The sequence below is a fragment of the Schistocerca cancellata genome, chromosome 3 (genome assembly GCF_023864275.1).
Source record: "Schistocerca cancellata isolate TAMUIC-IGC-003103 chromosome 3, iqSchCanc2.1, whole genome shotgun sequence".
In the NCBI taxonomy this organism is placed as follows: Eukaryota; Metazoa; Arthropoda; class Insecta; order Orthoptera; family Acrididae; genus Schistocerca; species Schistocerca cancellata.
The window spans coordinates 888,890,431-888,962,519 of record NC_064628.1 but is presented as its reverse complement, the minus strand read 5'-3'; the positions used below and the strand labels follow the sequence as shown (position 1 = coordinate 888,962,519).

The 72,089-nt window shown below is 44.4% G+C and overlaps 1 non-coding gene across 1 annotated transcript; it reads left to right on the top strand.

Moving 5' to 3' along the window:
- Nucleotides 1-49,133: 49,133 nt before the first annotated feature.
- On the top strand, nt 49,134-49,296 carry LOC126178481 (U1 spliceosomal RNA). The gene has a single exon (XR_007536378.1). It is a non-coding gene; the product is annotated as a U1 spliceosomal RNA (small nuclear RNA).
- Nucleotides 49,297-72,089: the final 22,793 nt, after the last annotated feature.

The window sequence follows — 72,089 nt, the reverse complement described above, 5'->3', positions numbered from 1 at the left end:
GCAACCCATGCAGACGCAAGAATGAAATGTCTGTCAGATTTATCAGTTGAAGGGAATCTCCCATAGATAACTAATAACATTCAAAATTTGTGTTATAATTTGATCTCTTTGTTTCCATTATGTCACAAATTACAACTGGCTGGAAAATCTGTAACTTTTGTAGTGAGAGAATTTCGTAATTGTCGTAAGGTGTCAAATAAATACCACACCTTACACAGAATTCCTGAAACAATTTTGGTTAACTCGATAAGTCACATGACATAGTTATGTGAAATTGAACGAATGTTATTAAAATGCTGATGTAATAAATAAGCCAGCATTTCGAGGATATACACTACTAACACTCACACTAGTTATTGCGCGCAAGTAACTTCCCCGACCCGAGCTACGAGACGCGGTTCTGAGGGAAGGAGAATCTTTACGACGGCAATGCCCGTCCCATGTAGGCCACCACAGTTCACCACGGGGCATCTAACAGCCACAATGAGACACCCGCCGCGACTGCGTAGGCCGTCGGCAAAAGCCGCCACTTGTCCCTGCTTCGGAAAGCGTTTCTACATGAACACGGTGGGTGATGCCAGATAGCACGTCTTGTGATAAAATGTCCGGAGAATCCCAACACAAAACATAGGTGACTCATAGTAGCCACCTGCGTTAAAAACTCGCATGAAAGAAAAAGTTGTTTACCTCGGTATTAGACAGAAAAAGTTAAACTCTACCCTACGAAAGAAACGACGCCTGCGATAGGCTACAAAAAACTCTAGTGGGTGGATTTATAACATGTACGAACGCTCTGATTTGCCAGAAAGAAAACGCGTGACAATCGGCTTTCATACAGGCATATTGCGGACGGAGTACTTGGCGTTTCTCTTGCAGAAATTGTCGAGTGTTTGAGCAAGGCGACTCGTGTCGTGCTGAGACGATTGTGAGAGTCATTATGTGAACACTTGTTCACAAGCTCGTGTTAACTCGTAAGGAGTTAAACTGCAAAGTCTCCTAGTATGGAGCATCGCACGGAGCACTGACAGTTAACCCTTGCGATCGATTGGAGGGCAACGACATGCGCACTGTTCCAGCCAAATAGCTTGTACGATGCCAATTAACTTAGCTAGGGTATACCTAGGAGTATCGACTTCACCAAAGACGTAGGAAATTTATCCGACAGGTGTTTAAGAGTCTAGAGCGATTTAGAATACATTCTCAGATTCTCAGCTCGTGCTGACAGCCACCACTGCCGCCGCCGACAAAAGGTAAACACACACGCACACGCGCCACGGCAACAAGTGATATTCATTTGACACTCAGAACTGTGGTCGTCTCTGTCTCTCCTTTTTTTTTTTGTTTTTGTACATTCAGCCATGACCTGTAGATAAACATATTCACGATTGTTGGGCCTAATTGAAGCACGAACACGAGGCGTCCGATCTGATAAAAGGGACTGATTAGCCACTGTAGAGCTATGAATTGATTTAATTGTGTCCTTCTTTTTGTTGTTCTTTATCGACCCCCTTTCAATTTTGCGTTTTTTCATTCAGCATTTTAGCGTAATTAGTATCTCTGGCCCCAAGTGTATTAAATTTGTTTGTATTTTTATCGACCCCAGACATCAACCACCTTACCATTAAAGAACCTTGTGGAACGTCCCCTTAGAACAATTATATTTAACTGACACACAATATTTTTAGCGCAACGCAATCTGACTATCAAAGATCCCTGCAAAAGAATGGCCCTGAGTAACATTAAACTATACCTTTCGCCACTACTGCCAGCTAAATAAAAGATTCAAACTACGGAAGGCACTAACTACTGATAGGGACAGTTAGCAAATGAAAGATTTTAATAGAGAACAAACAATGTATTTACCTTAATATCATCACAAGTCATAATATATGTAATTTCAAAACTCCGCCATCTCTCTCCTCACATCCACCATTGCTGGCGGCTCACCTCTAACTGCGCAATAGTGATGGGGAGCTCGTGAATGAGTCGTTCAAATGAACGCTTCACTCCAGTGAAGTGTGAACTAACCACTCAATTTCAATGAACTGGTACTTCAAACTCTCCACAGATAGCACACTCCACACTTTTTTTCTAGTTCGTTCACCTACTCTCTTCCCCTCTCCCTCTCCCACTACATTGGCGCTACGTCACTCATTCTCCCTTCACTTCATTCCTCCCTCTACTGCCTGTCGACGAATCGCGCGGTGAAATACACTGACAACAGTTGCACTTTGCTTTCCCATCACCTAAATCAGCGAAGAAACCCCAAATTTCACTACTTCTACGCGATCGCGAGTTGCTAGCCATTGTATAAGCGTGAACAGACACAAAAATTGCTTTCCGAATAAAATAAAGGGGGATTTTACCTGAAATTGTACCAATGACTACAGGTGACAGTTTACGTTTTGAATGTAGAGGGTTATTATTCTCAACAAAAGTAAAACCTACAGGAAAAATTCTGAATAATTACTTAACGTAGGTATATAGACTTTGTGACAGTGGTAAACATACTCATTCTATTTTGGATTAAATTTTAAAAGGAACATAAAATTGGACTGAATTTCGTTAGTAGCCCTAGTTTTCAGGCCATAAATACAACAAATAAGGTTTCACTTGGCAGATAAAGACTCTTTTTGACGCTTCATGAGAAAATGTCGAGCAAGGTTAAACGTAATACCTTCTTTAGATGTGACAGGCTTCTCTATTTATCTTTCCTTTGTCCTCTTCGACCATGCTCTATTTAAGTTAACTCAGACGCTGTAAGACGCAAAACGTTGCGTGGACGTTACTTCATAGTTCGGCCATCTGTTGGTAAAATTATGAAGTATTACGAAGCTTTATTGTACGAGCGAGGCGAAGCGAGCGTAGCCGCGGCTGAGCAGCGAACTGGGCAACTTCGCCAGGCTTCCGTACTTCATGAATGAACTACTTCATTTGAACGCTTCACGACAAAGAGTGAAATGAATGAAGTACTTCACGGGAATGAACGAGTTCGACCCATCTCTACTGCGCAACGCTACGCGCTGTTCTCATCCAGCTGCCGCTGCCCAACACTACAATGGCAGACAACAATGCAAACTAGCCACAGACTGCACACAGCACAGCCAGTGATTTTCATACAGAGCGCTATGTAACGTTGCCAATAAGAAAACATAAACAGCCTACTTACACTTGTAATAGCTCGGAATTTCTGTTCACGGTTGTGAACACCCAGTATCAATACTTTATCATCCTGTACGTAATTTTGTTAACACTGCTATGGCATGGAGTCATACTTAGAGTAAAAATAAAGCTTACTAACGAAAATGTAAGATTTTCATGTTTTGCTAACATATTACTCATGAACCCGTACACTAATTTCTGTTAGCGATAACGTTTCCGTTACAGGGAATGTAGTGTAACCAGTATTGAGGTCATTGTCCGTCACATCACTGTCTGTACTGCCGCACTCTTCTGAACCCTGCATGTGTGAGATCGTATCTTCCTACCTTGCAGGCTGTAGATTCCACACCATATTCCTAAAACACTCACAGAGCGTCCTTGCGCAACTGTGGTAGGAAGACAGATCAGAACCAGTCACACAGGTGTTACATAATGTTGATCCTGCCAGGATGCTGAAATACCATGGTCAGGTGGTTATCCATATGTAATTACTAGGACAGGATTGTAAAATATCATGGTCAGGTGGTTAACCGTACGTAATTACTAGGACAAAAAAATATATCCACTTAAAAACAATTCGTAATAAATTTTTGTGTTGCACCAACTAATGGTAAATATTAGTGGCTACTGACAAGTTAATAGGGAGACAGAGACGTGCAATGCACTGAGAGACATACGCAGTATACAACATAGCATAGTTGTAAAGCTATTGTTAACTTTAAGTTTTGTTTGGCGCAGAGGTGGCTGACATATTCTTAGTAAGTTGGTTCTGTCCCAACTGGTAAGTGACTGTCGTACAGTCTTCTTATTGTGTCACGGTAATTAGGAGCACTAAAGAAAGGGTGAAGGTAGTAAGATTGTATGATTCCATGAGTACTCGAAGTAGGGCAAGTCAGTTAAAATTGCAAAGATGGGAATCAGAGAGATTAACAATGGGAGATCGAGACCTTGACCGAACAGAGGTAGACACCCAGCAAGATAACATACAGGAACCTCAGGACAGAATAACAGACGACACAATGTCGCGAGAAATTGATCATGGGGTGCAGCAGGGCGTAAATACCGAGCAACAAGGCGCCGTAAGAAGCGGCCAATGTATGGCAGAGGTGCAGGAAGATGGGGAACGTCTTGAGTACGTTGAACCCAGGGAACATATAACAAGACCTCCCTCACAACCAAGTATAGGCAATACAAGTCGAAATGTGTCACCGCATGGTTCACTGCAGTCAGTTGCGGACAGACATGAGAATGTGACGCAGAACGAAGCGCGTTGGAAGAAGAGGTAGCAGGACCCGTCCATTTGTCGCAAATTCTCCAGCAATTAACGTGCACCATAACGATGCGAAACAGAGAGACAAAACAACATATAAGTGAGCAGAGTGAGCAGAGTGGGGGAACAGTGAAACAACTGCAACAAATACGTGAGCAGTATGCGGAAACAAAGTAACAACTGCGTGAGATCAAACAGTTAAGTCACATTGAGCAAGAGGCAAAAGAATCCCGATATGTGATCGAAAATTTAATAATAGGTCACACACAATTAAGAAGAGACACTGACAAGGTCCAAGTGGACGTGCAAACATTGCGTGACGACACACAGATCGAAATCAAAACATCACGTGATGACAACAAAACATTACGTACTTATACTCATGGTGAAATTGCTAAGATAACCAAACAGGTTAATGCAATTACATACCAAGCAGCGGGCACAGCATGACAAATATTTCAGGATGGTGTGCTGCAAAAAAGCATCACGAAAGCGGTTCTCAAGAGATACGAAACTTGCATCGTGAGAATAGAAGCGAAAACGAAAAATCAGTACGAAAAACTCAGAGAAGAACTGTTGCGAATTATACAAGAGCGAAGTGGTCAAGATCATACAATCTCTTAATCCGCAACAACTTCCGAGTCAATAACGCCACTAGAAAGGCAAGAAGTTTCACAAGGAATGAGAAAGGATTTCTCGCAAATTTAACTCCAGTCAAAGGCAGATAAGAAATTACGCAATAGCCGACCACCTGCAATGCCATAGGCACGTTTCCAAAGTCACGAAGAGCAAACGGCACGACGAAGACATCGGGTACCACAAGCATACTTTTCGGAACATTTCGGACCACATGATTCAGCAGCGAGATTAGCCAGGCAAGACACCTAGCCAATACGTGACAGCGAAGGACAAGGGCACCAAGGTTATAGCGTAAAGCATACCGACGGTCGCTCAGGAAGAAACTCATTGCATTCCATTACAACCATATCATGCAAGACGAGGCGAAAGTTACACTGGGCAATACCGAATAGCCGGCCGGAGTGGCCGAGAGGTTCTAGGCGTTACAGTTTGGAGCCGCGCGACCGTTACGGTCGCAGGTTCGACTCCTGCCTCGGGTATGGATGTGTGTGATGTCCTTAGGTTAGTTAGGTTTGTTCTAAGTTCTAGGGGATTTATGACCTCAGAAGTTGAGTCCCATAGTGCTCAGAGCCATTTGAACCAATACCGAATAGATTTACTACAACTAGAAAGACTGGCACGTGAAATGTTCGGAAACAGATGCGGCGAGGAATCCCGAATTTCGTACGGTACCATGACGAGGTACGACAACGATCATTTTCTCACTCTGAGGAAGTTTCAGCATTTCCATGAGAGAAACTCACTGCATCCACGAACCTTTATTGATCAATTCAGAGTAGGACCATCAGAACATTGTACATTAGCACGCAAACTAGACTTTATATGTGCTCATATGTCTGGAAAAGTAGCAGAAACGATGCAAAACTTAGCAGCTACATGTCGATCATATAAAGATTTCAGAGATAAGTTTCTCTCACGCAACTGGTCGAGTGAAGCGCAAAATATGGTGATGTATGAACTAGTACAAACTGCATGCTCCGAAAATTCCGGAGAAAAGAGTCCTGTAACATTTTTCGAAGCAATGTCAAAGAAACACCAATATTTGGATGTGCCATGCAGCGGTGGAGAATTGATTAAATTGTGTATCTTGAAGGTGCCACTCAAATGCCAATAGTCATTGGTAGGGCGTGGAGCACCACCACCTAGAGACAAGGCCGCGGCGCGAAATTCATAGCAGGTCGTGACGTCACTCCAAGCGGGCCACCATGTTGTGTTTCGAAGCGTTTGTTTATCTACACGTTTGTTGGATCGAGTGCTATATTCGTGCTTAAAACTAGCGATTACAGTGTTTACGTGTAGTGAAGCTACTGTGAACATGGTTTACAAGTGTTGTGTGCCAAGATGTCGTGGGAATTACGGAACTCGACCGAAAGTAATGTTTTCCTTTCCGAAAGATGCGAATCTGCGTTGAAAATGTCTTTCAGCGATTCATCGGGACTATTTCCAACCCACTGAGCACACGAAGGTATGTAAAAACTATATACCTAGTACAATTATTTTTTTTCTGGTGGAATATCTTGCATTTTGGATACATTTGACTAAAATTGTGAGCAAAAGTTCACAGTAAATAGGCCTAGTATTCGTTATCAAGTGGCTTTATTTTGATTTTGAAAACGAAATATAAATTTGTGGCTCATGTTACTTTTTATTCGTGTTTAAATTTCTCTGCAGTTCGTATTTTGTTACGCATTACCGATACGTTTTATTCTCTGTTTGTGAGTGGGTGTTGTTTTTCACTCTCGCATTAGTTAGCATGAGTGCTAACAAATGTTGAAACTGCTGTTTTCATGTTTCAAAAGCGATCTCTCTGTATGAAGCATATCTGTGTTATTTTTCGATGTGTCAAACAATGGAACAAATTAATCTAGATAAAGGTTAAATTTATTATTGACGTTTTTAGCTTGACACATTGTCTCATTCCAACTGCTGCAAATGTCTGCTGAAGATTTGTAGATTTTCACTGTTGACTTATGCTCAAAATCTGCCATATTTTTACAGGAAAGAAAATTTACATTACAATAACAACGCATAATTGTTTTTGTGAGGTGAGTTAAAAGTGATTGTTTGCTTGGGGAATGTACTCAGCTTTCCTGAGGGAGCTCTATAAACAGTTACACAATATTTATTTAGGATACTGAAGGCAGAGGAATTTAATATTATACACTGTATTAGTGCAGAATTTTTCAAGTGAGTGTAAATAATAGTTGTCTGGTCCAGAAAGAATGTACTTTATCACAGTGCATTTTTCACAAATGTACCTGGTTTTACCATGTATATCGCAATATTATTTACATCCCGCACTCGTACGTTTTCACTGGCTATTGATAAGTCTTATGCAATTACATTACCGGTAAAGAAGAATTATAAACTATAGTTTCTGCTATATCGCGATTGATAAAGTTACTTATTTTAACCATTCGGCAAAGTACTCTCCTCTTATCTTGGTATAATTTGCCAAGATCTCGTTTCGTCATCTCCAGCGGTTTACGAGATATGACAGGCGCTATGAATATTTCATTCCCGCGCGTTGCGATCGGAAGTAAGTTGCTGCAGATGCTCAATTTTTTCGAGATTGGAAGCAGATATTGATCCAAAGCTTTACGAAAATTTCAAAACCTCATCTGTATTTCATACTCAGCAATAGAATGTGTAATATGCATCAAACACAAATTCGTAGCGACCCCTATTTTTGATGGCAACGTTCTCAAATTTGATACTCATCTGTGAAATAGCACAATAGTTATGACCATTATCGAAATGATTGGCACTTCATCATGAAGCTGCCATATAAAGCTAAAAGTATTTCAGAAATTAATTATTTTTTACGGAATAGGTTCTGTAAAACCGTTTGACAAAGATTTGCAGGCCGTGCGTCTCGATTCTTTAAGCGCAGCGCCAAGCCAACCCTGGCCCGCTTTGCGTGACGTCACAAGAGCGCGCCGCGGCCTTCTCTTTAGGTGGTGGTGCGTGGAGGCAATGAAGTGGAGGCCTTCCAAAGAATTTTGAGAGAATTAGAATTAATATTCTCGGACGATGAGGCAAGAGAAAAGCGAAAGCCTCGTCATAATGTGAATGAAGGACCGCGAAATGTGCCGGAGAGTGCACAAAGGAATGTCAACTATTACGAACTGCGTGATAACTCCGCGCCGAGAAATGGCAATCGATTTCAACAGAGAAATGGGTTATATATTCGTAGCTTGAAGGTACAGTGCATTGTTACAAAACACAATGTACAATTATGGTTCAAATGGTTCAATTGGCTCTGAGCACTATGGGACTTAACATCTGAGGTAATCAGTCCCACCGGCCGTGGTGGCCGAGCGGTTCTAGGTGCTACAGTCTGGAACCGCGCGACCGCTACGGTCGCAGGTTCGAATCCTGCCTCGGGCATGGATGTGTGTGATAGGTTAGTTAGGTTTAAGTAGTTCTAAGTTCTAGGGGACTGATGACCACAGCAGTTAAGTCCCATAGTGCTCAGAGCTATGTAAACAATTTTTTTTCATCAGTCCCCGGAACTTAGAACTACTTAAACCTAACTAACTAAAGGACATCACATACATCCATGCCCGAGGCAGGATTCGAACCTGCGCCGTAGCGGTAGCGCGGTTCCATACTGAATCGCCTAGAAACGCTCGGCCACACTGGCCGGCCAATGTACAATTATTTACATATTTACAAACATATACAGGTTTAAACCTCGATCTATGAGTAACATCAGTACCATTACAGATGGATGTCCAGTGTCCTTAACCACTATACAGCTTCCTCACTGGCCTGATGGATCTCCTCCATTGAACAATTGTACCTTCGAAGTGGGAAATCCATAACGATGTGGCTGATGGTCTGAGGCACGTCTGCACAGTTGCAGAAATGGCTATCGGCAGTCTTCCACTTGTGCTTCAAAAACTGGCATCTGCCATATTTGGTTCTTATCGGTTAAGATCGGTCCAGATTTTCTGGGTTGGTTGAAACAATGGGGTTGCTTGGTCAGGTTACAGATCAGTCCAGATCTGTCTGGGTTTGAAGACAGCCAGCTTCTTCTCTAGAATCCAAGAAGGGTTCCATGTTTTCAGCCTGAGATCTTCATGTAGACAGTCTTCATGTATTGGTAAGAGAGGGTTGTCACAGCACTTGTGCCATTCTTTCTTCAGTGCTAATGCTCTTCGGAGACGAGGAGGTCAAACGTTAGAAACTACCAGTAGCCGCTTCTGAGGAGTAGACTACTTGGTTCCTGATATATTCTTAATTGTCTCATTCAGCCGGACATCTACCTTCTTTGTATGGGTGCTGTTAAGTCATACTGGACCGCAGTATTCAGCTACTGGGTATACTAGGGCAAGAGCCGTAGTTCTGAGAGTATATTCAGAGGGACCCCAGCCTGTTAATGTGAGTTTGTCTTGGATGTTCTTACAGCCTTTGATTTTAGCAGATGTTTTGCTTAAATGTGCACTGTAGGCCACAGATGGATCCAAGAAATCTCCTAGATATTTAGTTGGTTGAAATGGCTCTGAGCACTATGCGACTTAATTTCTGAGGTCATCAGTCGCCTAGAACTTAGAACTACTTAAACCTAACTAATCTAAGGACATCACACACATCCATGCCCGAGGCAGGATTCGAACCTGCGGCCGTAGGGGTCAGATATTTAGTGTGAGGACTTAACTTCAGCAGGTGGCCACGATATTGAACTTGTGATATATAGTTGGCTGGTCTGTTGCTCAGATGGAAGCTGCTGACCTATGTTTACGTTATGGTTGGTTTCAGTTTCCAGGTTTTAAGGAACTAGTATAGTATCTGAAGATCTTCTGTGAGCGCGGTTTCTGCTGCTGCGAAGTCAATCGACTGGGCTGTCAGTGCAAAGTTGACAGCGTATATAAACTTTTCAGCAGTGTACATGTTTAACAGCAATGGGGCAAGAATCGATCCTTGTGGTAATGCATCATTCAGTTTGTAAAGTCTGCTTACGTTGCTATTTAGGTGCACATCAGTCGCTCTGCTGGCCAACATTTTGTTCAGAAGTGTGGCAAGTTTTTTGCAGGGGATTATTTTAAGGAATTTGAGGATCATCGCTTTTTGCCAAACTGTGTCGTATGCTGATGTCAGGTCCACAAACACAGCTACAGTCTTCTTGCGATCCTAAAACCCTCTCTGTATGTGACTTATTAGGGCCAACACCTGCGCTTTGTAGCCGAGATTCTCTTACACATTATTCTTTCCAGCAGTTTATAGCAGACTGTCAGGAGGGCAATAGTCCTTTAATCCACTGCATTATCTCCTCTTTTTGCAGGTTTCAGTATTGCGACAAATTTAGCTCTTTTGAGTACTGGTGGTAGCTGTCCATTGCGTAAGATGTTGTTGTAAAATTTAGCAAACCATTCAGTTGTTCGAGGACCATAGTGTAATAGAAATTCTGGATAAATACCATCTAGCCCAGCTGCTTTTCCTGATTTTACTTCCTTTAGCGCAGATGAAACCTCACCAGCCGTGATATCAAGTGAAAACTGCGAAACTGCTTTGGCCTGGAACATCTTTGATTTCAATTCTGATCGAATTCTTTACCTCTTTCTTGGCATTGTCGGCAAGTTTTTTTGTCAGACTAACTAATCTTTTGCTATTGCATCTGGTTGTATCCTGAAACACTTAGCACTGAATTTAGGAGTTCTGCTACCAAGTTTTCGTAAAAGAGACCATGCTTTTCGGCTGGAGTGCTGAAAATTTGTATTTTCCATGAGGTTATGAGGTTGATCCATTTTTCTCTTCTAGCTGAGTCTAAGGAATTTAGTACTTCATCTGCAATTTCAGGGTCACTGCTGATTTTATGTTCTTCATATAGCTCGTTACATTTTAGATTCCAGCCAGGGACATAAGCCTTCCTGTAACCTCTTGGGATATATTTCTTTGCGATGGAGTATACTAATCCCGTAAAGCGTAAATTTCTATTTTAGATGGGCTCCACTGTATGTTATGTTAGAGTTCGCTAGTGAAGTTTGGCCAGTTGGCTTTGGTAAGGTTCCAGCGTGGCAATGGGACTTATCTGATGGCAGGCATTTCTAGGCCGGCTTTGTCGTGTACTGGTCTGTGCTGACTTCGTGGGTAGTTGTGTAGAATCTTCCTGCTGCACTTCAAAGGTCTTCCGGATGAGTCCTTTGAGACAAAACATAGATCTGGGTTATAGTCCTTGTTCCATCTAGCAGAATAGAAGGAGCCCCTTTCTCTGGCAACGAACAACAGAAAGACGTCTTCAGCATCGGCCCACTCTGACACGTCTACGCCCTCTTTGTTGGTATAATCGTATCGCCAGTTGGTGCTCTTGCTGTTAAAATCTCCGAGCATTACAGCTGGGTGTTGGATGTTCTGGATGGCCTCACTCAAGATCCAAGGCTGTTTATTTATTTATTTATTTATTTTTCCGTGGGACCAAATTAAGGAGAAGTCTCCATGGCCATGGAACGAGTCAATACATGAAATTATAACACGATATTAGAAACAGATAAAATGAAATATAAAAAAACATATTCAGGCGACAAGTCGTAAGTTTAAATGAAGAAAATCAACAATGTAACACTGGAATTTGCTTAATTTTTTAGCTCTTCCAGGAGCTCCTCGACAGAATAGAAGGAGTGAGCCATGAGGAAACTCTTCAGTTTAGACTTAAAAGAGTTTGGGCTACTGCTAAGATTTTTGAGTTCTTGTAGTAGCTTACTGAAAATGGATGCAGCAGAATACTGCACTCCTTTCTGCACAAGAGTCAAGGAAGTGCATTCCACATACAGATTTGATTTGTGCCTAGAATTAACTGAGTGAAAGCTGCTAACTCTTGGGAATAGGCTAATATTGCTAACAACAAACGACATTAAAGAAAATATATACTGTGAGGGCAATGTCAGAATTCCCAGATTTTTGAATAGGGATCGACAAGAGGTTCTCGAACTTACACCACATATAGCTCGAACAGCCCGTTTTTTAGCCAAAAATACCATTTTTGAATCAGAAGAATTACCCCAAAAACTAATACCATACGACATAAGCGTATGAAAATATGCGAAATAAACTACTTTTCGTGTTGAAGTGTCACTTATTTCAGATACTGTTCTAATGGTAAATAAAGCAGCATTTAGCTTCTGAACAAGATCCTGGACATGGGCTTTCCACAACAGCTTACTATCTATCCGTACGCCTAGGAATCTGAACTGTTCCGTCTCGCTTATAATATGCCTATTCTGTCTGATCAAAATATCGGTTCTTGTTGAACTGTGAGTTAGAAACTGTAAAAACTGAGTCCTACTGTGATTTAGCATCAAATTATTTTCCACAAGCCACGAACTTATTTCATGAACTACATTATTTGTTACTGTTTCAATATTACACACAAGATCCTTCACTATCAAGCTGGTCACATCAGCAAACAGAAATATTTTTGAATCACCTGTAATACTAGAAGGCATATCATTTACATAAATAAGAAACAGCAGTGGCCCCAGCACCGACCCTTGGGGAACGCCCCACATAACAGTGCCTCATTGGGACTGAACATCACTAGCACTCTCAATATTGCGGAGAATTACCCTCTGCTTTATGTTCTTAAAGTAAGAGGCGAACCAATTGTAAGCTACTCCCCTTACTCCATAATGGTCCAACTTCTGCAGTAATATTTTGTGGTCAACACAGTCAAAAGCCTTCGTTAAATCAAAGAAAACACCTAGCGTTCGGAACCTTCTATTTAATCCGTCCAAAATCTCACAGAGAAAAGAGAATATAGCATTTTCAGTTGTTAAACCATTTCTAAAACCAAACTGAACATTTGACAGCAAATTATGTGAATTTAAATGCTCCAGTAACCTTGTATATACAAACTTCTCGATAACTTTAGCAAACACCGATGGCATAGAAATAGGTCTAAAATTGTCGACATTATCAATGTCTCCCTTTTTATAAAGTGGCTTCACTACCGAGTACTTTAATCGGTCAGGAAACCGACCACTCCTAAAGGAAAAGTTACAGATATGACTGAGAACTGGGCTAACATACATAGAACAATGCTTCAGTATTCTGCTAGATACCCCGTCATATCCATGAGAGTTCTTGGTCTTTAGTGATTTAATTATTAACTCAATTTCCCTTTTGTCAGTATCATGGAGAAGCATTTCAGGTAACAGTCTCGGAAAACTTTTTTCTAAGAGCGCTGTATGATTCCCTGTTGGGACTAGGTTTCTATTTAGTTCACCTGCTATATTCAGAAAGTGATTATTAAATACTGTACATATATGCGACTTATCAGTAACACGGACATTCCCACTACGCACTGATTCTATATCCTCGACCTGTCTCTGCAGACCAGCAACTTCCTTTACGACTGACCATATGGTTTTAATTTTATCCTGAGAATTAGCTATTCTATCTGCATACCACATACTTTTTTGCCTTCGTAATAATATTTTTAAGCACCTTACAATACTGTTTGTTATGGGCTGCTGCATTTAGATTTTGACTGTTTCTAACGTTTTGATATAATTGCCACTTTGTTCTACAAGATATTCTTATCCCTCTAGTCAGCCACCCAGGCTGCCTGTTTGTGTTAGTACCCTGTTTTAAACGTTCTAACGAAAAGCAACTTTCAAAGAGCATGAGAAAAGAATTATATTTATCGTCTGTTGTATCAGGGCTATAAACATCTTGCCACTCTTGTTCCTTTATAAGGTTTACAAAGGTCTCTACAGCAACTGGATCAGCTTTCCTGAACAGCTGATGACTATATTTAAGTGTTGCAGCACAAAGATCTTTTAAAGTTAAAATTTGTGCATCATGATCTGAAAGGCCATTCACCTTTTTGCTAACAGAATGCCCTTCTAGTAATGAGGAATGAACAAAAATGTTGTCTATGGTTGTTCTACTGTTCCCTTGCACTCCCGTTGGAAAGAATACGGTTTGCATAAGATTATATGAATTAAAGAGATCTACCAGCATCCGCTTCCTTGCACAATCACTTATACAATTAATATTGAAGTCACCACATACAACTAACTTTTTGTATTTCCTATAAAGTGAACCAAGAACCTCCTCTAGCTTTAGCAAAAATGTTGTGAAATCGGAGTCTGGGGATCTATAAATAACAACAGTTAGAAGTTTAGCTCCGTTAAATTTAACCACACCTGCACAACATTCAAACACCTTTTCAGTGCAGTACTTTGAAACATCAATTGACTCAAATGGGATGCCGTTCTTCACATACATGGCTACTCCCCCACACCTCAAAGAGATCCTCGAAAAGCTGCCAGCCAACCTGTATCCTGGTAAAGGAAGCCTCTGAATTATCTCCTTATTTAAGAAGTGTTCAGATATACCAATAATTTCAGAGTCAACATCTATAAGCAGTTCGCTAACTTTATCTCTAATACCTTGTATATTTTGATGAAATACACTAATTCCCTCATTACTCGGATACCTAAGCTTTGTCAAAAGTGATTCCCTTGTTAGAGAGACTTCTCTTAAGCAGGAATACCTATCAGCCGACTTCAATCTAAAAAAGGTGCAGCTCTAACACCCACTACTGCAGGAATTTTCCCATGAGTGATCCCACCAACCCCACCTATGCTGTCACCTATAAGCTTTGCCAACCTCCCCTTCCCATACCTGTTGAGGTGTAGGCCATGTCTAGTGAAACCCGTCCTGCTGATAGACTCCACCGACACCACTGAAATGTGACCCATGCCTTCTGTCATCAGCGCACCCCCAAGTCTCATGTTATTACGCCTGACGGCGGTATTAAGATGAGGCCGATCGTGACGCTGAAACAATTCCACGAAATGCACATTCGTGTTGCCAGTCTGAGTGGCTATCTTTCCCAGGTCACCACCTATGTTATACTCCCCATCCCTATCAATACAATTACCAGCCCCACCCACAATCACTACCTGATCCTCTTTAGTAAAATCACTACATAACCCCCCTATGTTAACAGTCACCTGAGCCAACCCTGCATTAGGCTTCACAATGCTGGTGACCTGGTACTCACTCCCCAGCACTTCCTGCAACTGCTGGCCTACACCTCTGCCATGAGAACTACCTAACAGCAGAACCTTCTTCTTCCACTTCGACTTTGCAACTGTTCTAGGCACAGTAACTACTGAGGTCTGCTGCATACTTCCTACATCTACAGCTACTAGAGATTCCTCTCCATTAGACTCTGACAGTTGGTCATATCTATTGTAAACACCAATGGTAAAACTATCTGAAAATCTTCTTCTCCTAGCAGATCTCTTGCCAACAGCCAGCTCCCATTCCCCAACCCCCTTCTCCCTCCTCATCCTATCTAGCTCCTCCTGTGCGTTTTTCAGCTGCACCTGAAGGGCACAGATCTTACGCTCCTGCTCCTCTATCAACTTACTCTTGCTACATAACCTGCAGTTCAGGAGAGGATCTCACCAGAATGCCCACTGGCTTCCCCACTGCATTTCCCCCAGTGAAAATACTTCGAACAAGTCTCACACCGCAATCCACTACTCAAGAACCTACGGCAAAGCCCACACTCCTCACTCATGGTAAAATTTTACTTTTTCTAAGTTCCGGTACTACAATAAGAAGATGTTAAAAACCTGACTACAATAATCACAAACTTACTCTACAAGGGACGTAACTGATATTATTAACAGTATTAATAAACAACAAATGTGAATATAACAACAGACTAATACAGAAAGAGAATCAAACGTCTAATGACACAGTAACGAAGCTGAAAACAGTTCCCAAAAGGTTCTTCTGAAATTATTTCACCAGAAAACACCAAGAACACCGGTTGAAGACTACTAAAGTTCCTAAATAAACCACTATACACAAACAATTAATTAGTACTTAGCTTTCGATGCGCCGCTACAGCTGCAACTGGTCAGCGCGGAATGTAAACACAGGCAAGAGGTTAAGTTGCTCGATACGAAACACTCACAAATATCAGGTCACAACACAAGAAAGGCAGAGGTGAATGAAGAAACCACTAATAAGTCACTTATATAGTAAATATTATCACAAAAACCGTTAAAATATGTATCTGAAACCTAAAAATATATGAAAACTTAGAGAGCGATCTCACACGCAGTCACTCGCTTATGACGTCACACCCTAACTCTGATGGGGGCTTATAGATGTTTGTGATTTCAGTGCCTGCAATTTTCATTTTGGAGACAAACATACTATTGTTCACATTTGTGCTTAGTGTTTCAGCTTCATCTATGTTGTTTTTTACATATATTGCAGTGCCATAACTTCTGTGAAATGTTGTATTTAGCAAGCTATATCCTGGAATCTTGCATCTTGCATAAAGCTGATCTTGACTTTCTCAGTGAGTCTCTTGCAGCTGGACAACATCCACCCTGTGGTTGGACAGTAATTTTGCTAAACATTCATTTTTTTAACGGCTTACCCCTCCTATATTCATTTGTAAAACTCTTAATGTATGATCAAGGTCTATAACGGGGCTCTGAGAAGGCCCATTGTGAGCTTGAGTCATGATGCTGTATGAGTACGGATAATGAACAAGAAATGACAATGGTTATCCACCCAGGAGTGGCAATAATTGTTACAGGGGGAGTAACTGTAATCGCACTGAGTATTGGAGGACAAACAGGCCGACAAATCACCAGTAACGTAACCCGTGTCACCAAGTCCAAGAAAGACAGGGAGGACCGAAAGAAGATGTGGAGATAAGGGCACCAAACGCCAATAAACGTTCGAATTGACGAGAGAGCGCCCAAGTCAAGGAGAACAGCGCTCCTACCCAGGCAACCAGCAGCAACGTAACGAAAGAAATGAACACTTTGACACGAGAGATGAAAGATGAAGGAACAGAACTGCAAGGACCGAAAGAAGTCGAGATATCGCAAACATCAGGTTGGCCAGAAATTAGTTGGGAGAATTTCACAAGGAACCGACTACTGGAACAAAAAGAAGCAAACATAATTTAATACTGAGACTAGCGAGAGCTGATTCCAAGAGGATAACGCACCGTCGAGAGAAATAAACATTTGGTCACGACAGGTAATAAATGACGAAATAGGACCGCAGGGATCAAACAGAGGCAGGAAAACAACAATATCATGCTGGGAAGAAATTAATTGGGAAGATACCGACGAAGAAACCGAACTAACAGAGACAGGCACAATGGGAGAAGATAATAGGGAGTTATTTGAGGCTGAGGCCAGGAAAAACGAACTCGAGGAGGATAATGCGCAGTCGATGGAAGTTGCAAATAAATCAAAAATGGGCCCCAAGTGTATCTAATTTGTTTGTATTTTTATCGACCCCAGACTTGGTCATCAACCATATTACCATTAAAAAACCCAGTTTCAATATTTTACGACCGTGTACGTAATATTGTTAACACTGCTATGGCATTAAGTCATACTTAGAGTAAAAGTAAACCTTAATAACGAAAATCTAAGATTTTCATTTTGTGAACCCGTGCAATAATTCCTGTTAGCAATAACGTCCGGTTTACAGGGAGTATAGTGGAACCGACATTGACATCATTGTCTGATCACATAACTGTCCATACTGCTGCACTCTTCTGAACTCTACGTGTGTGAGATGGTGTCTTCCTGTCTTGCAGGCCGTAGATTCAACACCAAATTCCTAAAACTCTCACAGAGCGTCCTTGCGCAACTGTGGTAAGAAGATAGATCAGAACCAGTCACACATGTGTTAGACTGCTACATTTTCTTTATTGTGTATATTCTTTTTTGACAATAATCAGAGTTCAATATTTCGAGCACGATATTCTTTAAAGTAAAACCGTCTTCCATCATTCTTGATAAAGTTAAATCTTTTGTCGTGTGTGCACTGTACCTCTCGCCATACGCAGCCATAGATTGTTTCTGACAAGCCAAGAAAAAGTTAGGGTACATGATTTCTCTTTAGGTATTGCATTTTCTGATTTCAATATTCTTTCGAGAACGTCAGTACAACATGAAACGTCCCCTTAGAACGATTATACATGACTGTCCTTAAACTGACACACAATATTTTTAGCGCAACGCAATCTGACTTTCAATAATCCCTACAAAACAATGGCCCTGACTAACATTAACCTATACCTTTCACAAATCGGTTACCTCACAAAAATCTTCGTTACTCGAACTACTGCAATACAGCGATCGCCACTACTGCCAGCTAAATAAAAGATTCAAACTACGGAAGGCACTAACTACTGATAGGCATAGTTAGCAAATGAAAGATTTTGATAGAGAACAAACAATGTATTTACCTTAATAGTCATCAAAAGTCATAATATATACAGCAGTTCATGACATCCATTTTTACAAACTTTCAAAACTCCGCCATCTCTCTCCCCACATCTACCACTGCTGGCGGCTCAACTCCAACTGAGCAACGCTACGCGCTGTTCACATCCAGCTGCCCAACACTACAATGGCAGACAACAATGCAAACTAGCCACAGACTGCACACAGCACAGCCAGTGATTTTCATATAAATCGCTACGTAACGTTGCCAATAAGAAAACATAAACAGCCTACTTACAAACAGACACAAAAATGATACTGAGCAAGAGGCAACCTACTTTTGTTTCAAGGGGGAACTCACTTTGTGTTCTTGTAAGCAAACACTACTCCGCATCGAAAAATGCTTTTTCTTCACGAATTTTCAGTCACCGAATATCTCCTCCCGATACCAATATATTTTGTTGATACCCACTTACATAGGGAGAGATAACCATAGTGCTCAAATCAAAGCATCCACGATAGAGAAATAGTCTGACAAACAAGTAAGTGTGAAGTGGCGGTAATCATGTAATTTTACGCTAGTTTGCAGACTTCTGTGGCCGTTGTCATTGACGACAAACTCTTCTGACTTGATTGATCTTCGAACACTACGGGGTATAATCTTCAAAGAGTGGCGTCAACTCAGTGTGGCATACTTGATGAAATTTGTGGGATCTCTTCTTGGCTAACTGAGACCGTTAAGAAGTCCAGAGGTGATGTTACTTAGTATCTGCGTGATGTCTAGGGGTGACATTTCTTTCGGCGAGCTTATTTACTGAGCTGACAAAAACCGTGGACTACTTCCTAATTTCGTGTCGAACCTTTTTTTGCCCGGCTTAGTGCAGCTACTCGTTGTGGCATGGATTCAACAAGACGCTGGAAGTCCCTTGCAGAAATATTGGGCCATGCTGCCTCTATGGCCGTCCATAACTGTGAAAGCGTTGCCGGTGCAGTAGTTCGTGCACAGGCTGACCTCTCGACTACGTCCCATGAATGTCCGATGGGAATCATGTCGGGCGATCCAGGTGGCCAAATCATTCGCTCGAACTGTCCAGAACGTTTTTCAATCAAATCGCGAACAGCTGTAGCCCGGCGACATGGCTCAACGTCATCTACAAAAATTCCATCGTTGTTCGGGAACATGACGTCCATGAACGGCTGCAGGTGGTTTCCAAGTAGTCTAACGGTACCATTTCCAGTTAATCATCGGTAGAATTCGACCAGAGGACGTAGTTCTCTCCATATAAACACAGCCTGAACCATTATGGAGCCATCACCAGGTTGCACAGTGCCTTGTTGACAACTTGGGGCTATGGCTTCAAGGGTTTTGCTCCACACTCGAACCGTACAGCCGCGCGGTATTAGCCGAGCGGTCTTAGGCGCTGCAGTCATGGACAGTGTGGCTGATCCAGGCGGAGGTTCGAGTCCTCCCTCGGGCATGGGTGTGTGTGTTTGTCCTTAGGATAATTTAGGTTAAGTCGTGACTGATGACCTTAGGAGTTAAGTCCCATAAGATTTAACACACATTTGAAAATTTTGGAACCGTACATCAGCCCCTACCAACTGAAATCTGGAATCATGTCACTAGGTCACGGTTTTCGAGGCGTCTGGGGTGCAACCGATATGGTTGGAGACTCGCTGCAGGCGATGTCGTGTTGTTAGAAAACGCATTCGGTCGTCTGCTGCCGTAGCACATTAACGCCGTAAGTCGCGTCATTGTCCTAACGGACGTGTTCGTCGTACGTCGCACATTGACTTCTGCGGTTATTTCGAGCATTCTTGCTTGTGTGTTAGCACTGACAACTGAAGGAAACGCCGCTGCTCTGCCGTCGGCCACTGCGTTGTCTATGGTGAGAGGTAATGTCTGAAATGTGACATTTCTCGCCACACTTGTGAATCGTGAATCTCTAAGTATTGAATTCCATAACTTTGCGGTGTAGAATGTTTCACGCGTGTAGTTCCAACTACGATTTCGCGTTCAGAGTTTGTTAATTCCTGTCGTGCTGCCACAATAATGTCGAAAGCCTTTTCACATGAATTACCTAAGTACAAATGATAGCTGCGCCAGTGCACAACCCTTTTATACCTTGTATACGCGATACTACGGCCACCTTTATACTGTGTGTTCGTACCGCTATCCAGTGACTTTTGTCACCACATTATAAGGTGTGGGCGATCTTAGAGTTTGTTAACTATTAAAGGAACCGAGAATGAGCTAGTGCCAGAGCGACTATTTGGCCGACGGATGCCGCCCGGGGAACTGCGAATTATCCTAAAAGCCGCCACTTCTTCACTTGGGACGAAAACTTCATTCCTCGGCTCTTATCGGCCCTCCTCCGAGGCCAGAGCTGCTGACAAGCGACTATCGGTTTTCGTTAAGCGTCCGAAGCGTAAGGGTGTTCCCAGGAGTCGGTCCTTCGCTGGATTAGAGCTTTGCGTCTCTGGCGTTTGTAGTGACATCTGCTGCTATATTTCTTGTCGTTGGCATACATGTTACCTCTTTCACTGAGGGTTAGATCTATTCCTGAGTAATTCGAGTATTTGACGTATATTATGAAGAAAGCACTCGGCGGAGACGGAAGTATTGGAAGAATACAGAACTCAGCTGGTCCAGAGACATTGAAGAAAATTAGATTGATCGTGCAAAACACTTGACAAACTGAGAAAATACTGGAAAACTGAATCGATATTGAGAAGTAACACAGAAAGGATGTCAATAATTATAGATGGATTTCTCTTCTTCATGTCCCCTGGACCGATCTCAGCAACAACTTACAGGGTACCCCTTATAAGCAGACAAGAGCGCATTTTACTTTATTTCCAGTTTTGCTATTTCACGTATGTAAAGTAAATGTACTACCGCTGCAGTACAGAAGGAGTAAGGAGCGAGCGGTAGATTCGCACGCTGGCCAGCAGAGGCGGTTGGCCATCTGGCTCTTTGTGAGCCAGTGTGATGACAAGCCGATGCAGAAATTGCTCGTGACGTCAGCAAAGAGATACGTAGAGGAAATACATTTATTCTGGCTCGAATCAAGTAATTATTATTAAATATTAAAAAGTTGCATTTTGCCACTCAGATATTAGGAGGAGTCTAGGGGTCATAAACACTAACTTTCGGTAACTTTACAATGCCAGGAAAATACTGATATTTATAAATAAATGCATAACTTTGGCATAAATGAAAATGTACGATAATATACGAACTATAACCATTGTACCGTGAAGTTACAGACTGTGCACCTCAGTCGGCAGTCGTCGATAGGATACCTATCTATCTGGTCATGTGGTAGACTATGCCTTCTTACCGTGGAAATTTATGTTATAATTAGTGTGAACAGCATTTTACGGTGTTTCTTAAATAACGCTACACAATGGCATCCCGTCTAAAAGCTATTTGTACAAAAAAAACTTCTTATCGCTTCATTACGTCAAACATAGACGGTAGTATTGCGCTTTCAGACTACGAAAGGCGGTGCTACAGCTCTGTAACTGAACACAAAACTGCGACAGGATCTCTATATAACAGGTTGAAAGAATTCCTATGCGGCGGCTCACTAAGTTAGTTCCAGGACGGACAGGCATAATTATCGCAAAACTCGGGTGGGAAAGCGTGGCCAGTTCTACTGTAAACCCTTTATACCACCATCTGCCGACTCATCGGCTAAACTGAGACATTTCTGGGGGTTCTTGCAAACTTAAATACAACATTAGCCAGTTTCATACGATACACTAACTCTCAGACATCAAAAAATTTACAATGATAAAGTAGTTTCTAGTTTCATAGATTTGAAAAAGACTTATGTCTCAGTTTTCCATACTCTGACAGAGGAAGGTCTGGGACCCAAAACCACTGCAATTATTAGTGATACACTAGATTATACAAAATCTAAGGTAACATTCAGAGGAAAGTGTCAAAATGATTCAAATGGCTCTGAGCACTAATGGACTTAACTTCTGAGGTCATCAGTCCCCTAGAACTTAGAACTGCTTAAACCTAACTAACCTAAGGACATCACCCACGTCCTTGCCCGAGGCAGGAATCGAACCTGCGACCGCAGCGGTCGCGCGGTTCCAGACTGTAGCGCCTAGAACCGCTTGGCCACTCCGGCCGGCCAGAGGAAAGTCTCAGAACCTTTTTAAATATAGCACAAGTGAGACAAGGTGACTGACACTCCCCAGTACTTTTCAACTGTGTCTGAGAAAAAGTAATCCAAGATTGTATAAGGTTACAATTACTATGCTTGTTTCGTTGGGAGCACAAATACAGCCCCTGAGGGCCGTGGGAACGTCAGGCTGAAGCTCCATGGCTACGACAATCACGTACGACGGTGGTCGTTTTGGGCGCGCAGTGTCGTCGGCCTGAGTCGTTCAGATAAAGGTCAGACTTCGGCCGTGTGCGCATCTAACGTTTAACGTTTACGCGAGTGTGAGGAATGTCATCCCAGAATTACTCATTCCAGAACGCAAGGTGTTTTTAAAGTACGGTCGCATGATAATCTTAACCTGATTTCATAACTGTCGCCTACAAAGGCATGAACATTCCACAATTACGCCTTAGTATGTTCTACTTTTTAAACTTCATCCACCGGTAGTTAAATGTTACTAATTAGTCAACAAGTCATTATTACAAAAAGGAGAGGTGTTATTGTCAATCAGTGCTAGCAATACCAACGCGCTTTCCATGAAGTTTACTACAAAAGTGTAGGGGGGTGGAAGGGGAGGGAGATATACACTACTAGCCATTAAAATTGCTACACCACGAAGATGACGTGCTACAGACGCGAAATTTAACCACCAGGAAGAAGATGCTGTGATATGCAAATATTAAGCTTTTCAGAGCATTCACACAAGGTTGGCGCCGGTGGCGGCACCTACAACGTGCTGAAATGAGGGAAGTTTCCAACCGATTTCTCATACACAAACACCAGTTGACCGGCGTTGCCTGGTAAAACGTTATTGTGATGCCTCGTGTAAGGAGTAGAAATGCCTACCATCACGTTTCCGACTTTGATAAAGGTCGGATTCTAGCCTACCGCGATTGCGGTTTATCGTATCGCGACATTGCTTCTCGTGTTGGTCGAGATCCAATGACTGTTAGCAGAATATGGAATCGGTGGGTTCAGGAGGGTAATACGGAACGCCGTGCTGGATCACATCGGCCTCGTATCACTAGCAGTCGAGATGACAGGTATCTCATCCGCATGGCTGTAACGGATCGTGCAGCCACGTCTCGATCCCTGAGTCAACAGATTGGGACGTTGCAAGACAACAACCATCTGCACGAACAGTTCGACGACGTTTGCAGCAGCATGGACTATCAGCTCGGAGACCATGGCTGCTGTTACCCTTGACGCTGCATCACAGACTCGAGCGCCTGCGATGGTGTACTCAACGACGAACCTGGGTGCACGAATGGGAAAACGTAATTTTTTTGGACGAATCCAGGTTCTGTTTACAGCACCATGATGGTCACATCCGTGTTTGGCGACATCGTGGTGAACGCACATTGGAAGCATGTATTCGTCATCGCCATACTGGCGTATCACCCGGCGTGATGGTACGAGGTGCCATTGGTTACACGTCTCGGTCACCTCTTGTTCGCATTGATGGCACTTCGAACTGTGGACGTTACATTTCTGAAGTGTTACGACCCGTGGCTCTACGCTTCATTCGATCCCTCCGAAACCCTACATTTCAGTAGGATAATACACGACCGCATGTTGGCGGTCCTGTGCGGGCCTTTCTGGATACAGAAAATGTTCGACTGCTGCCTTGGCCAGCACATTCTCAAGATCTCTCACCAATTGAAAACGTCTGGTCAATGGTGGCCGAGCAACTGGCTCGTCACAATACGCCAGTTACTACTCTTGACGAACTGTGGTATCGTGTTGAAGCTGCATGGGCAACTGTACCTGTACACGCCATCCAAGCTCTGTTTGACTCAGTGCCCAGGCGTATCAAGGCTGTTATTACGGCGAGAGGTGGTTGTTCTGGGTACTGATTTCTCAGGATCTATGCACGTAAACTGCGTGAAAAAGTAATCACATGATAGTTCTAGTATATTTGTCCAACGAATACCCTTTATCATCTGCATTTCTTCTTGGTGCAGCAATTTTAATGGCCAGTAGTGATTTCATTTTCACCGCAAATTTTTTTCTGAAATCGTAAATTGTTGTTAGCTTTTATTACCAACATATTTGCAAAATAGGTAATATTGTAAAAGTAGCGTTCCGAAACTGAAGATAGACTTAAGGAAAATCTTCGCAGTATCAACACTTTTTCTATAATGTTTACACTGAGGGGATGGATAAACACAAAAATTTTTAAAAATAGAAATTCATTAACTGTTGTTGATTTTTATTTAGAAGATTCGTTTTGAAGATACTTAGATGTTTACGAATGTTTCTCGATTTCAAAAGGCACTGAAGTGACAAAAAGCATGGGGTAGCGATGTGCACATGACAAATGGTTCAAATGGCTCTAATCAGTATGGGACTTAACATCTGGAGTCATCAGTCCCCTAGACTTGGAACTACGTAAACATGTCTAACATAAGGACATCACAAACATCCGTGCCCGAGGCAGGATTCGAATCTGCGACCGTAGCAGCAGTGCGGTTACGGACTGAAGCGCCTAGAACCGTTCGGCCACAGCGGCCGGCTGCACATAACAGTCGTATCGCGTATAAAAGGCGTAAAAGGGCAGTGCTTTGGCGGAATCGTCATTTTTACTCAGGTGATTTATGTGAAAAGGTTTCCGACGTGAATATGGCCGCACGACGGGAATTAACGGACTTGGAAGTGGAATGGTAGTTGGAGCTAGATACATGGGACATTCCATTTCGGAAATGGTTTCGACGCGCAAGCAGCCGAAGTGACGTCAAATAAAAAGACTTGCACCAAGTGACCGGTCTACCCAGCGGGAGGGCCTAACCACAACAGATTTCATTTCATTTCGGAAATGGTTTGGCACTTCATTATTCCTACATCCACAGTGTCATGTGTGTGCTCAGAATAGCGAATTTCAGGCATTACCTCTCATCACGGATAACACAGCGGCCGATGGCCTTCACTTAACGACCGAGAGCAGCAGCAAGTTGTCGGTGCTGACAGACCAGCAACTAGGCGTGAAATCAATGCGGGATGTACGACGAACGTATCTGTAGGACAGTGCTGTGAAACATGACGTTAATGGGCAGTGACAGCAGACGACCGACGCGAGTGCCTTGGCCAACAGCACGACGTCACGTGCTGCACCTCTCGAGGGCTCTTGATCCCAGAGGGCTGGAAAGCCGTGGGCTGGTCATGTGGGCTCACATTTCAGAGCTGATGGTAGGGTTCGAGCGTGACACAGACCCCCACGAACCCATGGACCCAACTTGTCAAAAAGGCAGTGTGCAAGCTAGCGGTGGCTCCATTATGTTGTGGGCTGTGTTTACATCGAATGGACTGCGTCCTTAGGTCGAACTGAACCGATCATTCACTGTAAACGGTTACGTTCAGCTAACTGCAGACTATTTGCAGCCATTCATGAACCTAACGTTCCCTGACAACTTTCCCATGTCACCGGGCCATAATTGTTCGTGACTGGTTAGAAGAGCATTCTGGATAATTCGAGCGAATGATGTAGCGAGCCAGACAGGTCGACATGAATCCCATTGAACATTCATGGCACATAATCAAGACGTCGATTCGTGCAGGAAATTCTGCACCGGCAACACTTTCGCAGATGTGGACGGATGAAGAGGCAGCGTGGGTCAGTAGTTGTTCAGGGGACATCCAACGACTTATTGAATCCATGTCACGCCAGTTGGCGCACTGCGCCTAGAAAAAGGATTTCCGTCACGATATTAGGCGATATCCAATAACTTCTGTCAGCTCACTGTATGTATATGACACTTATTGTGAAATATCATATTCACAGCTAAGACTTAAAATTTTGGGTTGCCTAAGATTTACTGAAAAATTTAAAACAGTTACGAAATCTGGTATAAGAAATCTTTAAAAACAACAAATATTTTTATCAACTTTATAATATCAAGTACGTAACTAGATTACGGTATTTTCAAAGAGTGGGCATAGAGTACTTCCACGCCTCCACGGACTACGATTTGATCGCAATCTTCAGAGACGGCTGATACAGCAAAAATACAGCAGGTGGTAAGTGCACAGCATTCCAGCAAGGCGGTCCTTCGCTTTGTTAAAAACAACTTAGCAAAGGAGTGATAATTGATTTATTGGTTGATTTATGAGAGGGGACCAAACAGCGAGGTCATCGGTCCAATCGGATTAGGGAAGGAAGTGGACCGTGTTAGTTTAAAGGAACCACCCCGGCATTTGCCTGAGGCGATTTAGGGAAATCAGGAGACACTAAATAAGAATGGTCGGACGCAGGTTTGAACCACCGTCCTCCCCCACAATGCGAATACAGTGTACTAACAACTGCGCCACCTTGCTCGGTGGGTGATAATTAGTGAACTGTAAACAGCGAACTGGATGCAAGAGTGCCCATGTTATAGTCTGTAGGACGTGGGGGAGGGGGGGGGGGAGCTAAAACTGGAGGTATAGAGGACTTTTAATATTTTGGAACACTAATGGCAACTTTTAAGAAGACATAAAATATCGCAGTTCGGCCCCTCTGCGTAATACCGACATTTAAATAATTTATTTCAAAGAAAAACACCTGATAACACTATTTTTCCCTTTCCGTGTGAGCTGCGTAAGAATTAAGGGGGGGGGGGGGGGGGAAGGGAAAGGGGAGGCCGAAGCCCACATTGCCGCCGAGTATGGCCGCCTTTGAATAGGTGTGACCTTTAGAAGTAATAGGCCACACGCTTCCATTGACAATGAATGTTAACAGTGACGATACAGTTGGGAATGTAGGAGGTACCAATATGCAGCATAACCCATCTATAAATATTGATTCCGAAAATGAATTGGGATATCTTTTAGGCAACAGCAACTTAAACAGTGAGAATAATGAGCTTGAGGAACCGGTAGCCACCTTGAGCAATGATCTTAGGCAGCAAAATGATGATCTTAAACAGCACAATGCAGAATTTTTACTAATCACTTGGAGGATCAAGTCAAAAGGAACGTGTACGAACTTCGAGAAACATGAAAAAACTCACGAAGGGAACTCGTCGAAATCTTCACGGGAAAGTATAATGAGTTACGTAACGAAGTTACGGATGAACAATCGAAGCTCAGAGCAGAGGTTGATTAATTAAAACTTAAGCATGACAGACAGCGTGTCTAATTAAGCCGCATACGGTCTGGTGGACAGTGAAATTAATGAGCTCACGACAATAAAGGAGGGTTGCCCCAAGCACGCTTTTTAAGACGATAGTTGGCGTACAAGAGCAACACACGAACCTGGCCAAAGAAGTTGGAAACATATCGAATCGCATTTTCAATACAAATGTGCTAGAGGAAAAAAATCGATAAGGTACAAGAGACATGTCATGTTATGCTGAGTGCAGCACCAAGCGTGATTGTTGATAACATTATTGGTAGACACAAAGTTCACGAAATCAAAACAAGGATTACATCCTGTTGCTTTCATACGGCAAATTAAGTGTGCTTTCTCGACCATTTTACTCCCAGAAACAAAAAAACTTGATATTTGTGTCAGTAACCTGAAAGGCAGCACTCATACCTGGGGCATAGCAGTTGCTGATAGTAGCAACAGTTTCAGTGAATTTCAGTCTATCTTCTTCAACAAATGTTGATGTGTCGAAATATAGTTGTCAGTCAAGTCAAAGTTGATGACATCTCTACCATATGACCACAGCGATAGTATCATTCGTGAAGTTCTGCAGAAGTATTTGGATCGTACGTGTATCTAGATTAGGGTGTCCATTCGTCCCGTTTTCCCCGGGACAGTCCCGTTTTTTACCAAAATGTCCCGCTGTCCCGAAAGTTTTTTTGGGGACGCTCAAATGTCCCGTTTTTTTTATGATTCCGCTTGGCTAGACTATTTTACGCTACTGGTTGTTTGACTTGGTATTAACTGCGCAATTATTTACGCTAGGAAGCGTGTCATGACTTTCAGCATACCCCAAACATGTACCGAACTGTCAAAAATCGCAGGTAATTTTAAACTCACTATAGGTTACGAATAACAACGAAGATTCATCTCTTCTAAATCGATCCACAGAATCCGTCCTTTCGATTCAGAGATACTCTACGCCACTGATACTTGCTCTCTGGCTCTCGTCACCACACTGTTAATGTTTTCACTGTGCAATCACTGTTTCATTATGCCAAGACGAAAGTGTAATTTTAACAGCAATGTAAAAAACCAGTTTCCTTTTATCACTGGTAGTGGAGAAACTGTAGAATGTATGTTTTGCAGATCAAAATTTGCTATTGGTCATGGTGGAACGTATGTTTTCGTTAGTGAACTCTCTGTGGTCAGACAAAAAAAAAAAAAAAAACAGAATGAAAGTTGAAACAGTGAGGGCCTTGCTCAATGTCAAAACACACTTTAATGGTGTATCGTGTACTGACTTGTATGATACAATTTCAAACTTCTTGATAAAGTACATAAAAGTGAAAAGTACGGTGATCGTGTGGCAAAATAATTGAAAAAAGTGATTTGGGACCATCTGAGTGCACGTTGTAAAAGTAAACTTGTATGGTATTAAATTCAATCAATACGATATTTATGTCCCTTTTTTTTTCTTCATTGTCCCAGGTTTTTCTCAAATTTATTTTAAATGTCTCCTTTTTCAATGAAAATGAAATGGACACCCTAATCTAGTTGAACCTAGCAAAGACACGAAATTACCATTGCATGTCCGTGAGAAATTACCTTTCACACGATAAAAAGACATTGACCATGCGTATTTGATGGCATACCGAACTGAAGCTGTTGACGCTGAGAAAAGGCGGCGTGAGGACAGTCACTCGGACGTGAAACCGAGACAATGTGACGTCGCGGTATGAGCGTCGTAATGAACTGAATTTCGGAGTACGGAATCAGTGGAATAATCGCAACAGATCACGGAGCTACGATGACAATAGACGACAGCATGACGAGCAGATTCAAATGGTTCAAATGGCTCTGAGCACTATGGGACTCAACATCTTAGGTCATAAGTCCCCTAGAACGTAGAACTACTTAAACCTAACTAATCTAAGGACATCACACACACCCATGTCCGAGGCAGGATTCGAACCTGCGACCGTAGCAGTCCCGCGGTTCCGGACTGCAGCGTCAGAACCGCTAGACCACCGCGGCCGGCCGACGAGCAGAGATATAGGGAAATTTCAGAGGAACGACGACCGTGAGTCTTACGATCGATCGCCGTAGCGGGGAAGAAATAATAAGGCGGTTTCACGTCGGTATTCACGGGGAAACAGTGTTTGGTTTCTGAAGCGATCCACTCCGAAACTGGAGTTAGGGACGTGGGATCTTGTATTACAACACAGATAACACAGATGGGCAATGGATGCGACTTTATGGAAGACAATTACGCGAAGATGAGCAGTGGACTTGGGAATCAAAGCAAGCCAATTGGAGGTCAATTTCTGTTGAAATATCGGATTTTGGGAGAAAATTTAGAGCAGCCAGTTTTTTTTGTGCTCCGTTTTTGAACGTTGGAATTATCTTCGGCACTGACTGGATTACAGTAAGATGTAGCCTTTTAGATTTTGTACAAAGATGTGCTTACGTACAGAATAAGGAAGAAGAGATGAAGATTTACTTTTCAGAAATTATAGACACGCTACTTTCTCAGGTTCTAATTCTGCCTCGGGCATGGATGTGTGTGATGTCCTTAGGTTAGTTAGGTTTAAGTAGTTATAAGTCCTAGGGGACTGATGACCACAGAAGTTAAGTCCCATAGTCCTCAGAGCAATTTGAACCAATTATAGACGAAGGCTATGAGCGCTCTGCGGAGGCGTACTTTCGTTCTCTTAGCAGGAGGGAAGAAACTGAGTTTGCAACTCCATAATTTCAAAGGGAAGATAACGGCGTCAAGTCGCGAGATGACGTCAATGATGCTGCTGCAAGTATTGAAATGAAGATAAACTAATTAAGAGAACTTATCGAGCGTCAGAAGTGAATAGTGGCATATAGCGGGGCGGGCAGAATAATGGAAACTGATTAATAATTGATGCTTAAGACATTAAAGAAAAATTAGTTGGAAAGAATAATTAAAAATAAATTGGGGTACATATATCCTGAGTGAACTTTAACTGGTAGTAATATAAACAGACCTTCAATGTCAATACATTTAAGATATACGTTTGTAATACACATTTTTAAACAATACCGGTACGAGCTAGTTATACATCCGCCCGCTATCACTTATAGAAACAAACAGGTGAAGATACAGAAAATAACCAACTGAAGAGCGTATTTATTCTCCGGTTTTTATGAAACCATTATCTGTGGCGCAAAACAATTCCTTAATTCACGTTTGGCTTTACATGTATAAAAGAAAAGAACGAAGAAAAAATAATATGATCCATTACAAAAGAATGAGTTGAGATAAGTATTGCAGTTTCGTCAAGGTGTATTTTCGTTACAGCTCGTAATAACGAGAGGATGCGTTTGCAAATTAAAAGCAAAACACCACGAACCATCACGTAAGAACTCTTACTCTGGTCTGTCACCCAAGATGCCTGTAGCTGACACAGAAATCCAGAGACTTCTAGATATTAGAACCATGCAGCGATCACATACCCGCAGTAACGAGGCAGGATGGTACAGTAATTAGTCAACAAATCATCGTTAAAAAAGAAGACACTGCATTGTCAATTAAGAGAGACGAAAAATGAGTGTGTCTCACATTTGGCGGAAACTAAAAACAGATCTAAAAACTGACGAATCAATCAAATCAGGAAGAAACCAATATTAGGATGGACTACTTAACCTTTGCAGACAACCCTAATTCCACGTCAGGGCATTCAAACAGCGCAAAAAAAAAAAAAAACGACATTCAAAAAAGAAAAAGAAATAAATAAAAAAAAGCAGAAAGAGTTGAGTTCCAAATGGAAACAGCTTTCGGGCTTATATCAGACGGAGAGACTACAACACAGTTATCAAACCACAGTGTCTTTATGTGGATGGGACATTCGTTTTAAACCTCAAAGAGGGACCCTAAACAAATCCAGAAGAGAGAACGAAAAGCAGTCGGAAGAATTTTAGGAATAAATTATACTGACGAGTTCCTTCGTACAGGCTAAGAGCACATAAAGAAAATTACAACGTTTAATCTGATATCAAAGAGCAAGGTAAAAACATACGGGCATATTAAACGAAAGGAAGAAACCAGATAAACTGGACAGGTTATGATATTGTACTAAACTTGCATTAAGATAAAAATTGAAACGATAAAAGAGATCGACGCCGTAAAAGACCAGATAGAAGCAAGAACAACACAAGTTAACATAAAAAAATGGCTCTGAGCACTATGGGACTTAACATCTGTGGTTATCAGTCCCCTAGAACATAGAATAACTTAAACCTAACTAACCTAAGGACATCACACACATCCATGCCCGAGTCAGGATTCGAACCTGCGACCGTAGCGGTCACGCGGTTCCAGACTGAAGCGCCCAGAACCGCACGGCCACACCGGCCGGCTGCTAACATAAAAGACAGGATAATGTTTAGGAAGAAAGTTCGCGACTGGACAGTTGGCATGGCGGGAAAACCTCAGAAGAACGGAACAAGTAGGTCTGACTAGCGGAAAAGAGCATGGAAGTAATGTGGGCAAAGAGGAAAGCTGTGACAAAGAGCTGAAAATGCCATATATTGCGCATCGCGTGGTTCAGTAAGCCCCGAACGCGAATACTAGCAATAATTATAATAATACTGTAATTATTTGTTTAGTTTCCTGTCATAGTTGCATACAGTTTCGGTAATCGTTATTAGTTCGAAAGATTCTTAATTTTCGAACCACTGCCTACGTCTTTACCACGATTCGAAAGTGAAAGTAATGATTCGAATCTAGTCACCATTAACGAATTTGTATCGAGCTGTGGCAGGAAAACAAATCAAAAGTGAGTTAATGTTTCTGATCCTTCATGCCAACGCTACGTTGTAATTAGACAAATAATATACTTAACAGACATTTAGTCAAGAAATGTCCGTGACAGTGACCTACACGCTACGAATATCTCTGTGTGTCACACGACGTCTAAAGACAGGATATTTCGTTTCCCTCTTCCATTCCAAAGCGGTTCGCAGCTATAACTCAGGTCTCAAGGACTACCTGACACATTTTCGGACGTTGCTATTGCTTCGGGTTATCACATAGGGTTTAATGAATGACATAGCTGTTAGTTTTATTTGAAAAATATTTCAGACGAAATAAAAAATTTACACAATATTATTAATCGTAACCTTAATTTGCTATGACGTGTCCATCTTCTACATCAGTGAAAAGTGTCCAAATGTTCACTTGCTCTTCAAATAAGGTAACATGTTTATGGCTGTACTACCGAATATCCTAACAGATATATTTACTTAGGTGTATTATCTGGATGATTTACTTATAGTGCAAAGTGTCTTGTACTACCAAACACATGCATAATTACCAAATCCAGAAATTTGCGCCACAGTTTCTTCCAAAGTGAAACACGAAACGAAGTCACACATAATGGTGTGGGCTTACTGCAAAAACCCGTTAACCACGTTTTAGGAAGTATTGAGAAAACTGAATTTTTAGCTTCTTTTTTAACCCATAAGTAATTGTATCATTACAGAGATTATTCGACTGCAGTAATTAACTAATGACGTTGTGTAGAAAAGCTTACTGCAAAGCTGGATAGTTAATGCATTATTTTTGTTAACAATTAACAGAAAATACAAATATTGCTGTACTGATACGGTTTTGACAGACACTATTCAAATTATTTATCAACATGAGGAGAGTTACAATAAAAATACGTCACAAAATAATTGGAATCAATGTAACCAGTCATTTTATTAGGTCATTAGATATTAATTATTGTTTTCCTGCACTTTATACATCTGCGTCACTGATCTCACTGTCTTCTATACCAGGTTCTGGAATTCTGAGAGGTGTCCGCAACTGAAGTAGAAAGAGACATACCAAGAGTGAAATTCCTCAGGCATGACTCTCTTTTTGCATAACTCTTATCAGGTACTGCTTCTTCTTTCCACTTATTCTCAGAATCTTGGGATGAAGATATTGTAATGCAATATTCCTCCCCGGGGGATACAACCTAGACAAAGCACTGTCTGTGCGGTTTAAGAGACTTGGGTATCTGCGTGAAGCTGATGGCTATGCCGAAGGTAGAGGAGCTACTGATGTAAGGACCTCCGCCGATGGATCAGACTAAGAGTGTCCCACAACATCCCATCTTCCTATCCAATCCTAGTCCTACTCAATTTCCTTTCCCAACAGAAGGTGTGATGCGATCCGTGCTGAGGGGTGCGTGGCACATGAGAAGATGTGTCGAAAACGGTGCCTCAGGGATACCGGGTGACCTCCCTGAGTAAATAGGCTTACACCACGTAGGCTATTCGTGGTGTGGACCATGTAGATCCCCAAATCTCTTGGGATCAATATGGACACGATTAAAGAAAAAAAAGAAAAACAAACTGATGGGGAAACTGAGACCTCAGAAACTCAAACATCGGGGTCAGGACCGATGGAAGGGATTCCCACTACTGAATCAGCCTGAAGTGGGAAATGTAACCGAGAAGTTGGACCAGATGAAGATTAAAGCCTTGTCTGGGGTCCAGAGAAGGAAACTACTCAGGGAACAGAGCAGAAAGGAAGGGAAAGAATGGCTTCCCAAAGATAAGTGAGGGAATTAAAGGGAGTTGAACCTAAGACCCCGAAGAAAAAACTGTCTCAGGTTGAAAGGCACACACAGACCTTCACAACGTCAAAGGCAGGCAGCAAGAGAATAAGAGAGGAATCTAAGATTCCCTCCTCCCTGGATAAGCAACCCCGAAAAAAACCTGCGCAAGAATAGGGAAACAGACCTATAGAACTGCAGCCTCGATTATTAAAATGACAGTTGTCCAGGAAGGCTATGCACTGGGGGCCATTACATCGTAGCAAGAGGAATCCGTATAGATGAGCCTCTTCGAAAAGATTGAGGGGACGCTGCTTCAGGACCCAACTTCAGGAGGGACTATCTAGATCGTGGTACCCTCACTTTTGTCAGTCAGTGACTGCACACAGTGGAATGGCTTAAGGACAAGGTGCCCATGATATCCCCATGGGAAGATACGAAGCTGCTGGTCAAGATGGCAGTGGAACTTCTTAAAACCGCAGAGGTACCAATATGGGTACGATGACTCTCCTAAGACTCTGTTGGAGAAAATAGGCGCTCAGAACCCAAATCCCTCGACAGAAGACTGGAGAGTGATCAACCAGAAGGTTGTACTGGAAAGACGAACTGTCGTGGTGTAGGTCAGAGGGAAGTCCCTGAAGGAATCCTGATATTGTTTTTAGCGTTCTCGCAGGTCACTGTCAGGGTTCTCAAAGACCTCAAAGGCAACAATGACAGCAAGACAGACTGGAGGTGCTGCAGATTAACCTGCAGCACAGTTAAGAGGCCTCTTCTGCCCTGAGCCGCTGCCTGGGTAGGCAGGAAGTGGAAATGGCCCTCATACAATAACCCTACTTATATAATTGGGGCATATCGGGCCTTAGTGGCATTGGAGTTAAGCTGATTTATGCTAGAAATCTAAGATTACTAAAAACCAAAGGGTGGTGGGAATATTTCAGCTGTTCAAGTCACCAGGCCCAGATGGAATTTTTCCAGGAGAGAAACTCATAAGAGACCTATGAAAGTTACTCACGGTTAGCCTAGCAGTGGGAATAGCTCCCAGTGCTTGGAGGGCAGTGAAGGTTGTCTTCATTCCAAAACCAGGGAGAATTGATCATACCAAGGCCAAGGATTTGAGACCAACCAGTCTGTCCTCCTTCATTCTCAAAATATTGAAAAAACTGGTAAATGTATACAATGGGGAGGCTAATTAGGGCCCCTCTACCTTAAACCAACATGCATATCAACCAGGTAAATCATGTGAGACTGCTCTCCACCAACTTGTTGGAAGGGTGGCGAAAGCACTTCACTTCCAACAAATAGACCTCTGCATCTCCCTGGATATCGAGGGAGCCTTCAATAACACGACCTTCGATTCAATGGTAAGGGCAGCAGAGGTGCATGACCTAGGGACCACTATATGTAGGTGGACCAGGGCCATGCATAGTGGAAGGAAAGTAGAGGCTACCATGATGAATGAAAAGATGGTAATTAACTCCACTAGAGGCTGTCCACAAGGAGTTGTGTCCCCTTTATTGTGGAATCTAGTAGTGAACGAACTCATTGAGGAGCTAAATTACAGACAATGCTTCTGCCAAGGATACACAGATGACCTTGTCATAGTAAAACTTGACAAATTTACTGACACAGTCAGAAATATGGCACAAGGGGGATTGGACATTGTGCAAAACTGGTGTATTAAACAGGGTCTGAGGGTTAATCCTGATGTGGTACCATTTACGAAGAGGCATATCCAACACTGAAGTTGGAATCTAAAGCTCTTTGATGAAACTCTACCTATGAAGGGGATAGTGAAATATGTATGGGTAACCTTAGACGAGAAACTAACGTTGACCCCTCACATTAAAAGTATATGCTCGAAGGCGGAAAGTACTCTAGTGAGTATTAGAAGGGCTTGTGGTAAACACTTGGGCCTAAGCCCCAGAGGTATGCACTGGATATACACCACAGTGGTTAGACCTAGAATACTACGGGGCCGTAGTGTGGTGGATAACGTAGAGCAGCAGGTTGCAGCTAAGGAGCATGCTAAGGTGCAGAGATTGGCCTGCTTAGCCATAACAGGCGGAATTATCAGCACACCAACCGCATACAGACTTAAAACTGGGAAAAAAACTGGATCTCATCAAGATATCCAGAATTACACACTAACGTAGTCAGTGAGGTAAACATAGGAATGGCTGGGGAAATGCCTGCCGACTATATAATAACTCTCAATTGCTTCAGCAAGCCTTACAATATAATAATTGGAAGCAGGGAGAAGTGGGAAAAAACAGTTCGACACTGTAGAGGGAACATTGTTTGGCTCACTGATGGGTCGAAATCAGACCAAGGCGTTGGGGCAGGGATGTACGGGATTCAGCCAAGACCGGAGGGCATCATCTCTCTAGAAGAACTGGCCTCTGTACTCCAAGATGAAAATACTGCAATTAGGGCATGTGTGGAGGAGAATAAGCGTAGGTGCTAGAATGACCGTAGTATCTACATCTATTCACACAGCCAGGCAGCCCTGAAATCGCTGGCAGCTCGTGCAACAAGACCTAAGACTGTTGCAGAATGCCACAGGGCTCTTTGGTGGGGCTAGGGGGAAGCAATAGCGTAACCTAGTGTGCGTCTCTGGCCACTCAGGGATCTGTGGTAATGAACAAGCCGACAGATTGGCCAGTATGGGGGCAAAGACTCGATTTATTGGACCGAAACCTATCCAGACAGTCACCAAGGCTATGATCAGACTAGAACTACGGAACTGGCTCAGGAAACTGCATGTAGAATATTGGACCCAGGTCCATAAGCAAAAACATGTAAGGTAATGATGCATAGGCCATGTTTTAAAACAATCTTTGTATTCCTAGGATTGAACAGGAAAAGATCAAACTCATGAATCGACTGATGACTGGCCATGGGAATTTCAAAAAACACCTACACACAATGGGTATAAACGAAGAAGACCCTAAATGTAGGATCTGTATCGAGGGTGAAGAAACTGCATAACCCCTAATCTTCGAACGCATGGCACTGGAGAGCAAAAAATACAGAATCTTCAGGACAACTAGACTCGAAGAAATCGTGTCTAACAAGAAACTGATAAAGGGGCTCCTTGCACTGGACCTGACGGGATACCAGTTCGATTCTACACAGAGTACGCGAAAGAACTTGGCCCCCTTCTAACAGCCGTGTACCACAAGTCTCTAGACCGAGTGAGGTGCCTCAGTGGTTAGCACAGTGGACTCGCATTCGGGAGGACGACGGTTCAATCCCGCGTCCGGCCATCCTGATTTAGGTTTTCCGTGATTTCCCTAAATCGCTCCAGGCAAATACCGGGATGGTTCCTCTGAAAGGGCACGGCCGACTTCCTTCCCTAGTCCGATGAGACCGATGGCCTCGCTGTTTGGTCTCTTTCCCCAAAACCAACCAACCAACCAACCAAGTCTCTAGAGGAACGGAAGGTCCCAAATGACTGGAAAAGAGCACAGGTAGTCTCAGTCTTCAGGAAGGGTCGTCGAGCAGATGCGCAAAACTATAGACCCATACCTCTGACGTCGATCTGTTGTAGAATTTTAGAACATGTTTTTTGCTCGCGTATCATGTCGTTTCTGGAAACCCAGAATCTGCTCTGTAGGAAGGAACATGGATTCCGGAAACAGCGATCGTGTGAAACCCAACTCGCTTTATTTGTTCATGAGACCCAGAAAATATTAGATACCGGCTCCCAGGTATATGCCATTTTCCTTGACTTCCGGAAGGCGTTCGATACAGTTCCGCACAGTCGCCTTATAAACAAAGTACGAGCCTACGGGATATCAGACCAGCTTGTGGCTGGATTGAAGAGTTTTTAGCAAACAGAACACAGCATGTTGTTCTCAATGGAGAGACGCCTACTGCCGTTAAAGTAACCTCTGGCGTGCCACAGGGGAGTGTTATGGGACCACTGCTTTTCACAATATGTATAAATGACCTAGTAGATAGTGTCGGAAGTTCGATGCGGCTTTTCGCGGATGATGCTGTAGTATACAGAGAAGTTGCAGAATTAGAAAATTGCAGGGAAATGCTGAAAGATCTGCAGCGGATAGGCACTTGGTGCAGGGAATGGCAACTGACCTTTAACATAGACAAATGTAATGTATTGCGAATACTTAGAAAGAAGGATCCTTTATTGTATGATTATATGATAGCGGAACAAACACTGGCAGCAGTTACTTCGTAAAATATCTGGGAGTATTCGTGCGGAACGATTTGAAGTGGAATGATCATATAAAATTAATTGTTGGTAAGGCGGGTACCAGGTTGAGATTGATTGGGAGAGTCCTTAGAAAATGTAGTCCATCAACAAAGGAGGTGGCTTACAAAACACTCGTTCGACCTATACTTGAGTATTGCTCATCAGTGTGGGATCCGTACCAGGTCGGGTTGATGGAGGAGATAGAGAAGATCCAAAGAAGAGCGGTGCGTTTCGTCACAGTTTTATTTGGTAAGCGTGATAGCGTTACGGAGATGTTTAGCAAACTCAAGTGCAGACTCTGCAAGAGAGGCGCTCAGCATCGCGGTGTAGCTTGCTGTCCATGTTTCGAGAGGGTGCGTTTCTGGATGAGGTATCGAATATATTGCTTCCCCCTACTTATACCTCCCGAGGAGATCACTAATGTAAAATTAGATAGATTCGAGCGCGCACGGAGGCATTCCGGCAGTCATTCTTCCCGCGAACCATACGCGACTGGAACAGGAAAGGGAGATAATGATAGTGGCACGTAAAGTTCCCTCCGCCACACACCGTTGGGTGGCTTGCGGAGTATAAATGTAGATGTAGATGTAGACTATTTAAGTACATTGGTTGGCTCCACTAGATATACAGGGAGTGATAACGTACAATAAACTCCGTTTCAGTGCGGGCAGTGGCGGGTTAGACCTAAGCTGTTCTAGCTTCCCTGTCAAAATCAATCAGTCAATTCAATAGTTTTCATATTTAAATGATGTCTTTTACCAAACGTATGTATTTCCTTATAATCTAACGTATTTCTATACTCTGTCACTCTTGCCTTGCATTTTTGGAAGCGAAACATTTCACTTTTAGCTAGTTAACTTTATTCCCTAGACTGTCAATATGTCTGTTTTTAAAGATAGTTGCAGAAATTTTAGATAAATCCTTTAATTCTGTATGTTTCAATTCATGTACTGTATCAGGGGAATCTTTTTTGTTTCGAACACTTTTCGATTTTGCTAGCCTGTGTGGGGGTGGATGTAAGCAGGTACAAATTTCTTAGTGGATTTAATTGCACTATGTATGCTACCTACTTCCATTAATGTGAGACCAAATTCAAAAAATCGCTGTTCAGTAATGTCTACATTCGTTGCCAGAACCAGGTATAGGAACAACACAGTTACGTTTTGACTTCTAATTTGATCCCAAAGATGTCAGGGAAGAATAAAATGTGTTTTGTAGCTGGTCGAATCTGTTTAATGTATTTTATGACGCAGGTACCGATTTCTGAGCTACCTCTCTTTCCGTTTATCTCAGTCCAAGCATAACAGAAAGCACCCTTTGGTTCAGAAAGTTCATAGCTAACGAAACTGTATGCACAAATTTTCAGACTGTAGTATATTTGACTTATGGTGAAGGAATTTGCAAGACAGACTGTAAACCAAATGGAGAACTTACAAATTTCTTGTCTGCTTTACATTTTTCTTTACCAGCAGCTTTTGCTTGATTTAATTCATTTTTCCTCACCATATGTTCATTAGACTCCGTTCACCGTGCTTTTCTTCTTCATGACTCTTTGCTTTCTTATAACTCACACATTTTTTCATATTGGTCCTTTTTAAATTTGTAGAAAACAAAATTATAGTTCTGACAAAAAAATTCTTCTGTAAGTTATTTGTCTGAGTGGTTTGAAATCCTTAACATTCTTCCTTGTATGGACTGTACATTTCAGATATACTTAGACTGCGGTCTAAGTACAGCCGTATTGTGCCCATCATCTGGTTTCGTTTTATTGTGGAATTCTTTTCTCTCTCTTATCACTTCCTATGGAAAGTCCACCATCACCTTTCCCTTTATATGCAGCATCAATGACACCATCCGAAATGCATTCAAGTTTAATAAACAAAGTTCTTGCAGAGACTGACTTTTTTACTATCTTTATTCAAGAAGTAAACCTTAGAATCCCTACGTTTTCTCAGTCGCTGATCAGTGTTTCGTCTTGGTGGTGGTGTTAGACTCACTGTGTTAGCAAAAATAAATTCTTTCTGCCTTGTATAATCGCAGCCCCAGAAGCTTATAGAAAAGGAGTGCCTCATTTCATCTGAATAATTGTTGTTGTAGTTGTACCTACATCTTTCACGATTAACTGCCTTTGGTTCTTTAGATTCAGTTTTACACTTTTAAATCATATTCTTCTTCCGCGCGTTCCATTTTGATCGTTTACACTGTTACTGTCTTTTAAAGCACTGATTTCCTTAATCACGTGGTCTGTACTCTCTGTACCACTGGAACCTGGTTCATAGTCAGCATCCTTGACGGAAAAATCAGAGTCAAAATTATTTTCTGCACTATACTTGACCATTTCACTAAAAGCAATTCCCACAGGCTCACCTGATACAGTTTTTGGTTTATATTCTGACGTCTGTGTGGGGGGTTTTCATCGTATACTCCTCCTTGTATCATTTGCTCTACTTCCAGTTGATGCATATGGAGGTTCAAATTCACTCCCTTAAAACAAAAATATGACGTAAAATTATTTCTTGCATTTTAATACGTTAGTGCATCGTAAGAATTCAGTTCATGTTTAGAATATCATTTTATTGCTTGCCTGTACTTTCATTTTCTGTAGGTATCATTTTCTTGGTCAATAGCACAAGAAGGACGCTACTTGAAAACATTTTTAGAATTAAACTCACTATTGCCTACTGGCAAATACTATTGAAGTCACGGGAGCTCCTGCTATGATGGGCGTTTAGCTATTCATGTTCGTCATTTAGAATAATCGACAGTAACACTGATGTCACATTGTTGAGGAAATGTGGTATTATTAGAGGCTAACAATGAATCACCAGCATTGTCGCCGGCTGTTGAGAATAATACTAAACACAGATTTATCACAGTATGTTAACAAAATTTATCTTTGATACCTCTCAGATAACGGACAATAATAACTATGCCACACTGCTTACGTAAAGTAATATTAGTGTACACCAACATTAGATTACTGTTCCGACAGTTTAAGATAAGAGGCGTAAGCATACCACAATATACTTATACCATTTATCTCTTTTATATCGCGTGCGTTTGTCTACTGAAATCCATTAAGTGCACTTGACGGACTGTTGTTGTTCAAATAATTTCACGAAGCCTTTCGACAAAGCGCAGGAGAAGTCATTTAAGTGCACCTAAATGACTTTTGTCGTATATAATATTCAAATATGCACTTAACAGATTTCTGACACATCTGTTTAACTTCTTAGAGTGAGAACTGCACTTAACTGGTTTCACCAGACGAAAGATATTCATTTTTGATACAGAATGCGTACATAATACCAAAATGACAAAATCTGCCCTTAAAGGATTTTTGCAGTAAGCCCACGATGGAATGTACTGGGAATAGTCTGAGTGGCAATGAACTTTAAAACAATTGTTCCCTGGTTCGAAGATAAAATCTTATCAACATCACAATATTGCCACCTTAAATCATATATTTATGTCGCAGTTCGTTTAATCTGTTTCAGAGACGAAACTGTGCTTCGTTTCTTCTTAACGTCTAACGGAGAAAATTTATGAACGTCTCTGCAGGCACTTAAATATGATTTCCCGAGTGTCCATGTGGATGTAGATGTAGATGTATGCATGTTTGTATAATAAACACATACATTAAAAAAGGTTTTGCGTCACCTCTGTTCTGAGAGTTCCAGAACCGGTACAGAAAATTGGAATAGAGATCAACATCAACATCATTTCCGCCGTTTATATTGCTCATGGAAACCACACATTGCATGTTGTACCACCATACAGCGAGACCTTCAGAGGTGGTGGGCCAGATTGCTGTACACACTGGTACCTCTAATACCCAGTAGCTCGCCCTCTTGCGTTGATGCATGCCTCTGTTTGTCATGCCATACTATCCACAAATTCATCAACACACTGTTGGTCCAGATTATCCCACTCCTTAACGGCCATTCGGAGTAGATCCCTCAGAGTGGTTGGTGGGTAATGTTGTCCATAAACACCTCTTTCCAATATATTCCAGACTTTTTCGATAGGGTTCATGTCTGGAGAACACACTGGCCACTCCAGTCGAGCGATGTCGTTATCCTGAACGAAATCATTCACAAGATGTGCACGATAGGGGCGCGAATCGTCGTCCATGAAGACGAATGCCTTGTCAACGTGCTGCCGATATGGCTCCACTGTCGGTCGGAGGATGGTATTCACGTATCGTACAGCTGTTACGGCGCCTTCCATGACCACCGGCGGCGTACGTCGGCCTCACACAATGCCACCCCAAAACAGCAGGGAACCTCCACCTTGCTGCACTCGCTGGACAGTGTGTCTAAGACGTTCAGCTTGGCTGGGTTGCCTCCAAACACATCTCCGACGACTGTCTGGTTGAAGGCCTATGCGACACTCATTGGTGAAGAGAACGTAATACCAGTCCTGAGCGGTCCATTCGGCATAATGTTGGGCCCATCTGTACCGCGCTGTATGGTGTCGTGTTTGCAAAAATGTACCTCACCATGGACATCGGGAGGGAAGTTGCGCATCATGCAGCCTATAGTCGTAACACGACGTCCTGTGGCTGCACGAAAAGCTTTATTCAACATGGTGGCGTTGCTGTCAGTGTTCCTCCGAGCCATAATCCGTACGTAGCGGTCATCCACTGCAGCAGTAGCCCTTGGGCAGCGTGAGAGAGACATGTCGACAGTTCCTGTCACTCTGTATCTCCTCCATGTCCGAACAACATCTCTTTGGTTCACTCCGAGACGTCTGGAGACTTCCCTTCTTGAGAGCCTTTCCTGGCACAAAGTAACAATGCTGACGCGATCGAACCACGTTGTTGACCGTCTAGGCATGGTTGAACTATAAATAACACTAGCCGTGTACACTCTTCCTGGTGGAATGACTGGAACTGATCGGCTGTCGGACTTCCTCCGTCTCTGCTACTCGTGCGTGGTTGTTTACATCTTTGGGCCGATTTAGTGACATCTCCGAACAGTCAAAGGGACTGTGTCTGTGATACAATATCCGCAGTCAATCTTCAGGAGTTTTGGAAACCAGGGTGATGCAAAACTTTTTTTGATGTGTGTATTTGTGTATGTATGTATGTTCCACATCTCCTCCTAAACAACAGGACCAATTTTAACCAATCTTCTACACATGTTACTTACTGTCTAGAAAGAATCATTGTGGTGGTAAGTGCTGCCCACCTATCAAAGGGGTGAGGGTGAAAAAGCAGTGTAGCCCACGACTCTCGGATACCAATAGTTTAGTCATCCAGTATGTGATATGAGAGCACTAAGTGACTTGCAACAAACTTCGCACACAATTTCAAACCTTCAGTGAGTTTACCTGGCTGACGACCCCCACAAAATGATGAAAGAAAGAAAGTGTATCCCTTACAACATTTCAATTGTTCATGCCGTAAAACTGCCTCTTAAAGCGTGACGTTTTAATTTATTACCTCCTTATTACTGAATGTATTCATGACATTTTGCAGTGTTTACTTATACACCGAATATTCAGAAAAATCACATCACTGTACGATAATTACTTCAGGAGATATGACGTCATAAACGCTGAGCTGCGACAAAATCTAGTGCATCGTGTAAGACGTTTAAATTTATTACTTCGTGGCTACAAACTCTATTCGCAACACTTTTCGCAGACAATATCTCCATCTCCCTCTGAATGTATCTACAAAAATATAAGGCTGTACGTCTCATAGTTCAGGAGAGATGAAGTAAAATACTGAGATGTGTGAAAGACTGCCCATCATATATGACGTTTTACGAGGTGCATTCAAGTTCCAAGGCCTCCGATTTTTTCTAATTAACTACTCACCCGAAATCGATGAAACTGGCGTTACTTCTCGAAGTAATCGCCCTGCAGCCGTACACATTTTTCACAACGCTGACGCCATGATTCCATGGCAGCGGCGAAGGCTTCTTTAGGAGTCTGTTTTGACCACTGGAAAATCGCTGAGGCAATAGCAGCACGGCTGGTGAATGTGCGGCCACGGAGAGTGTCTTTCATTGTTGGAAAAAGCCAAACGTCACTAGGAGCCAGGTCAGGTGAGTAGGGAGCATGAGGAATCACTTCAAAGTTGTTATCACGAAGAAACTGTTGCGTAACCTTAGCTCGATGTGCGGGTGCGTTGTCTTGGTGAAACAGCACACGCGCAGCCCTTCCCGGACGTTTTTGTTGCAGTGCAGGAAGGAATTTGTTCTTCAAAACATTTTCGTAGGATGCACCAGTTACCGTAGTGCCCTTTGCAACGCAATGGGTAAGGATTACGCCCTCGCTGTCCCAGAACATGGACACCATCATTTTTTCAGCACTGGCGGTTACCCGAAATTTTTTTGGTGGCGGTGAATCTGTGTGCTTCCATTGAGCTGACTGGCGCTTTGTTTCTGGATTGAAAAATGGCATCCACGTCTCATCCATTGTCACAACCGACGAAAAGAAAGTCCCATTCATGCTGTCGTTGTGCGTCAACATTGCTTGGCAACATGCCACACGGGCAGCCATGTGGTCGTCCGTCAGCATTCGTGGCACCCACCTGGATGACACTTTTCGCATTTTCAGGTCGTCGTGCAGGATTGTGTGCACAGAACCCACAGAAATGCCAACTCTGGAGGCGATCTGTTCAACAGTCATTCGGCGATCCCCCAAAACAATTCTCTCCATATTCTCGATCATGTCGTCAGACCGGCTTGTGCGAGCCCGAGGTTGTTTCGGTTTGTTGTCACACGATGTTCTGCCTTCATTAAACTGTCGCACCCACGAACGCACTTTCGACACATCCATAACTCCATCACCACATGTCTCCTTCAACTGTCGATGAATTTCAGTTGGTTTCACACCACGCAAATTTCAGAAAACCAATGATAACACACTGTTCAAGTAAGGAAAACGTCGTCATTTTAAGTATTTAAAACAGATCTCATTCTCGCCGCTGGCGGTAAAATTCCATCTGCCGTACGGTGCTGCCATCTCTGGGACGTATTGACAATGAACGCTGCTTCATTTTAAAACAATGCGCATGTTTCTATCTCTTTCCAGACCGGAGAAAAAAATCGGAGGCCTTAGAACTTGAATGCAGCTCGTAATTTATTACTTCTGTATTACTAACTCTGTTCGTAACACATTGCGCAGACTCAGCTTTCGTTTGCTTAGTAGGGATTTGGCGACCCCGGGTTTCCTGAGCTGGGGACTGGTAAGCGCAGCCAGTCCCCTGTTACCGTAAATTCTGGGACGCTTATATGTGAGCTTGGCTTGACCGCCCGGATCGCGAGGATGATGAAAATCTCCACAGCAAACCCTCAGTCTCAAGGTGTGCTTGGCGCTGATGAGATGCATGGCTGTTGAGGTGGAACAATCGTTGGGGAGGAACCACCTACCCAGGCACATAGGGTTCGGTCTAGGTAGTCGTTGGACTGAGGTGGGAGCCTCCACATTCTCTCCTCCTCCAGCCAGAGGTATGGGCCGGCCGTCGGTAGATACCAACACCTAATCAAACAAGTCCTCCTAACTCAGGACGTAGTTCCAGAAGTTTGGGCTCTAGTAGCAAAACACATACTGGTAATCAGAATTTGTTTTAATAGTGGAAAGGAAAGAGGACAGCTTCGAGAAAGTTTCGCCTTTCTATATTCCAAAAGGCTTAGAAGACATTGCTAGCATTTCAAGATCAGTCAAGCATATGCGTTATGGGACAAAAATGGTTCAAATGGCTCTGAGCACTATGGGACTTAACTTCTGACGTCATCAGTCCCCTAGAACTTAAAACTACTTAAACCTAACTAACCTAAGGACATCACACACATCCATGCCCAAGGCAGGATTCGAAGCTGCGACCATAAAGGTCGTGCGATTCCAAACTGTAGCGCCTAGAACCGTTCCGCCACTCCGGCCGGCGTTCTGGGACACTTTTGGTGGAAACTTCTAGTTCCCAACGAGTTAAGAACCTCGGGAAAGCCTTGTGGAATATGCTATTGAAACTGATCTACACACCGTCTTGAACTACAGCGACCTGCAGGAATGTGGTGGATTTCCCAAGAAGGAGTTGAAAAATTAGTGGACACCAGAAGGTATAGACGACGAGGAAAATAATAATAAAGAGTGTGCATGGAGATCTTGTAAAATCCTAAAATAACGTTCAGTAGCACGAAAGTTGCTCAGCACGTTAAGGCAGGCTTCCTTCCTCTAAGTGTGCGGCCTTATGTCCTCAACCCATTGCTCTGTTAGAAATGCTAGTGGTTTGGGCATACTATTCTTGTGACGGATAAGGCACTTGTAGCAAATATGATAAGGCCGTCCATGAAGGTGTGGCTTGTTTATCTCCTCTAATGTGTGTCACTTGTTCATTATGTCTGTCATCAGGACTGCAGCATGCATCTCGAAGATCAGAGGATACATGAGCTTCAGACCAGGATTCCCACATGATGAGACCAAAAAGATGTAAAATGTCTGCTGCCTCGAAGTCCGCTACCTCCTTTTCTTCTGTTCTTAAACATCCAGTGCAGAAAGCTGATGCTGCTGCACAAACGGAGAGTGCTAGTGTCTTTGTCAATACACTTGTGCTGCAGCAGCTATTTCGACGCCTGTATCTCACCGAGATCTCAAGAAAAGGCCTTCCCTTCCAAAGATTCAGTCCGGTATGGCGTCCAGTGCTGAAACTACATCAGCCGCTGTTGTGACTCTGAAACCAATGCAGGGCATAAAACTGAAGGCAAAGCGTCAACCACTGATTGAGTCAGGACATAAACAGAGGTCTTCCTCTCTGACATCTCTCACGATTCTTCTGTAGTGGCATTGGATCTTGATGTCGGAGTGGGTCAATCATCTTGCCCCAAGACTATCTCCACCCGTTACAGGTTCCTTCCAAAGTGAGGGGACAAGATAAAAGTGTACCCCTATGATACATGGCTCCCATACTACAGTAGAACATTAACGGGTTCAGGACGCATGTGGGTGAGCTGAAACTCCTGGCACAGGCACAACGCCTGTGGATGTGTTTACAAGAAACACGTTTTAAAGCCAGTGACACACCTGTGCTGTGCGACTCTACCCTTCTCCGAAATGTCGATCCGATTGCGGAAAGAGCCAAGGACAGCGTTGGTGTTCTTGTCAGTAACACCTACTACTCTTGTGCTCTCTCCTTGGTTATTGACCTACAAGCAGTAGCTGTTGCAGTGTATGTGGTTCATATGATAAGTATATGCTCCTTCTATTTACCTCCACAGGATGCGATAGACTCTGAAGCTCTTGCAGGCCTTATCGAACGCCCTCCTCTTCCCCTCCCCCCCATCCGCCCCCCTCCACGACTCATTTCTCCCACTGCGGATCGTCTTACTGGGTGGGGCTTTACCTGAACAGGGGCTTTACCTGTGACAGGGTCCAGGAATGCGTGGACTGCATCACACACAGGTGTGATCCATCATGCAGCTGACGAAGTCCTCAGCTCATCTTAGGAGACAACCTGCAGTGTGATGACTGTCGCTCAGCAATCCGGGACAGGCGTTTGGCTCTTCGATGATTTAAGTACCACACAACAGCAGGAAACCTCACAACCTTTCGGACTGCGAGAGTGAAGCCTAATGAAGGAGAGTAAGGGAAGGTCATGTCAAGCGTTCCTGGACTCCATCAACAGTTCCACTTCTTCTATAAAATTGCAAGATGCCATGAGGTGGATTTCCAGTAAACACAGACGTTTACCAGTAGCAGGAGTGGTGAAACAGGGGTGTCTCCAAATAATGTCGGGAGACATCCCTCAGAGGATGGTACAGCATTTTGCATACTCCCAATGCAAGCCAGTACCTGCCGTTTCACCGCTATTGTGCGACTGTAGAGGGTGGAAAGTTGGAGTTCAGATCCAGCAATTCTGAGTCTTATGACTACCCTTTCTTCATGTGGGAACTGCGATCGGCACTGTCTGAGACTCGTACTACTGCACTCGGTCACGACCAAATATCCACTGCTGCATGGTTCGACGTTTGGTTATACCATCAAAGGAAATCCTCCTCAAATGTTTTAATTTGATACGGCAGAGAGGTCACTTTCCCGGTTCTTGGAGAGAGGCACTTTTGATCCCTCTGCTCAAACCAGGCACGGACAGCTCGTGTCCCAGCAGTTATAGGAATATCGTCATAAACAGCTGTATAGGAAAGACTCTAGAGCGAATGTCTAACCGTCGTCTGGTCTGGTTGTTAGAAACCAGGCAACTCCTTAGCCGCTCTCAATGTGGATTCTGCTGATTTCGGTCCACTGTCGACAATCTGCTAGAGCCGATTATTCAGCAGGCTTTCCTATGTAAACATCAGTACACCAATGCAGTCTTTGACATCAGTAAGGCATGCGACACTACTTGCAAACACAGTATTCTAGAACAACTTCATCAATGGGTCTTTTGTGGGCATCTCACCATCTTCAAGTGGTCTTTCCTGTCCAGGCGGTTTTTTAGGTCCCGCGTCGGTGACACGCTGTCATATAGTTTTCAGCACGAGAATGGTGTCACTCAGGGCAGTGTTTTAAGTGATACCCTCTTTGCGGTAGCCACAAACAGTATTGTAGCCTCCTGCGCACTCGTCTAACATAGTGTGCCTAGGAAGCTCTTCGTCGTATCGCTAGACAACAATTCAAGCAATCGTAAGTTAAATGGACAATACTTAACTTGAAATTTCCTGTCAGATTAATACTGTGTGCAGGGCCGAGACTCGAACTCGGGACATTTAGAAGGTAGGAGACGAGGTACTGGCAGAATTGAAGCTGTGAGGCCGGTCGTGAGTCGTGCTTGGGTAGCTCAGATGGACATACTTACCTGGCGTAGGGGCTACCGTGATCATGAAGGCGGTTCCTCCGGGGTGAGGCTCTTCCATTGCACTTCGGTCGAGCTGACCCCCGCGATTACTCCAAATGTGAGTAACTCGGGCGCATAATTTTTGGTAGTCGGGACTTGAGTTCGCGCTGTCCCGGTATAAATTGCCGGCACGGTTGCTCAGCGTGTTCGGTCAGAGGGTTAGTCGCCCTCTGTAAGAAAAAACTGAGTAAACGGATCAACGATGGACCTAAAGGGGTGTCATGGGACGTCCGCCCCGAACAAATGGAACGAACAATAAAGAACAAAATAAGACAAAAATATATATAAAATAAAGATGGTAGAGCACTTGCCCGCGAAAGGCAAAGGTCCCGAGTTCGAGTCTCGGTCCAGCACACAGTTTTAATCTTTTTTTAGACAACATAGTTGCGTGAAGATATCAGCGACTGGTATACTTATAATCAATTAATCAAAATGGCAGTCACAATCGCATTATTTATTTTGTTGCCAACCGGTTACAACCCGCGATGGGGTCATCTTCAGGGCAATATACACCAATTGGTCGCTCGCTGGAGTCGTCACCCTGCCTGTGCACGGTTGGTAACTATCAAATGGTGCACAGGCAGGGAGACGACTCCAGCGAGCGACCAATTGGTGTATATTGCCCTGAAGATGACCCCATCGCGGGTTGTAACCGGTTGGCAACAAAATAAATAATGCGATTGTGACTGCCATTTTGATTAACAGTTTTAATCTGCCAGGAAGTTTCATATCAGCGTGCACTCCGCAGCAGAAAGAAAATCTCATTCTGAATACTTAACTTTCAGTATTCTCAAAGGTGTATCGCAAGCTAATGGCGACAGGTAAATAATCAATGTCCTTCGGTATATACAGTTTCAATGGAGTCAAAACAAAACAGTTCATGAGTCACTGCTGTAGCGTTTGTATAACAGCTCTTCTCCCACTCCTGCCGCGGCTGGGCGGCACGGCACTTATATTCTATTCGTGTAGATGCCGCCCCAGTGGTGGCGTCGTCCAAGTCAGCGTGCTATTGGCTGACGTCGTCTCACAGCCTTCTCTGCTCTTACGTTCTCCATCGTCGTGCCGGTGCTTGTCGTTATGCCGGAACAAGTATCACATCTATAGTGAGGAATCCTGCACAAAGCTCGGTATTTGTGGACGACTTTACTGTTTTCTGCTCCTTCTCGAGTGTTGCTACAGCGACTCGCTAGTTGCAGCTTGCAGTGCAGAGATTAGAGAAGGGGATTGCAAAGACGGGTTTTCCGTTTCTGCAGGTAGGTGTGTGTTCATTTTAATCATTCTCGTCGCGTTTTTAGTTTACCTGCCTCGCATATGAGGTGCACTGTGCTACGTTTCAAAGACTCATTTTTCTCTCCAGATTGACATGGTAACCACACCTGAGAGACCTGAAAGGCAAAGCCCTGAAGATACTGATTATTACAAAGTGCCTTAGCCACAGATCGTGGGGAGCGGACGCAGCGCGTCTGCTCCACTTTGATCGCGCTTTTGCGCGTGCGCGACTAGACAATGGGAGTATTCTGTATATATCGGCGAGGCCTACTTTTCTGAATATAATTAACGCTCTCCACCATGAGGGGTTAGGCTGGCTAAGGGTGCTTATAAACACAATCTCTGTGCTGGGGCTGGTGAACAGCCACTTATAATCCGACGGCAACTTCTCATGGTGCCTCAGACATGTAAGTTCCTTGCAACTCTAAATCCCGCTGCATACCGTACTGTTGTTCATCCACCTTTTCTACAATCGCCCAAAAGCACCAAGGCTATTTGGGATATGCGTGCTGCGTGTACTGGGGTAACTTGGTGTGGAGCAATACGAGATCCTGAGTTTTGACTGTCTGCCACCCTGGTTGCTGCAGAGACCCAGAGTAATTTTAGATTTAGTGCAGTACGGTAGAGATTGCACTCCTGAATATGTTTTTAATCACTATTTAAGGACATTTTATCTGAACACCATGATTCTATAGCTATATGGATGGGTCTTAACAGGTGGCTCCGTTGGTTGTTCTGTTGTTTTCCCTGCTCGTGTCCTCAAGCTCAGACTGCCTGAAGACTTTACTGTTTTCGACGCGGTGTTGCATACGATATTGCGGACACTGAGTGGATGAGACATGATTCGAGTACTAAATTCATTGTCTGTTCCGATTCTCTGAGTGTCCTTCACTCTCTACAACAAGTGTACTCAGCTGATAAGTAGCCTAGAATATGCAAGACGCCCTCCTCCAGCTACAACTGCTGGTGATTGAGAAGTCTTTCTACTGCGTGCCAGAGCACATGAGTATTGCGGGGAACGAAGGGGCAGATATAGCAGCCAAGGAGGTGTGTAGTGACCCTCAAGTTACACTCCTGGAAATTGAAATAAGAACACCGTGAATTCATTGTCCCAGGAAGGGGAAACTTTATTGACACATTCCTGGGGTCAGATACATACATGATCACACTGACAGAACCACAGGCACATATCACAGGCAACAGAGCATGCACAATGTCGGCACTAGTACAGTGTATATCCACCTTTCGCAGCAATGCAGGCTGCTATTCTCGCATGGAGACGATCGTAGAGATGCTGGATGTAGTCCTGTGGAACGGCTTGCCATGCCATTTCCACCTGGCGCCTCAGTTGGACCAGCGTTCGTGCTGGACGTGCAGACCGCGTGAGACGACGCTTCATCCAGTCCCAAACATGCTCAATGGGGGACAGATCCGGAGATCTTGCTGGCCAGGGTAGTTGACTTACACCTTCTAGAGCACGTTGGGTGGCACGGGATACATGCGGACGTGCATTGTCCTGTTGGAACAGCAAGTTCCCTTGCCGGTCTAGGAATGGTAGAACGATGGGTTCGATGACGGTTTGGATGTACCGTGCACTATTCAGTGTCCCCTCGACGATCACCAGTGGTGTACGGCCAGTGTAGGAGATCGCTCCCCACACCATGATGCCGGGTGTTGGCCCTGTGTGCCTCGGTCGTATGCAGTCCTGATTGTGGCGCTCACCTGCACGGCGCCAAACACGCATACGACCATCATTGGCACCAAGGCAGAAGCGACTCTCATCGCTGAAGACGACACGTCTCCATTCGTCCCTTCATTCACGCCTGTCGCGACACCACTGGAGGCGGGCTGCACGATGTTGGGGCGTGAGCGGAAGACGGCCTAACGGTGTGCGGGACCGTAGCCCAGCTTCATGGAGACGGTTGCGAATGGTCCTCGCCGATACCCCAGGAGCAACAGTGTCCCTAATTTGCTGGGAAGTGGCGGTGCGGTCCCCTACGGCACTGCGTAGGATCCTACGGTCTTGGCGTGCATCCGTGCGTCGCTGCGGTCCGGTCCCAGGTCGACGGGCACGTGCACCTTCCGCCGACCACTGGCGACAACATCGATGTACTGTGGAGACCTCACGCCCCACGTGTTGAGCAATTCGGCGGTACGTCCACCCGGCCTCCCGCATGCCCACTATACGCCCTCGCTCAAAGTCCGTCAACTGCACATACGGTTCACGTCCACGCTGTCGCGGCATGCTACCAGTGTTAAAGACTGCGATGGAGCTCCGTATGCCACGGCAAACTGGCTGACACTGACGGTGGCGGTGCACAAATGCTGCGCAGCTAGCGCCATTCGCGGTTCCTGGTGTGTCCGCTGTGCCGTGCGTGTGATCATTGCTTGTACAGCCCTCTCGCAGTGTCCGGAGCAAGTATGGTGGGTCTGACACACCGGTGTCAATGTGTTCTTTTTTACATTTCCAGGAGTGTATTTCGGTGTGGCATCACCCTGAATGCAATCACCTCGCTGCTGAGATTCAGAGTCTTGTGTCGATAGGAGGATGAATGGCTGTAAGTAACCGTCGTCTAGTAAAGTGCACAAAGCGGCCGTGACGTATCTCCTTGCACCCATGTCGACGGGGCGAGGTGCTCGTTACTCGCCTTCGCATAGGCCGCAAGCCCTGTGACGCACGGCTTCTTGCTCCTATGAGAGGACGCTCCAATGTGTGGTGCTCGTGGGGTGCAGATCACTGTGCGCCATATTTTATTGGACTGTGTTTTGTTTTCTGACCAGAGAGCAGCGTCAGATTTATCGACAGACCGACGCTCCATTTTAAGTGACTTTCCAACTTGTTGGAGCCTTAAAGATTTGTGAATTGTCTAATATTTTTCTTAAGATTTGAATGTGATTGTCTTAATGTGTTAATAGCATGACTGGCTCACTCGCGTTTTTTGTAAGTGGTCATCTGGTCACATTTTCCTATGCCGTTGTTTTGCTCTTCTGTTGTTTGTACGAGGGTAATCCCAAAGGTAAGATCTCCTATTTTTATAAGTACAGAATTCTGTTTGTATTAATTGGTCACTCTGTTATGAAGAGTGTTTCAAGCGCTGTGTGTAAACATGCGCACGCCGCGCTGATACGCTCGGTCTCGCCTTGGCAGCAGTTGAGAATGGAGCTCCTGTTGGATGTTACTGCCTAGTGCGAACTGCGCATAGTTTTTGAACGCAAAGGGCACTGCGCCGATTGAAATCCATCGCCAATTGACGGAAGTGTATGGTGAGTCATGCATGGATGTCAAAAACGCTCGTAAGTGGTGTAGAGGGTTTGCAGCTGGTCGGACCGAAATTCACGACGAATAAAGGAGCGGGAGACCGTCAATTTCTGAGGAGACAGTGTTGAAGGTTGAGCAAAGCATACGTGAAGATCGGCGGATCACCCTGGATGATCTCTGCACGTTGGCTCCTGTGGTTTCCCGAAGCACCGCTCACAGAATTTTAACGGAGTCATTGAACTACCCGAAGGTGTGCGCAAGATGGGTGCCACGCATGCTGACTGAGGACCACGTGCGCCAACGAGTTGCCTTGCAGGCGAACAGGACAACTTTCTGGACCAAATTGTGACGGGTGACGAAACCTGGGCATACCACTTTACACCGGAGACCAAGCAACAATCACGCCAGTGGCGGCATCCTTCTTCGCCAAAGCCGCGGAAATTCAAACAAACACAGTCTGTCGATAACGTCATTACAACCGTTTTTTTGGGATCGGAAAGGGGTATTATTGGTCGACTTTATGCGCACTGGGACCACAATTAACGCTGACAGTTACTGTGAGACTCTGAAAAAACTCAAACGGCCAATTCAGAATAGGAATGTTGAGCAAGGACGTACACTTTCTCCATAACAACGCTCGCCCACACATCGATCGGCAAACCGTTGCTCTCCTGCAACAGTTTCAGTGGACTATAATCATCCTCCCACCCTATAGTCCTGACTTGGCGCTCAGTGACTATCACCTGTTCCCTAAGTTAACATTTACGCGGAAAGCGATTCAGCTCCGAGGACGAGGTGAAAGAAGAAGTTGATAACTTTCTGAACAGCATGGCGGAGAGCTGGTATGACATGTGTGGTGTAATCGCCAGACACCACACTTGCTAGGTGGTAGCCTTTAAATCGGCCGCGGTCCGTTAGTATATGTCGCACCCGCGTGTCGCCACTATCAGTGATTGCAGACCGAGCGCCGCCACACGGCAGGTCTAGAGACACTTCCTAGCACTCGCCCCAGTTGTACAGCCGACTTTGCTAGTGATGGTTCACTGACAAAATACGCTCTCATTTGCCGAGACGATAGTTAGCAGTTAATACCATAAATTATCTGGGAGTACGCATTAGGAGTGATTTAAAATGGAATGATCATATAATGTTGATTGTCGGTAAAGCAGATGCCAGACTGAGATTCATTGGAAGAATCCTAAGGAAATGCAATCCGAAAACAAAGGAAGTAGGTTACAGTACGCTTGTTCGCCCACTGCTTGAATACTGCTCAGCAGTGTGGGATCCGTACCAGATAGGGTTGATACAAGACATAGAGAAGATCCAACGGAGAGCAGCGCGCTTCGTTACAGGATCATTTAGTAATCGCGAAAGCGTTACGGAGATGATAGATAAACTCCAGTGGAAGACTCTGCAGGAGAGACGCTCAGTAGCTCGGTACGGGCTTTTGTCAAAGTTTCGAGAACATACCTTCACCGAAGAGTCAAGCAGTATATTGCTCCCTCCTACGTATATCTCGCGAAGAGACCATGAGGATAAAATCAGAGAGATTAGAGCCCACACAGAGGCATACCGACAATCCTTCTTTCCACGAACAATACGAGACTGGAATAGAAGGGAGAACCGATAGAGGTACTGAAGGTACCCTCCGCCACACACCGTCAGGTGGCTTGCGGAGTATGGATGTAGATGTAGATGTAGCATAGCCTTCAGCTACGTCATTTGCTACGACCTAGCAAGGCGCCATTACCAGTTACTATTGATGCTATAAAACATGTACCGTCAAGAGCGATGTTCACCAAATGGATTAAAGTCAAGTATTCCAGCAGCTATGTACGTTATTGGCGATTATAATTACCTTGTCCTGTTCCAGACCTCACGCCAGCCTACGTGAGCTTAAACGCATGCCTTTCGGCTTCCTTCATAGTGGATTGGCTGTCTTGCCAGTCCACAACAGTTTAGCGACGAGCCCAATTCGCGTTCGTAACTATACTGCCCTGATTTACTTGTGTAATAGCTTCGCCACCATCTCCAGATGTACTGTCCGAATTTTATCGCTTACAGAATCAGCAGACGCAGGCCTTACTGGATGCCCTTGGACAGCTCGTCCAGGGTCAACGTGCAATGCAAAACGATGCGGCAGCCGCCCCCCCCCCCCCCACCGCTCCTGCAGCCACAACACGCAGTTGCACCGCCTTTTCGTCCTTTTGATGCGGCACTGGAAAGCTGGACGGAGTGGTCACGCCAATTTGGATTCCATCTCGCCGGCTACAGAATTCAAGGTAATGAGCGGCAGCCTTATCTCCTTTCTTGCGTCGGAGTGACAACGTACCGTGTGATAGTCAAATTATTTCCCCGACGCGACGTAGCGACTCTGTCCTACGACGAAATTTTGTCTGCATTAGATGCATATTTCAAAGAATCAGTCAATATCGTAGCGAAACGGTATACGTTCTTTCGTACAAAACGTACGGCAGGTCAGACTAATAGGGAGTGGGTTGCAACCTTGCAAGGCCTTACTAGGGATTGTGCTTTTGAGTGTCAATGTGGACTCCCTTATTCAGATACTATGGTACGTGATGCAATTGCACAGATCGTTTCTGATGTTCATATATGGGAACAGATTTTGAAACTAGTCAATCCCTCCCTTCAACAAGTGATGGACATATTGGATCGGCAGGACACACTTGACTTTGCTCAGGAATCATTTGAAACTTCGCCACCCGTGTGTCAGGATAACTGACCCGCCGGGCGAGCTGCACGGAACAGTAAACAGTCCTCGCGCCCAGCCGCGCCCAAGCCGCCTGGCTCTCAGCCGAGAGTACCGCGCCCGGAGGCAAATGCAGTGAAATCATGCCCGCGGTGTGCTACTAGACATTCGCGTGAGAATTGCCCGTCACGCCAAGCTATTTGCTTTTTCTGTAATAAAAAAGGACATGTTCAGAGTGTTTGCCAGAAAAAGCTCCGATCGGACGCTCAAAACCATTCCAGGCCCTTTGCTTTGGCCCAAATCGGAATCGAACCAAGGATATTCAGGCTCGCGACATTTCGCCTATGGAAGTTCATGTAGTTCATTCCACTCTGACAAGTGCTACTCTCTCTCACAGTGACTGTGTTCGTCCCACAGATAGTGTGCGTCGACATCGCCGGAAATCCCGTCAAGTCGCAAGTGATTCTGTACCAGTGTCAGTTCACGTTGCACGAGACAGTCGCTCTTGTCGTAGCAGGACAATAAACTTTTTGTAGATTTGGACATTAATGGCAAAGTGATACCATTCCAGCTCGATACCGGAGCTGCAGTTTCACTGATCAATCACGACACGTACAAACAGCTGGGCACACCTCCGTTGCGTGCTGCAGATGTTAAGTAGTTATTGAGGACAAGCGATCCCTGTGTTAGGACAGTGCAGCCTTCCTGCAACATACAAGGGACAAACAAAACTTGTGTCATTTTACGTCCTTCGTTCTTCTGCTGCAGTGAACTTGTTTGGTTTAGATTTATTTCAGTTGTTTAACTTGTCTATAGAAAGTCAGGTCCTATCAGTGAACCAGACTGTGCCTTCGGTCAGTGTTTCTCGTCTATGTGAAGAATTTGCAGACATTTTTGCACCGGGCCTCGGTTGCGCTAAGAACTATGAAGCACATTTGGAACTGAAAGTAAACGCGCAACCGGAATTTTTCAGAGCGCGCCATGTTCCCCACGCATTGCGTGATGAGGTCGCAAAAACGTTACACGATTTGGAATCACAAGGTGTAATTGAACGTGTGCATTCTTCTCTCTGGGCATCAACCTTAGTAATTTTGCAAAAACCTTCCGGAAAATTGAGACTTTGTATGGACTTCAAGGCAACAGTGTATCCACAACTAGTGATTGCAACTTTTCCTTTACCCCGCCCGGAAGATCTTTTTGACAAACTGTGCCCGGGTAAATATTTTTCGAAGTTGGATCTAGCAGATGCGTACTTGCAAATACCGGTGGACGAAGAATCCCAGCGCATCTTGGTGGTTAACACGCATCTTCGTTTGTACCGATTCAAACGACTGCCATTCGGGTGTGCATCCGCCCCTGCATTGTTTCAGCAATATCTACAAACTGTTTGCGCGTCGGTCCCTACTGCAGCAAACTATCTGAACGATGTTGTGATCTCCGGAAAGATGGAAGAAGAACATTATTTCAGGTCTTCCGACAAAATGGTCTTCGCTTGCGGAAGGACAAATGTGTGTTTTTTGCTCGTGACTTTCCCTATCTGGGACATGTACTTACCCAAGGCATACATCCCAGTCCCGAGCACCTCCGTGCCATACAAGACTTGCCTTCGCCGCAGATTTTGAAGCAACTACAGAGTGTGCTGGGAAAAATAAATTACTATCATCGCTATGTGCGCCACGCCTCTTACATTTCAGCTCCGCTTCATCGCTTACACCGTAAAGGTGTTCCGTTCGTCTGGACGACGGAATGCGAACGCGCCTTTCACCAGTTGAAATCGCCGTTGCTTTCCAATACTTGCCTTACGCCATTCGATCCCCGGAAGCCCCTTTTGTTGATGGTGGATGCATCGGATTTCGGGCTCGGTGCTGTGCTTGCGCACAAAGATGGTTCGCACGATCGCCCTATTGCCTTTGCATCCAAATTGCTCTCGTCCGCACAAAGAAATTATTTACATACCGAGAAAGAAGCATTGGCTCTCGTATTTGGTGTTACAATGTTTCATGATTTCTTGTATGGTCGTCACTTTATCATCATCACAGACCACAAACCTTTGACATCGCTTTTTCATCCGACCAAGCCTGTACCTCCACGCATGGCGCGGAAATTCATTCGCTGGTCTATTTTCCTCTCGCAGTACCGCTACGATATCTTGTATCGGTTCACTGCGAAGCATGGAAACGCCGATGCGTTGTCCCGTTTGCCTGTTGCTGAGGATAGAGCATTCGATTCCTCCGAACTTGCTTGCATGTTCATTGATTCGGAAACTGATGACGTGGTCGAATCGTTTCCGATTGATCTTCGTCGTGTAGCTACAGCCAGAGCTGCCAACCCTGTCCTTGCTACCGTTCTGCGTTTCGTTGCTACTCAATAGCCCTTGTCAAAGTCACGGATCGGGGATCCGTTGGTTCGCCGATTTTTTGCTGACAAGGAGAGACTTTTTGTATGACGTGGTGTTTTGCTGTTGCGTTCTGCTAATGATCAGTCCAGGGTCGTGGTCCCACGTTCGTTACAGTCCTCTGTCTTACGGCTTCTCCACCAAGGACATTGGGGTATAGTGCGAACAAAACAACTTGCTCGTCAGCACTGTATTTGGTACGGAATCGATGCCGCATTACGAATATGTGCTCTTCTTGCATGGTGTGTGCTGAACAACAATCAGCACCACCGCGGAAATTCTTTGCATGGCCAAAAGCCACTTCCCCTTGGCAACGCTTACACATCGATTTTGCTGGTCCATTCTGGAATGCTCGATGGTTGGTTGTGGTAGATTCATTCAGTAGTTTTCCTTTTGTTGTCTGGATGTCTTCCACGACGTCATCTGCCACCATCCAAACGTTATCCGCTATCTATTGCATTGAAGGTCTTCCACAGACTATTGTTTCCGGTAATGGCCCACAATTCATGTCCGCAGAATTTCAGTCATTCTGCAAGGCCAATGGTATTCAACGTCTGACGTCCGCGCCGTTTTCGCCACAGTCAAATGGTGCCGCTGAACGATTGGTCAGGACTTTCAAGTCACAGATGTTGAAGCTGAAAGAGTCGCATTCTCGGGAGGACGCGTTATTGCTCTTTTTGTCCTCGTATCGCTCTCAGCCTCGAGATGGTCGCTCGCCGGCTGAGTTGCTTCACGGTCGCCCTCATCGAACCTTAATGTCTTTGCTACATCCACCGCATCAGGTCCCTGTGCAGCGGCAGACACCTGCTTTTGCCCCAGGCGACGTTGTATACTATCGCAACTATCGAGGTTCATGGCGTTGGCTCGCAGGGTGCATTCTTCGCTGCCTCGACCGCGCTATGTATCTGGTTTTGGGGGCCTCTGGTGAGGTGCGTCGGCACCTCAATCAGCTGCGCCTCTGTCGTCGCACGGGATCTGCCGCTCCCCGTCTGCTTTCAGCGACGGTGCCGTCCGGTCAGCGCCCTGGGGACCCATTTACTGGCTCGCCTCAGCCCCAGGTGTAACCGACGCTGCCTTCCATTTTGCTCGATGGAGGTCGACCCTTCGGCCCCTCCTGTCTCTCTACGGGCGCGTACACCACATGTTGGCGTGCACCCTGGAGCTGGTTTTCAGGCGTTTCCTAGCTCCCCTCGGTCCGAATGGCAGGGTGCGGGTGGCACAGCCTCGCCTGTTGTTAGGCTCCCCACCTCGTCGCATACGTCAACATGGGGTCCTCCCCACGGCGGGCGGAAGCCTTATGCCACAACCATCCGCCCATTTGCAGGGGAGGAATGTGGTGTCACCGCGAGACATCACACTTGCTACGTGGTAGCCTTTAAATCGGCCGCGGTCCGTTAGTATATGTCGCACCCGCGTGTCGCCACTATCAGTGATTGCAGACCGAGCGCCGCCACACGGCAGGTCTAGAGACACTTCCTAGCACTCGCCCCAGTGGTACAACCGACTTTGCTAGCGATGGTTCACTGACAAATTACGCTCTCATTTGCCGGGACGATAGTTAGCATAGCCTTCAGCTACGTCATTTGCTACGACCTAGCAAGGCGCCATTATCAGTTACTATTGATGCTATAAAACATGTACCGTCAAGAGCGATGTTCACCAAATGGATTAAAGTTAAGTATTCCATCAGCTATGTACGTTATTGGCGATTATAATTACCATGTCCTGTTCCAGACCTCACGCCAGCCTGCGTGAGCTTAAACGCGTGCCTTTCGGCTTCCTCCTAGTGGATTGGCTGTCTTAACAGTCCACAACAACATGGGCATACAAAAACTGCCACAGCGTCTACAAAAATCGACAAAAATCGACAGAATTGGTGATTAAGTCGAAAAATAGTTAAATGTTCAAGCTGTAAACTCATGTAAACCATTGTTGAAATAAACAGGTATATGTACTTATAAAAAAATATAGGAGGATTTACTTTTGGGATTACCCTTGTATTCGCTGGTATGGTACCTTCCACCCTTTCTTCCTTGTATTAAGGCGTGTCTGATATAGTGATGGTGTGCATCATAGCAAACGAGTGAGGAGTGAGTGCCTGAGCGCCGTTTTGCATGTTTCATCTTCACCGCGTGCAACAATTTTAGAGATTTTATCCTTATTCGTTTCTTTAAACAAGCGCCCGTAACGTCGATACACACACCCACACAAACATGACACATAGTCTGGGGGCATGACGTACTAAACACTGAGATACGTGAGAAACATTCACATCATGCATGACGTTTTAAATGACTACTTCTTTGCTACTATCTCTATTCGCAACACATTTAGCAGACAGTGGCCATACATAACACTCAATACGACGACACAAACATTGAACTGCGTGAAATGAAACTGTTGCACGAATTTCGTTAGACATACGGACGAAATATGTGTACAAAGTGTAAGTAGGCTGTTTATGTTTTCTTATTGGCAACGTTACGTAGCGCTCTATATGAAAATCACTGGCTGTGCTGTGTGCAGTCTGTGGCTAGTTTGCATTGTTGTCTGCCATTGTAGTGTTGGGCAGCGGCAGCTGGATGTGAACAGCGCGTAGCGTTGCGCAGTTGGAGGTGAGCCGCCAGCAGTGGTGGATGTGGGGAGAGAGATGGCGGAGTTTGGAAATTTGTAAGACTGAATGTCATGAACATGTATATTATGGTTTTTCAACACTATTAAGGTAAATACATTGATTGTTCTCTATTAATATCTTTCATTTGCTAACTATGCCTATCAGTAGTTAGTGCCTTCCGTAGTTTGAATCTTTTATTTAGCTGGCAGTAGTGGCGCTCGCTGTATTGCAGTAGTTCGAGTAACGAAGATTTTTGGTGAGGTAAGTGATTTGTCAAAGGTGCAGGTTAATGTTAGTTAGAGCCATTCCTTTGTAGGGATTTCTGAAAGTCAGATTGCGTTGCGCTAAAAAATATTGTGTGTCACTTTCAGTTTAAGCACAGTCGTGTATAATTTTTCAAAGGGGACGTTTAAAAAGACTTCTGAAATACATTAAATTTACGTGACATATATTTGACATGTGCTTATGCAGACAAAGCCACGGGTGAAAAGCTCATACTAAACATTTGGTACGATTTCGTTCGAATTTGATACACATATTAGTTACAATTCAGAAAGAAATACTGTACGGGTAAGAACCAATGGCCTCCTATAGAAGTGAGCGTGATATCGTGAAGACAGAAGAGGGACGAGGAGATGGTAGAATAGAATAATAGAATAAATACATACCACGACAACGCCAGGTACACAGCTAACATTCTATAAAGTAGAGTTGATGTATTTTGTTCAATATACCACACTCATAAATACCTGACGAGTTAAGTTAATCGGTAGGTTTTTGACTAAGTGCCAGACTACAGCTGGAAAGGTGCTAGTAATGTATTGGTGTGAGTTTTCCCATTGAATTCTACGAAACTTAAATGTAACTGTAAATTGAATTTTTAATCATGTATTCTTTAAAGTTAAACCCGTAAATAGTCCATAAGTGCAGGTAAACGCGGCAGAACAATGAAACTTCACCAAAACGAAAATACAGGGTGTCTACAGCGAAGGGTCCTTCATTTCTTGAGGCGGTTTAAGCAGAGTAAACCTCTTCTTCTTTCTGATCTCATTTGTCCTTCCTTGCCTAATTTTTGTCAACTTTTGGCGCGTTTTATTTGTTTTATTGTTGTCCGTCCAGGGGAAAATGGCGTCACTTCAGGAAAAGGTACAAACTGTCCTTTGGTGCGCGGAGTTTAAATTCATTGTTATGGTGTAAAGGCAGTTTCGTTGTGTTTGCAAGAAAGAAGCACCAGGAGGAAAAAAACATGTCATAGGAAGTTTCTGGGAACTGGCCGCATTCTGAAGCGGCATGCGAAGGGTCGGCGTGTTTCTGCATAACAACCTCAGAACTTCCACCAGTCGTTCCACCGACGTCCACCCAAATCAATTCGTCAGGATCCACAGGAACTTCCGATGCCAAGTGCCACTTTTCTTAAAGGTCCCCAAAATGCGGTAGCGTCTCTATTCACACAAGGACCAGATTCTGCAGGCCATAGAGCCCGATGACAAGAAACGGCATTATAGATTTGCATGTGAAATGCTTAACCGAATTCACCGAAACCTTGCTTTCTTATCAAGTGTAATGTTTTCTGATACTGTACTTTTCCGTGTCCAGATCAAATTTTATTTTTCCAATAATTAGCAACCGCTACGGCTTTGTCTTTGGCTTGTAGCAGGTCACTAAAACTGCAGGGCTCCGGCAGTAGTCGGCACATGAGCAGATGTGCCTCGTCTTGTACCTCTCCGCATCCGCGAAGAACGTCGTCATCGATAGTCAGCAGTCCCCACTTACACAGATTGGTTTTGCACCTGGGTACACCAGCCCTCTGTTTTCCACACTGTATAAGGAAGTTTGTTTCCAGGTGTCATTTGCTCTTTGGTATTATCTGCAGTGCGGTTTGTTCATTCTCCCATTTACGGACTCTATTATCTTCCTGTGAACCGTCAAGGATCTTGGTTCTTGCAATAAAGCTATTTCTAGACTTAAGCCTCCGAGCCTGAGTGACGTGCCCATTCAGTGGGTGTCGAGAATCTGTTTCTTTCTTTGTTCTCTCAGCGTCTGCTGTCACCTGCCTTCTGATGTTGGATGGGGCAATTCCAGCAAGTAGGTACAAATTACCCGTTGGGTCTGAGACAGCCTGTAACAATTCGCATTGTCTCATTTACACTTACATCAACCTGTTTAGCATGTGCAGATGCTTCCCATACTGGCGCTGCATAGTCTGCTGCAGAAACACACAGAGCAAGTGCTGATGTTCTCAGTACTGATGGTTGAGCTCCCCATTCACAGTTTGTCAGCCTACGGAGGATGTTATTCCTGGAGCAGACTTTAGCCTTGGTGTTTTGGCAATGCTGCTTGAAGGAAAGCGTTCTGTCAAGTACAACCCCATGGTATTTAGGTGTTGGACAGTGCTTTAGCTTCTTACCTTGCCATGTAACGTCGAGCTCAACTCCAGCATCTCTATTGCGCAGATGGAAAGTACATACTTTGGTTTTGTCAGGGTTTGGCTTGAGGTGATTGGCGTCGTAGTATTGAACCAGTTCTTCAAGCGCTCTAGAGAGATTTCCAGATGTTGCATCAAAATTGGACCCCTGGACCACCACAGCTGTGTCATCAACATATACGAACAGTCTTGCATCTTGAGGTATAGGTTGATCATTAGTGTACACATTATAAAGGATGGGAGAAAGTACACTTCCCTGTGGTAAGCCATTCTTCTGCAGTCGCCATCTACTGCTCTTACCATTTAGGGAGACATAAAATCTTCGATTCTGCAGAAGACTACCAATAACCATCGTCAACCTACAGTCCCCTGTGAGGTGATATAATTTGCGCAATAGCTTTCTGTGGTTTACCGTGTCCTATGCAGCAGTGAGATCTATGAAAGCTGCTCCAGTTATTAATTTTTTTTCAAACCTGTCTTCTATATGTTGCGTCAGATTAAGTATTTGGACTGCAACAAAATCTTCCCGGTCTGAAACGGGCTTGTTCCTTTATGAGCTTTCCATCTATAGTTTCTGCCACCCGGTTGAGAATCATCCGCTCCAGTATCTTATAGAGATGGCATAGAAGTGACACTGGTCTGTAACTTTTGGGGTCCTTTATCTCCTTGCCAGGTTTTAGTAAAGCCACCACTCTCGCCTGCCGCCATGGTTTTGGAACATTCAGCTCTTTAATACAGGTGTTCATCATTTGTAGTAATCAGTTTCGAGCTTTGGGCCCAAACTGTTTTATCTGCTCCGTTCTAAGGTCATCAATTCCAGCGGCCTTATTCAGTTTCATTCTCTGAATGGCGTCTTCCAGTTCGGTTGCTGTGAATGAAGCATTGAGGAGTCCGTAATCTTTTTGTTCTTGGGGTATAACTCTTTCCCTTTCTCTTTTCCCTTTGGTTTTCCCAGTCTTCAGAAGTTGGCTAGCAATCTGATTTGCTGTTACCCCGTTGTTCTTCTGCTGGTGGTCAGTTGGTTCCCCACTTAAGTTTTTCGGCAATTTCCATGCACGTCTGCTGTTTTGATTCATGTCAAGATTCTCGACTAGTTTGCACAACCGTGATCCCTTATCCTCAGCAATGGCCTGCATTAGCTCCTCCCCAGCCTCCATCGTATCTTCGCTGAAGGGGTCCTAAGTGAACAGCTTTTGGTACCTGTCAAGTAAGACTTTGCTGCTGCCGGTCAGACCCTGGATGTACTGGGTACGGCAACCCCTTGGGATGTTTTTCCTTGAGATCCCTTTCACCAGATCGATAAATCTACCATACTCATCTGGTCGAGGAGGGATTTTCTCAATTTCTTCGTCCAATTGCTCTTTAAATTTCTGCCAGTCTGCCTTTTTGAAATTAAACCGTCTTCGAAAAGGCACCTCCTCTGGTTTAACCATGGCATTCACAACACAAGTGACGCGTCTGTGTTGTGTACCTGGGATAGGTTCTTCAACAAGCTTCATGCACTGTGCTGCCAACTTCCTACTCACAAAGATGTTGTCAGGATTATATACCCTTTGCAATCTTCTGCTGTTGAACGATGCTGGCTGTTTTGGGTCATGAATGAGTTGTAGGTCGTTAGTGTCAGCCCAGGATTCAAGCTGTACACCATTCTCATCAGTCTCATTATATCCCCATGCTTCACCATGGCAGTTGAAATCGCCTATGACAAAATTAATATGGTCATATGTAAAATTGTTTGGTTCATGGAAAACAAAGTCCACATCTGGTGGTTTGTACACAGACGTCACAGAGAACTTCTGGGCGCGAATGGTAAGTACTTCAATGTTATTTACTTCTGTCATTGCGGCTGATGTTACGTTGAGCCCAGGTCTGATGAAAATCGCACTCCCATACTTGTCGTGAGGTCTTTCAATGGCCAAATCCATTCCTGCTATTTTAGGTCTGCGGCTGGCGGCTCCCCGGTGTGTTTCCTGCACCAACAATACGTCGCATTTATGCTTATAGCACATGTCTGCTAATAAAACACTCTTATGACTAGAGAATCCCTCAATATTTATCGAGATCGTCACAAGGGGTGGTCTTGATAAAGGCCGTTGCATCTTGATGTTAATTTGGCTTTGGACTTTAACTTTATCTGGTGTTAGAAGGATTAGCCGGTGAAATCTTTCACCGTTTCCAGGGTACGCCCGATTGTGTCTGTCTTCAGCCTTTAGGCTCACAATCTTCTAGGAGGCTCCTTCTTTGTACCCATGTTTTCTGATGAAACGACATTTCTTGTTTCTACATCTTTGAATAAGCATGATTTTCGCATTTTTTTTCTCAGAACCCACACAGCACCATGGAAAAGGTGCGATATAGCTTGAAAGTGAACATTCAGTGTGACTTACTGTGCGTTTCTTGGTTTTTCTTTTCTTTTCTTTTCTTCTTCTTCTTTTTATTTCCGAGAACACTGCCACATAGATACTTTGGAGATGTTTACTTACGGATTGCTTTGTCTGTGGCTACGTGAAGGACAGGCTGTTCGCCACTGCAGTACTTTGGGACCTTCAAGACCTCCATACTCGAGTATAGGAAACCATCAGTACAGTCTCTGAGGACATGTCGCAGCGAACATGGATGGGAATTCAGTAGAGAGTAGACAATCTTCGCGTCATCGCAGGGGCTCACTTCGAAATGTTTTCACTTGATGTTGTCAGTTTTTTAAAACTTAGCTTGACATAAAACTTATTTTTTAGAAGGATGAGAGAGGACAAGTTACTCTGCCACCTATTTTTAATAAAGATTTTGTTACAACGTTACACAACTTGAGCGAGACTCTAGAACGTTAACGGCCTGAGCAGATGTTGATGGAGCCTGGTAGGGCGCTAAAAGCATGAGATATTTTTCTGGTTCTTAGTTCGTAGAAACAGCATGTTGGAAGTTGAAAGCAAGTGGCGACGACCCCATCCCTCAGTAAATCTCGCCGGACATGCCCAGTGCCACACAAGGCAGACAAGTCGAAACAGGTATCCAGCAGGACAGTGCCACTATACCTGCATTGACGCCAGCCGAAGGCTGGGCTGGGCACGATGGACTGAAGGGACGTGTCTACACAGTGGAGCCATAGACCGGGCATTGTGTGCTGTGCCACACCTAATAAAATTTACAAGTTTTCGTGTTTGCCGATACTGCAAATAGGCCAGTGACCCACTTCCACCAGCCGCCTCGGTCGTAGAAGAAACTCTGGCATCTGAGAAACGTTGAGAGGTAGAATCTTTATTACACTTCATAGCCAGGAAGAACATGTTCCAAGGCACAGGCAAAGATCTTTAAGATTGTATCGGTTCGCTTGTTGCCGTGGGAAGCTACGCGACTTCGGAGAGCAACATCTTCTCACTGCGCAAAAACTTAAAAAGGCCAGTAATTGGCAATTTCTTTTTTTTTCCAGAGACACAGGTTTCTTAACTCTTGCGCTGGTTCGACATGAGTTTGTGCTGTCGTGTAGGAGCGGAGATTTAACGCCTCTAAAGCCCTGTGATTGGCTCAAGACGGGAGGAAGGCGGTGTAGTTCGTGCACTTTGCGGAAAAACGGAATTTTTTTCTCTGGACTTTGGTCTGTCTAGTCGAAGCTCTGGCGTGTGTGGTTGGTATTTGGGACCTGTCCTATGACTGACTTCGCTTGCGAGTAGTTAGACTTGGGAGTCTGTGGTGAAGTTCTTACTATACCGACGGTGTGACTTCAAACGTTTCGGACTACCCGTTTGCCGAGGGCACACTTATTCGTTGTTGGTTTACCAATCTTGACATTTGGCATCCTTGTGTGCTCTGTCGTATAATTAAGCCAAATTGGTCCTTGGTACGACCAGCGAACAGGTGTGTCACACACTGAAACCTACCGTGATTTCAGGGCTGTGGTAGTAAATTGCGATCCGTCTGCCTGATCGCTAGGTCGTGAGATTTTGCATTTCTTTTCTGGGCGCGATTTATTCACAGGTGCCGCCTTATGCCTCGCCTCTGCCGCACACGACTCGCCAGCTGCAGGTTACATGGCTGCACGAAGCTAACAGGGCAAAGTACTGCTTTTCCGGCCTTGTCTGGGTGTACAAATCCAAATCGCCACTTGCTATCAGCTGGACCTATCGAGACTTCTGTAGATCATCGATCAAAGTCTGCTCAGCCTCAGAACTATTCAGATTGCGTTACAGACATTTTTTAGAACCAGAGTACCTGACATACTTTTGCCACACGGGATCGTTGACCAGTGTGGTCTTAAACCACCTGTTAGTTGTTTACTATAGTCTATCAGAGTTTGTTGAACTTCATTATGTCTGTCTTTGTTTTCATTTTTAGGAACATAAATGTTGTCAGTAAACTAAATTTTGCTTACATTCTCAATCAAATCATCACTTTTATAGAGTCACCTCAAGTGTTAACTTTCATTGTGGTGTCCCATCGCAAGATAACTTTCATTGTGTACTATCCTGCGAGGATAACTTTCATTGTGTAGGACGCTGCCTGGTTCTGAATCAATCATTTTTATACAGCCCACAAACCGGTTAAATTTCAAGGAAACAAATTTATTTCATTTAATTTTATCTTGGAAGCAAATAGACACCCTACATAACAATTCCCCATAAAAACACACACAAACATACAGAGAGAGAGCGAGAGAGAGGCACCCAGATACAGAGACAGGGGGAGGGAGCGAGAGAGAAGCAAAAGAGAGATAAAGGTCGAGAGAGAGAGAGAGATGAAACTCACGAATTGTGTCAGAACTAAACATTAAAATCATTAAGAGAAACGAAGTATGGAATTAAAAGAGCAGTGGAGATGGTTCGTTGCAGGAATAAAAAGGATGAGCCAGCTACTGTGCTACACACAAAATATGGAATCGAATAGCTTGAGCTGTACGTCAGACGCTACACACATTTTAAAAGCTTCACCACACTCGTATCAAATGGTTCAAATGGCTCTGAGCACTATGGGACTTAGCATATGAGGTCATCAGTCCCCTAGAACTTAGAACTACTTAAAGCTAACTAACCTAAGGACATCACACACATCCATGCCCAAGACAGGATTCGAACCTGCGGCCGTAGCGGACGCGCGGTTTCAGATTGAAGCGCCTAGAACCGCTCGGCCACATCGGCCGGCTCTTCTTGTAACAGCTAAAGTAGGGGTTTGAGACCAAGCTAAGTTTGTTTCTTCGCCTCCTCGTTATATAAAATGTGGCGTATTGTTAAATGTACATTACAGAAATCACAGACGAGGGGTCATCTCTGCAGGTATCAAGTGTGTCGGGCAATAGACGTAGGCTGCTGCTAAGCATTACTTCATCCCTTCGGAGATATAAGGTACCTCACAATTAGATAGTTTTGTTCAAAAACTCAAGCTTATTTTTTCTCAGGGATATCTTCTCCTTCTCCCAGAGTTACATGTATCTCTGACCCAAAAGCGAAATAACAATCTAAAGGTGAATGGCACATGATGTTAACATATACTCCTTACAAGCACCCTTGGCTGTTTGCTCTTTGGCTGTTTGGTTTGCCTGCTCGTTTCCCTAGATTCCCAAATGCCCTGGGAGCCAGCAGAATGGCATACTTCTGCCTTCCTGTTGAAGGAGGAAAAATACGTTAAATTAATGTAGTTGAGTCATTTTCTCCGCTAGATGCATTTGCTGCAATGCCAACAGAACACCAAAGGAGTCGGAGCAGAGGAGAAACATTTTGTTCAGAAGATGCCTCAGTGCTTTCATGATTGTACGGAGATCTTCATCACATGCATTGCTTTCAAAAGGAAGTCAGATTCTGAAGACATGTTCAGAGGGCAAGACTCAACTCTCAGTGGCGCCTACGCCATCAGTGTACAACATTTTAAAACCGTGATGTCTGTCTAAAATGTTATAAAACAAATATTCTAAAGTTAGAAGAGGAGTGTAACGTTTCTCAGAGTTTTTCAAAAATAATGCAGACGATCTTTAGGAACCAACCTCAGTGTAAAATTTGGAAAAGAGTATATCAGCCACTAGCAAACGTCTCGCGTTTCATTGTTGGTAAGGACTACGGTTTTTACTTATCACTAACCACTTCTTGCACCTCTGTCAGTGTTCATTAGCGTGAAAAATGCCGGGATGCGCAGTGATTCAGAGTCCACGTTAAACTCTAGATCCTTACATAACCGTTTGGGTAAGTCTGTTAGGAGATCCGAGGAAAACATGTCCTTACCACTTGTAATAGGACCATGCATAATGAAGCACTGTAATGTTCAAACATGCTTTCGGGGTGTGGACAAATGTACTTATTTTTAAGGCAAGTAAACAGAGTCGTAGAATTCGCTCTCAAGAATGGATCAGTAAAATCGTAAAATATGGTTGAGCCGTGGCGCGGCTGGCGCCATATTCTCCCACTTACAATGGCATCGCTGCCATCGATTGTAGGGTCACCATCTTTGCCTTCCGCGATACAGGCTGGTGGTCGAGTGGTTAGGGGAGAAAAGAGAGACAGTGGAGTGGACATTCGCAGGGTCGGAGGTGACTTGTTGACGTTTACCGTGAGGCCTGTGGTACGACGCCTGTACGCTATGGGCAGGATCAGCGACAGATCACGGCTGTGACTTGAAGGGACCTTGGGTTTGGTATCGCGGTGGTGCACTGTTGTGTTTTGGGGCTTTTCTGCTGAAAGGGGACATGTATTGGTTCTTGTTACTCGCCATTGAAATTGAGATGTGTCTATGGCGTGAAGGAGGAAGTACACTCCTGGAAATGGAAAAAAGAACACATTGACACCGGTGTGTCAGACCCACCATACTTGCTCCGGACACTGCGAGAGGGCTGTACAAGCAATGATCACACGCACGTCACAGCGGACACACCAGGAACCGCGGTGTTGGCCGTCGAATGGCGCTAGCTGCGCAGCATTTGTGCACCGCCGCCGTCAGTGTCAGCCAGTTTGCCGTGGCATACGGAGCTCCATCGCAGTCTTTAACACTGGTAGCATGCCGCGACAGCGTGGACGTGAACCGTATGTGCAGTTGACGGACTTTGAGCGAGGGCGTATAGTGGGCATGCGGGAGGCCGGGTGGACGTACCGCCGAATTGCTCAACACGTGGGGCGTGAGGTCTCCACAGTACATCGATGTTGTCGCCAGTGGTCGGCGGAAGGTGCACGTGCCCGTCGACCTGGGACCGGACCGCAGCGACGCACGGATGCACGCCAAGACCGTAGGATCCTACGCAGTGCCGTAGGGGACCGCACCGCCACTTCCCAGCAAATTAGGGACACTGTTGATCCTGGGGTATCGGCGAGGACCATTCGCAACCGTCTCCATGAAGCTGGGCTACGGTCCCGCACACCGTTAGGCCGTCTTCCGCTCACGCCCCAACATCGTGCAGTCCGCCTCCAGTGGTGTCGCGACAGGCGTGAATGGAGGGACGAATGGAGACGTGTCGTCTTCAGCGATGAGAGTCGCTTCTGCCTTGGTGCCAATGATGGTCGTATGCGTGTTTGGCGCCGTGCAGGTGAGCGCCACAATCAGCACTGCATACGACCGAGGCACACAGGGCCAACACCCGGCATCATGGTGTGGGGAGCGATCTCCTACACTGGCCGTACACCACTGGTGATCGTCGAGGGGACACTGAATAGTGCACGGTACATCCAAACCGTCATCGAACCCATCGTTCTACCATTCCTAGACCGGCAAGGGAACTTGCTGTTCCAACAGGACAATGCACGTCCGCATGTATCCCGTGCCACCCAACGTGCTCTAGAAGGTGTAAGTCAACTACCCTGGCCAGCAAGATCTCCGGATCTGTCCCCCATTGAGCATGTTTGGGACTGGATGAAGCGTCGTCTCACGCGGTCTGCACGTCCAGCACGAACGCTGGTCCAACTGAGGCGCCAGGTGGAAATGGCATGGCAAGCCGTTCCACAGGACTACATCCAGCATCTCTACGATCGTCTACATGGGAGAATAGCAGCCTGCATTGCTGCGAAAGGTGGATATACACTGTACTAGTGCCGACATTGTGCATGCTCTGCTGCCTGTGGTTCTGTCAGTGTGATCATGTGATGTATCTGACCCCAGGAATGTATCAATAAAGTTTCCCCTTCCTGGGACAATGAATTCACGGTGTTCTTATTTCAATTTCCAGGAGTGTATATGATGCTCGCCGCTGTTGCATGTGAAAACGCTTCGTCTACCTTGTGTCTGTGCAGGAAATTATTTGAAGGAAATAGATGATACGACGGCGACGTCTT